Raw genomic sequence first — 71,244 nt, 5'->3', positions numbered from 1 at the left:
CTCTAACCTGCATTGTGCTGGTGGGGGCAGAGCAGGCAGCGGCCAGGCAGATGCTGCTTAGGCAGGGGACAGCACTCGGTGGCACCAGCGATTTCCTCCAGTCCCGCTTTTGCCAGCGCTTTCCTGAGTGACGACTCGCTGAAGCCATGGTAGATTTACCCCACCGCAAGCGTGGGCTGCCACTGCAGTTCCAGCAGCATGTATGTGGTGACTCCAGATGTGCAACTCCAGATGTGCAGCCTATCCAAATCTCTGCTGCTTCTTACCGAAGACTCATGAGCAGCAGCCACACACTGTTGCAACCTTCAGCTGGTTCTTCCTCAGATGTCACCTTTTGCACCGCTAAAATGCCCTGCAATTTATTCATGCAGTCACTTCTCTTTTCTGGGAATTCCTCCAAGTTGCCGCTCCTTTATGAGCCGGGGCTCCCTAAAATATCTGCAAGTGCTGTTGCCTTCAGTCACACGTTACACAGTTGGCAAGCCCTGCATTCGCTCTCTGCTTGGCAAAGAGATTCCTCTTAGCACAATCTTCTTTTTTCTTGGTTTGTGTATTTCCAGAACTGCTGAATTTTTAAAGTATTTTTCTAGGCATAGCTGTATTTGAAAATAAAAAAATAAATAATTTAGGCACACCATGTTTTTCCAAATCTGAGCCAAGCCAGCGCTGTATTTCATAAAGCTTTGGACCATGGAAAGCAGCAGACGCAGAGGCGTACTTATTTTATATTGGTGTTGATTTACTTTCCCATTGTTCAGGTTACCGAGTCTCATTTTATTTTACATTTCTTTTTTTATTTCTCTTTCTTACAGATCCTTTTTGCAAGGGTAAATATCAGAATTAACACTTGTGCTTTTATTGCATTTCACAGGAGGGGTTTTGCTGGAGTCCATGGCCTCCACATTTTATGGTGCTTTAATTTTTTGATAAACTGGTTGATATTTTGAGAGATTCTTTTTTCCATACACCAGTTCTTTGCTACCTATCAATAAAATAAATGACATCATCTTTCTGAGGAGATTTCCTGATTTGGATATTTACTGACCATTTGTAGATGCGCAAGTCTCTGAGAAGTTTTACCTGATGACTCACGCTTACCCCGCGTTGCTCACGGAAATGTTTCCTTCCCCTTCTGGGGAATTTCAACAGTTTATTCATTTATTCCAAATATTTATAAAGAGGCGCTCAGTCGGTGCCAGGGACAGAGGGAGCCTTTTTGAGAAGGTGGTACTGGGGAGCGCAGCAGTCCTTTGCAGCAGCCACTGACGACTTTTTAAGGCATTACATTTCATGTGGCCTGTGCCTGGAAAAATAGATGCTGACTCCCTGCCTTGGAGCCGCGACTGTTAAAACCCACCTTTTAAATTATTCTCAAAATCTCAGGGAAGCAGGATTCAAGGTGTCGTTTAATCCAACATGGAGGCCAGACAGCGCTCCTGGGCCTCCCTTGCCGTGTTGGGAGGTAAAGGTGACAGCACAGAGAGATGGGCAGCTGTCACCATTGATGCTTTCTCCCCTCAGCACAGCAAAATAAAGCTGTTTCTACCCATAAAGGTCACTCTGATTTAGCCAAGCCTTGCCAAAGCTGTGGATGAGGTCCCCCTTTTCCTCAAATGGGACACACATAAACCAACAAAAATGCCTTTTCCCAGTAGCATGAATCCCATGGGTGATCCCTGGGGCCACTGAAGTCCCCAGAGGACTCCATGTGTCACCTCCCATGAGAGGGTGGCAAGGGGATGCAGCTACAACCTCACCTGGTACAAATCCACCTCTGAACCACCAGTACCGCTTGGGGAGGATTATTTTAGGGTATCGCCTGAGACATAACGGGGTTGATCATACCCATGCTCAAATCCCCAAATGCCTTGCCCTTCCTCCTTCCTATTGGCGGTAGCAAGGCAGATCTTAAAATGCAAGAAATTGTAGGAAAATGGGCTTGAAAGTGTGTCAGAGGGAGGGGGCCAGGGACAGAGAGCCTGCCTGGGGCATTTAGCCCTGGGGCATTTTGCAGGTGGCCCTTAGCGTTATCCCAACCAAGCAGGACCCAAGGGGAGGTCTCTGAAATGCGGGGCTGTCAGAAGTCATGGGCCAACAGGGAGGTACAAAATATTTCTCCAAAGATGTTTTCTTGTTTCTTATCTCCCCTAAGTGGAGGTGACTTGGAGTTTGCATTTTAATTCACTTAGCGGCTGGCCGTGCTGAAACTCCAGCCCTCAGCCATTAGCTTTGGTAATGAGATGGTATTGGAGAATACGTAAAACCAGATAATTGAATAAATGGCATTTTTGGATGCCAGCGAGTGTCTCAGACCCTCGAGGAGTGATGTTTTGCAGGGGTGGATGGGGGCACAACCAGCGCTCTCAGCAAAAACCCCAAAGCCGTAGTGCTTCTGAGCAGAGCCCGGGAGGAAATACTCAGCATTTGCATTTGATGATACGTAATTTCTCTGCCATATTTCCTGAGCTTTCTGGCCAGTTGGCAGCCCTGGCCAAATACAGCATTACCAGGAAATTATATGATATTGTGCATTTTAGTAATAAATGGCACTCTTCCTGCCTTGCAAATCCAACCATGTAGAGCATTAGAGTCTTCCTGGCATCTCTGTTCCTGGCAATGAATGAAGAAAATAAGCGAAGCCCCGTGGGGAGGGGATGGCAGGCTCGAGCAGAGGGAGGTGTCGGTTTGATACCAGCGGCTTACAAGTGGCTCAGGGCTCTGCCTGTGCTCCCAAAACACAGCAGCTGCCTCAACACCCTCCACAAAATATCTGGTGGTTCGGTGAGCCTCCTCCAGGCATCCCCTCAAAACCAGTTTGCTACTGCGGAGCCTCAGGACATATCTGCATTTTTGTATGGCCGAGGAACACAGTGCGTAAAGCTAATCACCTGCTCCAAGGTTCTGCGAGGCAATGGCAAGCAGAAGTTCAAGGTTAAAAAACGCTGTCAAAAAGCAGCAGCCGGGAACCATGAATACCTTTCAAGCAGTCCTTAGGCACATCAGGAGACAAGCAAGCAAAGCAATTGGAATTTATAAACTTACATAATTAATTTTTCTTTGCGGGGAGAACAAACATTCCCATGTTCCAGCTCTCTCAGGGCCTTTGACAATCGGGCTCCTTTCTATAAATAATGTTATGTAAGTTTATACATTTCAATCAGTGCTTGTTCTAGTCTCTCGCAGCCCAAGGATGTTTTCACTCCAGTTTATTATTTAGGCTGTGGATAGATCATTTTGCCTTGGTGCATCTATGTGATTTAAATTAAGATGCTTGCAAGCAGCATAATAGTAATGAATGGTCTCTGGAAGACGTTGGCACATCCCCAGTGAGAACGAAGGAAAGAAATGAGCTCTACATTGCAATGTCCGACAAAATGTCTGCACCCTCCTCTGCAAGGCGGGAGTGGGATTTCTCTGTCCGAGGACATGGCCAGCAAAGGGCAAGTGCTCATACCTGGGCTGCGCCATGGAGCCACCGGCGACACGGTGTAATGGCCACAGATGTTTTGGGTTTTTTTTTTCCCCCCAGAGCAGGAATATCTCCGAGTCGTCCTACAGCCCTGTAACTACAACATACTGCAATCAGAGCCTGCAGAAATGCTTAACCCTGGCGGCTTAATCCCCAGCCACTGCAAATTAGTACAGCTCCATTAACTTCAGAGGACTATTTACAAGGGGGAGGTTAAATATGCACAGGATCAGGCACAAAACCTGCAGCGATTTCATACATGGGGCAGTGGTTTACTAATTTACGAGGCCAGATCTCATCTGTGCTCTATGCTGGTTTCTGAAGTTTTATTTATTTATAGTGAGCACATCCATGTCAGAGGGATTTCTCCATTGAGCGGCATGAAGAAAACCCTTCATTTACTCTGATTATGTTGCTGATCTCCGTCCCTAATGCAGGAGGTATCTTCCCTCCAGGTAATTTTTCAGTAACCCATAGGTATGAGGCTGGATATTAAAACTAAGTAAGTGGATTATTTTGTTTCCCTTTGCCCTGTTTTTTATGTTGGAAGTTTATCTGCAGATCCTACAATAACAAGATAAAAGCTTTCTGATCTCCTTCTTTGATATATCGTAATTCTGATAGGCCAGAGGCCACATCCTGCACCCCGGGTGGTACCGCTGGCCTTTGCTCTCTGCAATGAGGTCGGGGCGGTAATGGATGTGTGTAATTCAGCAATGCGGCACGGCAAATAGGCTATGGCCTCTAAGGTGGCTTTTATGAGCATAAATAAACGCAAAAAGGTTACAGGGAAAATGCAGGGCCTGGGGGAAATCAGATGAGCCCCGAGCACCTGTGAGAAGCCATCAGCAGCGGGATGGTGCAGGGCAGGAGGTCCCCGACCAGGAGCGAGGCCCTCAGATGCTCTGCAAGCCCAACATGATGGATGAGTAGTTGCCGGCACAGAGGATGTGGGGAGCAGCGGGGCCAAAACCAGGGTTTGTAACTGCTGTCCTGCCAGGGTCCCCAGAAAGCTGGCACAAAAATTAGGTTGCCCTGCATCTCCCTCTGGATAGGGCCTGACAAGTGCCTCAGAGGGAGCTTCAAAACAGCCCAGTTAGGTCCCAACCCAACCCTGCAGCCCTAGGAGCGAGCTGCCACTGCCCCCCTGAGACAGGCCCTCTCTCCCCATCCTGGTTTTGGAGACCCTTCTGCTCGTGCCACCCAAAGAAGCCCTCAGCGACGAGTGCTAGCCCCAAATCCCGGTGGAGCAACACCCACTGTGCCACCACCGCTGGTCTGCAATCCCCATGGCCTAAACAGGATTTCACTCCAGTTGTGGCTGCAAGCGCTTTGCCAAACAGTTGGGAGTGTCTTGAAAAACCTCCCGCGCATGGTGTTGGCATAGTTTTCTCTGCTTACTAAGCTGCCACCGAGAAAACAGCTAGCTTGGATGTCAGCACCCTTCCACATGCAGGGCTGGTTTTAATTGGAGTCACCTTACCCAAGCTGCGACTGCAAGAGTCCGAGGGAAAGCACGCAGCAGAGCCTCCTCCAGGACATCCCTGAAGTCAAGGTGTTTTAAAAAAAATCTAAGTTACATGTGAAGACTGGTGGTTTTCCCACAGCTGGGATTTTGCTGGTGCTTAAAACTGCATCTGCTAAAAAATAAAAGCAAAATGGAAGCGGTTCAGCTGAAGGGGGTCCAGTATATTTTTTCCTAAGTGTAAACAGTTTTCTCACCTTCGAAGAGACTCGGCTGCAGCTTCTGCTGCCTGGCAGTTTTCAGTTTTGTGGCTCTTCAGGTCTTGCTGCAAAATGCTGTGGGATGCCTGAGAACCGAGGTAAGAAGAGGTGTAAGGGGCTCGCGTTTCCGGGACACAACTAAGATGTTTGTACGTAGTGCTTTTTTGTTATTTGTGAAATAATTATTGTCTGGTTTCTGCTCATGTAGAAGTTTAATTTCAAGTGGGTTCTTCTCCATCCTCTTGCCTGCGCTGCTGTGCCCTCAGTCTGCAAGGAAAAGGAGCCTCCCTGGGAGGAAAATGCTGTTAGTTACTGCAGCCTTTGTCTCAAAAAGGCAGGTATGTCCTTCTAGAGCAGGGAAAGACTGACTTTCATCCAAGCAGCTCAGGGAGTAATTAGTCTTGCCAAATGTGAATCAATACAAGCACAATGCAGCTCTGCCCACAGCTTGCAAATGACAGCACATAGCAGGGGAGAGTTTCTTGCCGCCATTGCTATTCTGCCCCACTTTGCCCACAAGAGCAAACTGCAATGCTCCAGAAAAAGAAAGAAAGAAAGAAACAAACAAACAAAAAACAACAAAAAAAGTGTTTCTCTGGGGGACATGGATGGATGTGCCAACCTCTTCAACTTGAGTGGGTTTGCCAAAGCTGAAGATACCACTTGCATCTCCCCCGTCTCACCAAGGCACAAAAGGGAAGTGGAGCAAAACAGCTCTGTAGTGGTTGCTCTTGCTGCACTGGTGTGCATGCGTGTGTTGGGGGGGGGAGAATGTGTGAGGAGACCACTGAAATGTGTTCACATCGCTGGCAAGCCTGGCTGACAAACCTCGCCTACCCTGGGAGCGTCTCTTTGCTTGGCTGAATTCCAGGCTCAAACATTTGGGTGGGAAGAACCAGGTTCATTCCTAGAGGAACCAAGATGCTCCAGCTCCAATTGCACGTTGTCTTAGCATTTTTAGATTTTTCTTATCTCCAGTGTTTGAAAATCAGGGCTGCTGCTGAAGCACTTGCATGCTGCAGGGGGAGTCTTTAGGCTCCCGTTATTATTTAAATTTTAACCTCTTATCTTGTGTTCTTAACCTCCTCGGTCACAGAAGCACGCTCAGGTTAGTCCCATGCTTTCCAGGTGTTCTCTAGCCACACTAGTCTGTCCACAAAAATCAGATAGGGCTGTGACCTGGGTAAGCTTTGGCCTATCACAGAAAATTAATTCCAGCTGCACTGGCCTTACAGGAGAGTTTGACCCAGAAGAAGTAGGTGAGTATTTACAAGAGGAAGGTCGGGAAGCATTTCAGTCCATGCATGTCTGCAGCCAGCAGCATTTTTGGCCCAAGTGGTGGGTGCATGCTTTGGGGCAGGGGCTGTGGTGCTAAGACACGTCATTAATATTATGGGATGTGGTGTGGGGGGTCTGGGCCAAGCACTTCCATAATGTAAATAATGACCAGCTGTGTTGGACTTACAGGTGCTCCCTGTGGAAAGGAGCTAGTCAGTGTTTCTGATGAGACGGGTGCTGGTCACTTGTGGTGAACTGCTGCGGGGAGACCATGTTCACAAGGGTGGCTGCCAGCAGGTACTTGGGAATCCTGGGCAACATACAGGTTCAAGGAAAAATCCTCTGTCTGCTGCTTTCCGGTAGCTGGGGGAGGATGTGCCTGCAGCTGCTGCGATGAGGTTGGGAGATGTGGTGGGACGGGACGTGCTGCAATGTGGCTCCCCTGGGAAAGCAGCCCACAGCCCCCCAGGGGCAAAGCGCCCCATGGCTGGGCCCCGTCTCACTGCAACCTGGCTGCATCTGACTTCTCTCGCTCTTGCTTTGCTGCTGTGAAACAGGAATAGCAAGATAACCTTGAAGATTTTTATAACCTGGGACTCGTTCCTACTTCTCCTTTGCTCCTGGCAATGTACCAATTATTAATTAATAGGCAAATGCTAGAGAAAAGGCCAGTGCACATAGCTTGTTTCCATAACTGTAAACGCAGTAGCCCCCCAATCAGCTTTTATTCCAGTGAACCCAATTGCTATGACAGCAATGAATAAATAGCTTGGAAAAAATAGGAATTATTTTGAATTTGATAAAAAAATGAGAGTTGAATCCTTTTAAAAGACATCCTTTTCTGTCTGTTGTGTGTATCACACTAATGAAAAAACTCATGCAACAAGAATTCATGTCACCAGGTGGCACAACACCAATGCCCTGAACATACAAATTCACTGTAACCAGCCCCAGAGAAACGTTCGGTGCTCTGCACCTCACTGGCAAGGGCTGTAGACTGGGTCTAATAATTTGCATCACGATGCTGAGTGATGGTGGTGTTTTTGACTATGTAGGCAAAAAAGTTATTCCAGATTCTGACCAAATTAAAGCGCGCACGTACCGCTGACAACAGCTGCAACTAAAAGCAATTGCTCTCAGGAGAAAAAAAAAAAAAGCAACAATTTACTACACATCCCACATGCATAAGAAAGCTCGGCTTTACAGACCTAAAACATTAAAATCCTGCTTCCTTTCTAATGAAGCAAACTGCAGAACAACTTTAACATCAAATTTTTCAGGGCTTCCTTAGTTTCACTCAAGCACAACCAGCCATCCAGGACAGGGTGTACATCTGTGCTTAGATGCGGTCCCTTGTCCTACCACACATGCTGGAGGTGACCCAGGGACCATACTCCCTGACAGTCACACTGGCAGGTGTAATTAGTGTCTTTTTATGTGGCTACTCATTACTCTGGCACCCCACTACCTGTCTCAACAGCTGGATACGAAACCCTCTTCCCCAGCAAGCCCTGTCAAAGCAACAACATCAACAACAACAGCAAAAGGCTGGGAACAGCATGCTTGGGTGCTGTTAGGAACCGGTTCCCATTAATTAATGTATAAGGTTGTGCCAGGTCATGACACGGGATGGCGAGGCATCAGGTGGATTTGCATCCTCGCTTGACAGCGTTGTTTTATCCTGTCTCGGTGGCTGTAAGCAACAGGGCCTGCTGAAAAGGGAGAAAGAGATATAAATAAAATAAAATACATATAAATCTGAGAGTGACCAAGGTGCTTTTAAACAAGATCCCTCCCTTAAACCCCAGCAGGGACAGGGACGTACAGGGAGGTGTCCTGGCCCCCAGCAAGAGCATGTGGGGCAGGAGGGAAGGGGGCTGCTCTGGAGTGATCGGAGGATGTCACGGTGGGACAGGGGAGAGAGTTGCTCTGTGGGATCATTTTCTGCTAATCAGACTTTATTAAACCTGACGACTGCCTGAGGAGATTTGGGTTTAGAGCTGGAGCCGTTTTCGTGCGGTTGTAGCAGGCTGAGGCACTGGGATGGTACTATGCTCACTGTCACTCATACTGGGACCTGTTAATTGGCAGCATCAGGTAAGAAACCTCCCCAGGCTTCACACTTTGCCCAGCATGATGCACAGACTGGGGGAAGGTCGAGCTGCCTGTGCCCAGAGGAGCGGGGCTGGAAAGCGAGCTCCTGCCTTACCCCTCGCTGAGGGTTTTAGCTGAACTGAGCACAGCAGAGGCACTGGTCAGGTGATAGTTTGAAAATACGCTGTGCTCAGTGGTAATGTCAGTTCTGGGTATTTTTCCCCCTTTCAGCTAATTTTTGAGGCTCAGCTGTGAATTGGATCAGGGAATCTATTTGGATTAAAACACCTCCCCCCCAGCCTCGGGGTTTCACAACGCAGCCCTGTGACCAGTTGAGTCGGTGCGATTACAGAGGAGCAGGCATGGCCGTGGGTGTGGGACTGGGAGGAGGGAGAGATGTTTTTACCCCAAAGACAGCAGACCATTTCACCATCATCCAAACTTTTCAGCTTTAGTGTGTTTTTCCAGGCTCCCTAGCACCCAGCATTAACGTAACACACTGTTCTAGCTGATTTTTGTTTTCTTTTTTTTTTTTTTTAATTGATCTCAAAACATATTGTTATGAAATCTCCTGTGCAGTGGAGCCAAGCTCCTGCCTGCCAGACGGTTATTTCTCCTTTTGAGCCTTGTGTTACTTAATGGACAAAGATGCTTGCCGATGCAGGGTAATTCCTCCCTTTGCTGTGATCTTTCCACTTTGATGAAAAGGACAGCTTTACTCAGACATGAAGTACATATATAAATATTTGAAGAGGAATGAAATATGCAATGTCCCTCCCAAAGCATTGTGGACCAGGATTTTCCTTCCAGACCCATGAACGAGATTTTGGAGTGGCTCCAGGAGACATGCTGTGTTTCTATGGGCCTCCAATATTTAACAACATGGAGCACAGGGAGCTCCATACGTGCTGGGGATACTCGTGCTGTTTACCAAACCAGCCATGTTTATGGCTGTGCACGTCAGCTACTGAGCCTTGGTGAAAATGAGAGCTGTGAAATGGAAGTGTATAAACATGTATTTCCATGGATTGTGGGGACACGATCTTACCTCTCCCTTTGCAGTGAAAACAGTTTTTAAACGACCGTGCCAGGTGACATTGAGATAATTGCTTTGGTTGGGCCTCTCCTTATATTGGATTGAGAATGCAGGTGCTAAAAATAGAAACAAATGGCATGTGTTCATTTTCTTCCTGTACAGGACAAAAAGCTGTGAGGTTCACAGTCCAGGGGAACTGTAAATCTGTCTTCTGGTTGCTATTGATCTGGCCACGATGAGACTGGAGATTGCACTCCCTTGCTGTAAAAGCACACATTTTTATGTTTTCCCTTCAGTAAGCATCCTGGGTCTTGGAGATTTCTCTAGTTTATTTCAGTAGGGATGTTTGGCTGGGATTTGTAGTCTCATCAACTTAGCAAGTAAGCAAACAGCAAAAAAAAAAAAAAAAAAAGAAGGTTGCTAATGAGTGAGTCATGCATGATTAGTATCAGCTCTGGAGGGCAAATTTCCAAAATCTGAAACTCTCAGAAACTTATTTACTAAGGGAAGCACTGACAGCCTAAACCAGTGCTTCCCCCCTCTCCCCCCAACTCAGTAGCAAAAGCTTTGTGGACCAACACATAAAACTGAGCCAGCCTCAACTCCCCTGCTTAAAAAGGAGGAATTTTAAAAAAAAAAAAAGTGACATGGAACAGTATTTTTCAGCATGGCTGCGGGATACTTCTCCTTTGCTTGATGCTGTGTGGAAAAAAAAAAAAACAAACCAGAAGGAACGAACATTGTCACAAAGATGTTTTGTAGCCACAACCAGCAGCCCCTGTGGCTGTATAGGCCACCAGTCTGTAAAACTAGTTGGCATTCACCTCAAAAATGTGTTTTAATTATTGCAGGAGGGAGGGAGGGAAGGAGGCACCACCCCACTTTCGCCCACCAATGAAGCTGGCAGACATAAATGTGTTGGCATTCGCCTTTCTGCCAGGTCAAGTGCTGCTCCTTCCCTGTGCAAATGGCCCCCAAACTGGGCACCCTCCTCTTGGGGGGAGGCAGCTCCAGGTGCCACCTCCCTCCTGTGCCCACAGTCAGCACTGCTGCGTTTTACAGCAAGTGATGGGTGTCTGCAGACACCCGGGGGACAGCAACTTTCCCTTGCCAAGGGCATTTTACCTCAGGAAAGGGGATAAGGCGTCGAGGGAGAACATGGCGGGCAGGAGGGGGTGAGGCATCGAGGCAGAATATAGTGGGCAGAAGGCAGGGCTGCGGACGGGCGCCGTGGCGCTGGCCTCCTTGAGGTGGCGGAGGGGAGCAGGTGGTGGGGAGACTGGCAGGGTGGCGAGGCGTAGGGTGGCTGGGGAAGGGGGCCGGCGAGGCGGCGGTGCCAGGCCTCCCTCTCCGCCCGCCCGCTCCTCTCCTCAGGGACGCGACGCTCCGCCAACCGCGAGGACGACGGAGGTCGGGGGGGGTGGGAGGGGGCGCCCACATCCCACGTGCCCCTTCCGGCCCCGCGCCGCGCCGCCCCGCCCCGCCCCACCAATCCCCTGCGTCGTCGGCCGGTCGGGGAGGCGGGGCTTCAGCGGGAGCACCGCCTTCCCTACCTCTCCCCCCCCGCCCCTCCCCGCCCTCCCCAACCCGCCTGCAGCGCGTGGCGCGAGCCGCGGCGGCGCCGGGCCGCTTACGGCGGGCGGGTGGGTGGGTGTGCGCGCGGCGGTGGCGGCGGCACCGGCACCGGGCAACAAGTGAGGCGCTTCCCAGCTCCTCCCCCCCCCGCCCCTCCTCAACGGCCGCCCCGGCCCGCAGCGCCTCCGTGGGGGTGGTTCGTCCTCCCGCATCCCACCTCCTGAGGAGAAAGCGGCGGCGGCGGCGAGCGCCGTCCCGCGGGGAAGGCGTCGGGGACGGGACGAAGCCCGGGTGGGCGCCGCCTCGTCATCGCCCTCAGGTGCGGGATGGAGCTGTGGTAGGGCGGGCGGCAGGCGAGCCGGCGCCCCCGGGGGTTGGTGAGGTGAGCTGAGGTGTGTGGGGGGAGGGACCCTCACCGCGGACAGGCGGGCCGGCGGCCGGACAAAAGCATGGTGGATGCGGAGGCGGCGGTAGGAAGAACCCCGGCGGAGACCCGCGGCAGCCTGGCAAGGTACGTGCGGGGTGGGGGGCTCGGCCGCCATCACCCCCTCCCCTCACCCTTTTCCCCCGCCGCCGGTGTTGCCTCCGCAGGGTGGCGGGGATCGGAAAGGGCTGAGGAGCGGGAAGAAAAAAACAACCACCCCCAAAAAAAAACCCAAATCATTTTTTCCTGATCTTAAATTTTGCCTCTGCTCCTGGGGTTTCTTCCTCGTAGCACCCCTAGCTTTGTGTACTGACAGCTACAACCTGGCGGTGCGGGGCAAGCGTATTTATTCGGGATTTTTGAGGGTTTTTTAATTTTATTTTTTTTCCCTTCTCTCCCCTCCTGCCCTCTCCCCCGATGTGGGAGGTGGCAGGCGGTGGGAAGGGAGGGGTTAAGAGCCCCGCGGAGGCGCAGTCTCTTCCCTCCCCTCCCGGGGCGCGGAGCGGCGGCTGCCGGCACATGTTGCCACAAACTCGGCGAAGGGAAGGAGGCACGGAGGCGCGATCGGTTGGCATGGATGAAACTTAGGTCAGCTCAGCCGACTTAAACGACCGTATGTTTGCCGTCGCTTTCCTCTTTTTTTAACACCCCCCTACCCCCCCCCCCCCCCCCCCCACACACACACACATTGAGACGCGGGGACGAGGAGTTGATACCGAAACCGTGAGGTTTTGGTTTGTGGTTTGATGTTGTTTTTTTTTGTTGTTGTTGTTTTTTTCCAGAGAAAACCTGAGAGGTAGGTAGGGTTGCTGCAGTGCTGGGTGCTGCTGCAGTCCTCCCCTTGGCTGGGGGAGAGAGGTAGAAGGAGAGGGGGGGACCGACACGGTAGCGCCTGTCGGGTTTTCTTCGGGGGGTGGCAGCGGAGCTGGGAGACCCGCACAGCTCCTGGGGGGGGTCAGCTAATTAGCAGGTTGTAACCGTGCACGTTAATTATTAAATATCTGGTTTTGCTGTTGCAGTATGGCGCTGAGGTGGTGGCTCTGAAGTCTGGACTTCGGTGAACCTGACGGGGGGGGAAATGCTATCTTTACTAGAGCTGGCCTCGAAAATCACTGCTCCTTCAGGAGACGATGCTTTTTAGTTCTTTAAACTTCCCGAGACACGCTGTACCCCGTCAGGAGGGGACTTCAGGTTACTAGCTGTGATTGTGGCCAAACTGCTGCAGCTTGCAATTCATTAGTCATCCTGCAAAAATTTATGGTGAAAGTTACTTGAGTAATCCTTTAGTCCGACCTCCCAAAATGCTTAGTGCTGTTGGAGTTGATTATTAAGCGCTAATGTTTAGTTTTAACTACGCAGATTAAGAGTTTACTTGGTTCAAGTTGCTTTTCTTTTTTTTTAATATTATTCTGGGCATTGAAGAGTTTAATCTTGCGGTAGAGGATGTGTGCATAAAATTACGAGCTAAATATATAATCTGAAAGTTGTTGAGGAAACATGATTATAGCGTTCTCCTTTGAGGAAATTTCTGGTTAATTATTGCCCCCCCCGCCCCGGCCTTTAAGAGAGCCGGCCTCGAATTTCGTTCTCTTTGAAAGTTGCCTAAAACGGTTTCGTGTTCTCTTTGCAGTTCCGCTTTCACGTCAGATTTTCGTGCCGACACGGAGGGGTGTGTGCGGGTTGGGTGGGGTGGGGTCGAGGGGAGCAGAGGACACTCCGGTGAGTTGGGACAGTCGGGGCTGTGTTCGGGTGGTGAGCTGGCTGCTTTGTCACCTTGGGGACCCAGCCCCATGCCTGTTGATACCACCGGAGGAGTTGAATTGGCTCCGAATTATTACCGAATGCGTGGAGGAAGCGAAACAGAGAATCAGCTTTTCTCGTTCAGCAGATGCAATCTCTATAATGTTTGGTTTGTTGTTTATTTGTTTGTTTTTTTCTGGGGCTGTGAACAACTTGAGAATAGACTCTTTAAAAAACAACATTGCGTTGGAGATTAATTAAAATCCAGCATGTTTCTTGTATACTTAAAAACATAGTGCTGTCAGTTAGAATCAAAATCGTTCAGCTTAAAGGCAACCCTGATTTTGCTGCTTGCTTTGAACGCATGACTTTCTACCTGAGATGTTGTGCAATACTGTTGTATGGCTCTGAGGAAGCTACAGACACTGCATAAAGTGATCAAAAATTAGAATTTACGTAACTTTGTCAGCTGTGAACTGTTTTTTCTTGGATTTTTGCTTGTTTCTTTTCCCTGTGTACTACAAATAGACAAGGAAGATGGAGGAAAACGAGGTACAGCAGCAAGGTAACACTGCTGAAGGGACTTGTTTTGAAGGTCGTGCATTAGATGACTGGGAGTGCTAGCTAGCTCTCTGATGCCCTGTCTCGTGATAGATACAGCTCACTAATCTCCCTAGAGATTGTTCCTAATGAGCACAATGTCAATGGTGGTCAAAGGTTTTATTATTATTGCCTGTAATCTCCTCCTAAATTTTTAAAATATTTCTGGGTGATGAAGATGCTGTTGAGATCAGTATAAAAGTAGTATTTGCTCAGAAAGGCTTTGATGAAAAATGAGAAGTGGGTAAAGTGTTTTTGTATTCTATGCTGACAAATATATGCAATTGTCTGCATGAATAAATAACACTGTGTGTGGTGGGGAAAAATGCAGGATTGGAGTCTTCATCTTCCTGCCTGCCCATCATACTCCTTGGAGAGTGAAGTGTTTCAGAGGAGTGCTCCTCCATGGTGACTTGTCAATGCCATAGCGATTGTCATTTTACTGTCACCCGGTGCAGCTATTTTTGTAGTGGGACTAGCTCTGATAGTGATTTTTCCTGTTGGCTGTGTTAAAGCACTTGAAGGAGAACAAATGGTGGTGATAAAATGCAGTCTATGTCAGTGCTGATCGTGTTGAAACGTATGAGGTAGTCATATGTTTCCTACCACAGACAGTATTGTCATTATCACAACAGTCAAGAAGCAGGGATGGCTTGTCATTGATACATGTACTTGGCTGAAATCTGTATTTCTCCCAACGAACTAAAGGAGAGGAAAAAGTTTGAACAATATCAATTAAAATCCTCAGCCAACTTCTTTGGTCACTTGTTCTTTTTCAGCAGATGACTTCTTTTTTGACAAATACATGTCAAATTATCTTGTAAAATCTTTACTTCAGACAGCTTGTGAAACCACAAAGTTAGTTACTTGATGGGCTTTTTCTGTGTGCTGTCAGACTTGCAGGTTTTGATGAAAAGAGACTGAGCAGCTCTGTCAGAAATGCATCAAGGGTTGATGTTCCAGATCTCTGTATTTTACTGGATTCGGTTATGTTTCCTGCTGTAAAAATCCCATTAATGTCTTCTTTTTCAGTTTAAGCATTTGCACTCTAAATAGTAGAGCCTGGTAGGTTTCTTGTAGGTTTGTCACACACTTAAAGCTTCTTAAATTGTGTAATTTTCAAACTTGCCAAGAATAGGCCGAAGGGGGGTGGGGGGAAGCTATTGGTGAGAGTATACTTCATGTGGCAACAAGGTTTTAATAATCTGTTTTATTTAGTTTGATTGGTGTGTTTTTGTAGAAAGCACAGAATATAGGGAAAAAAAAAAAGGTGTATTTCATTAAAATAATGAGCCTTTTAATGTGTCTGGTTTTCATGTTAATGTTTTTGGAAGGCCATTAGGATTGATCACCTTCCAAAAGCTTGAAACCAGCTTTGTCCCTTTCATGGGTTGTCGGTTTGGGATTTTTTTCCTAGTATGTCTAGTTATTATATTTTCTATTACTCTACAGTAGAAGTTCATAAGTAATTTTTGAAGCAAGTAGGCATCCATTTGCTTTTCAAATTTAGACTTTTAAAACCTTTTTCGGGTATACCCAATTTTAGTCCCTAATGGTTGTTTGTAAAATAACATTTTTTTAACCAAAGTGTAAACAATTAGTTTAGGAAGAAGTTGCGGTCGTTAGGGTTGTGTGCATGCAAAATCATGGGGATTAGTGTTTGATGTTTCTAATGCGTTGTAGGCTATATTCAGACGAGTGCTTCTCATGGTTTAGAGGAGAATTTGTGTCTGAGTGCAGTTAACAAAAATTACTAGTGTAATCTCCCTGTTATGCCATGTTCTGACCTCACAAATATGTATTTAGATGCTTTTATCAGTCTGCTACGACTTCACAGTTGTATTGCACAATCCTTATGTGCTTAAAAACCAGCAAAAAAAAACCCAGAGAAAAGATGATGATATAATGAAATACAGGCTCTTCCCATCATTTTAGTACAGAATGAAGAAGTTGCAAACTGAAAGCTGGGGAATAAATATTTTGGATCTGTGCAGGCACATTTTGCTTCTTACATAGGGATAACTGACAGGTATCTTGGGCTTGATCCTGCACTTGTATCTTTTTCATCAATTTCATCGGGCCTTTTAGGATTTAAAAGATGAGTAAGTAAACCTCCCCAAGTCTCCAGATCATGTAAAACCCAGTGAAAAGACCGGGTCATTAAAACGTCTTGTGATGAACTGTGCAAAAGAATGATTGAATTGATGTCTCATGAGAAGCAATTAGCATTTAAATAAGGAAAAGAATCCCAGTGTGTGATGGGTGTGGTGCTGAGATTTTTAGAGGGAGAATTGATGAAACAATTTCATCAGCAGTTGTTTGAGAAAGCTTTGTTGTTTGAGAGAAATACAATAGCAAGGGTTGAAAAGCGTTTAACTTGGAACTAGTTTTGTTCATCTTTGTGAATAACTTCTGAAATCTAGCAGCTGCTTCATCTTAAGCTCACAGAAGAGTTACTCAGAGTGAATTGACTAAATAACTTAGTTTGTAAGTCAACTATCTAAATCAAATGAGCAAAAAATCTCGATTTTTTTTTTTGTGGATGACTAATTTTATTATTTTTCTGTAAAAGATTAATGCTCAATGGTTTGTGAACCACTGGAGGATACACATATTTGTATGAAATTTGCAGTAGCAGTGTGGTATTGACAGTTTGTGTGCCACGCCAAGGTGTGCCCGCATGTGGGATGCTCCGTTCCCTGCCGCAGACCCCTCCTGTTCTGCCTTGCACCGGTTTCCTGCTGGTGGCATCATCCTTCTGTAGGCTAGTGCAGCTTTGAGGTGCTCCTGGCTGCACCCCTGGTCTGTTGTGCTGGCATAGCGTTTTGTGCAGCTGTGTCGTGAACTAAATTGAGGAACCCAGTGGGTTGAGTAATAACCTTTCTCTTTGTTTGTCTTTGGGGTTATACATAATGTAATACAGTGAGCTCTGCAAATGTGGGAATTTATGGACTGGGGAAGGGTGGGATTATTTAATTCAGTTTAAGGAGCAGTGAGGCTGAATGTCAGACTCTATGTTGAATTTAGTGCTGTTTCGTCTTACTTAAGCAATGATTTATTTTTTTTTTTAATCTGATCTTTGAATGTTAGAAAATGGTAATGGAAGGCTGTCTTTTGGATGGAGAATGTTATTGCAAACTTATTGCTGATTTGCTTTTGAATAAAGACAATTGAAAGGCATGCAAACCAGCTTAAAGTTGACTACTTAAACCACTGTCAAATGTAGTGGATACTGCATTAGTGTGCAGGTAACAGGTACAGAAGAAGTTCCTGATGGGATTTAGAAGTCTCTAATTGGGTTAGGTGCTTATCTGCCATTAACAAAACCGGGCGGTAGCTGCCTAACCTGCTTAAAGATCTTTTACAAAATCCTCCTGGTACTTATATGCATCTTTAGCCGCGTAGAACCGATGGAGAAATTGTTCCCTTTTCCTTAACCTTGATAGGCTGGAATGAGATCTGTATCTTATGTTTTACAAATTTGAAGGAGGAAAACGAACTCTACTTACAGCTCCACTGATTTTCTGAACTTTAAATGAATTCCTCAGAAAAAGGGAATTTTGTTTTTTTCCCTGTACTTGTTAATTACACTTGAAACCAAAACTAATTAAAGGTGAAAATCTCTTCCTTTATTTGCCTTTTAAAATGTAGGATTTGTGTTCTTAAACATTTACTGAGTTCAGTACTGTAAATTCAGAGGCAGATCCTGGAATTCTGACCTGAATATTCACAGTGTTGGTTTGAATTGACTTTTGATTGACTAACTGCATAGTACTTGTGGGGAAACATGACTTGAGGTGGCTGGGAAGGTTACTGGCCCAGCTGTGTGTCCCATCACCCAGCCACTGCCTGCAAAGGCAGCATCTCATGGAAGTCAAATTGAAAACCAGTGTCTGTTCACTTTTAACCCAAAAGCAGGATGATCATCAGGGGCAGGAACCTCATCAGACACACCAAGTTGTAGCGTCCTTGCTTTTGAAACATAGTTTTTAGTAGCATGGCTTATATCTGACAGTCTAAGTTGGGCAAGGAGACAAAGCAGAGGTAAAATTTTGATGACTTGAAGTATGGTGCTTAAACGATGGTTTTGTTAGTTGTTGGTAGCAATTACTGGTTTTAAGATAAAGCTGGAAGAGATACCAGGAGGAGATGAATTGTCTTGTTTGTGGAAATTATGGTTATCTGCCTCTTGAATAGGTATACTAAATCACCTTTTTTATTTCAAATACAGCATAAAAGTAAGAAGTAACACAGTGCCTCTCCAGCAGAATTTATCTTTTTAAATGTCCATTGTAAACCCAACTGAGGCTTTCAACATATTGCCCCTTCTTCGTTCATTCACGCAGCAGACCACACTAGGAGTAGCGGAAATGGGTGGCTCGCACTAGTCCAATAGCTAACCAACTGACTTGAGAAATTCAAACCCCAGGGTGTGTCTTGTTATGGTTGAGGTTGCCTAAAGGCTAGCTGCTTTTGCTGGTGCTTGCCTGGCCCTGCCTTTGGGACCTCTGTGGATGAAGGTGGGGACAAGATCTGTAGTGTTGGGCTGTAGCAGCAATGTGCTGGTACACAAAAGCTTAAGCTGATTGAAAATGGGATCTCCTGTGGTCTTGGCTTTGTGAGTCTTCCCTCTCCCGCACTGTTACTGGTGTTTGTTCAGCACAGCAGCAAGCAAACCTAGTGACGTGAGCCAGCTGAAAACTAGTTATTGCTTTATTGCTAGGTTCTTTACTGTCTCCTTTAGCTCCCTGAATTGACTTACCACAGTCAAATCAGTGCAAAGGTGGGGTGGGACTGTGCAGTTTATAGGGGAACCAATAAATTAAAGGAATGTGTCAGCCACGACTGAAACTGTTTTAAAGTGCCATGGGACTGTACCCCCAACTTGTAATCCATGTGATGAATAACAATTAATTTTCTGCCAAGAAAGATTTCTCTACTACCACTCAGTTAAACCTCTTCTCTTGATTCTTTATAATTTACTATTCGTTCAAGCTGAAGCCTTCTCAAAGGTGTGTAAAAACTGAAGTTCGTAAATCAGAGGCTGGCAGCTCTAGTTTATTCCTAACAAATTGCACAATGTCATAATTCTAATGCTTGAACTGACCTTAGAATGATGTGTGATTTTTTTTGTTTACTGCATTGGGAAAAATGGGTCACTTTCACTACCATGAGCCCTCAAATACTGAGGTATTAAACTTTAATATTAGTTTTTATAGCAAATTGAGCTCTTATCTTTGGTTTTCAGTGTGAAATCTCAATTAGTAAAAAAAAAAAACAGGAAAAAAAAACCAACCAACCAAACAAACAAACAAAAAAAACCAAAAACCCACCACCCCCAAAAACAACAGCCCAAACCTTTTTATTCTTAAAGAATCCAAACTTTTTTGATCACAAGTTATTTTGCACATGCAGTTAGGAACACCTTCATAGATGTTTCGGGTGGCTGCAGGTATGCCAGTATAGAATGGTGATATTAGCACAATGTACTAATTTATAGGGACGTTGCCATCATGTAAATTTGCTTATGTAAGTGTGGTGTACATGTGGAGCTCTGTTGCTTTCTTTTATCTCTGTAGAAAGTCATGGCCAACCTCAAGAAGTTTATACCAGTAGAAAAGTTGGAATATACATTGAACCTGGGACTGAATTTACATAAGACTTTTCATAATGACCAGAGGGCTTTTCTTGGATATACCTTGAACTTCTATAGAAAGACTTGAAACAATTCAAATATGAACTGAACATTCTTTCAGCCAATCCAAGGATTTAATTTTAACAGGAAAAAAAAAATACTTAGGCCTAACTTGCATTGAATTCAATAGGTACACAATAGTTAAGTATCTTCTTAATTAAACCCAGACCTTTTGTGAGAGACACCTATAATAACTTAAAATGTAGACAAGGTTGGGATGATCTGAGTGATTTACTGGTAGCTGACTTGCCACATGAAAATGGATGAAAAATAGTCAACTAGAAGGTTTTGTGACTTTATCAGTTTGATTCAGGGTTGGTAGTGTTCAGTTTGAGATAGTGGAGATCTGGTGGTATCTCTTCCATCTGTAAGTGTTCTGCCAGGCAGGAATTTTGCAGAAACTGGTTTTAATGAAGTTAAAAATAAGGTTTTATTGTTGGAGTTACTTTGTAAAGATAACTGGATGCAAACTTTGTGGGTGTTGCTGCAATTTTTCTAAGCAGCTTTATAAAGTCAACAAAACTTTTGCTTCATAAATATTATTTTAAATAGCGTACCTTAAAAGATGACATTCTGGTAACTTCTCTTTCCTCCTGGAGGAGCTAGAGAGAGGGAAGAACCTGGAATTAGTAAAAAATGTGACAGGAAACAGCAGTGGTATAATTTAAGATTTTTGGATTCTGATATTCAGAACTTACCATTCAGCAGTAAATGAAGGCACTATTCAGTCTTAATACCACAGTCGAAATCTCACACCAGTAGTCTCAGGACAGCAGTCAAGCAGGATATTAGGGGTAGGAAGTTTTGGATTCTCATTAGGCTTTTATAAACTTTAATGTAGCAGGGATTTCCCCACCTTTTTGTAGCAGCTTCTGACAAGTTAATTTCTTGAGTTTTATCTTAACGTAACTGCTTTGAGCAATGCCTTTAAACATGCATTATCTGATTGCTTTGAGATTGCTGCAGAGAATAAACCTGCTGATATTAGGTAGTAGTAGTCTGAGAAATTTAAATGTTTGTAGTGCTTGCAGATCCTGTCAGATAGCTGCAGGGTCTGCCTGCGTTACGCTTAGAGGAGTTCACTTCAATGATGATCGGCTTTTCTGCTAACAAGCTTGTAGGACGGTGTTCTTGTCTAGTGAAGACTGATTCTTAATCCATGTGATTTGGAGTCATGGTGAGACCTGGTGATGGAGTATGGTCAAATCTAGCTTATGCAGTAGAAGAACCTTGTTGGAACATGTTCTCTCCTTGGTTGTGGTTGACTTGGATAATGTTTGAGAGGCTGCAAGTGGAGTCTTGCATTGTTCTTTCAGAACCGTATCTCGTGTGGGGTGCACGACGGCTTTATTGTCTTTGTGCCTTCCTTCTATCATAATTGCTCATGTTTTTTGGAAGCTTCTGACTAGAATATTTGGAAGTTGCCCTATTGATCATAGGAAACAAATGAGGTGGTATAACTAACATAATAAAGCCATTTTGTGTGTATTTACATGGTGCCAGATGACAGTCACTATCAGCTGTGTAGAGAAAAATACTTACCTGTTGTTCTGTAGTTAAACAGTAACTTCTGTTCCCTAAGCCAGCAGTGGCTCACAAAACTGGGCTGTGAGTTACAATATAGAATTTTATTTAGAGAAAATGCCATGTATATTATGTACTGCTGCACTTAAAATTCTATGAAGCACGAAGTTATGTTCTCTTGAATTTCTAAGATTCATATGCTTTTCATAGAATCAATCATAGAATCACAGAATACCAGGTTGGAAGGGAGTTTCATAAAATATTTTTTATTTATGAAGTAGTAAATGCAACAGTGATGTTAATTTCCACTGTATATGCTGTTTGAGGCTATTCCTTAATCGCTGCATTCAATCCACCACAGGAAACATAAGCCAAATAGGCTTCTTGGAATGTCACCCTCAATATGGTGGCTGCGGTAAGAATGAATGAGAAGGGAGCTGTTCAGATGTGGATTGTTGCTTTAGTGCTTGATAAAGTCAGTCAAAGTTTAGAAATATATTATTTCGTTTTCACCGTAGTTTTTCCTTGGCTGATAGCAAAAGTTCAGGTTGTTGAAAATAGTTTCCAGGCCTTGTTTTGATGACTGAAACAATGGGTCTTGTGAGTATTACAGTACAACATTTTAAAGGTTTTTATCCAAGCCAGTTAAATTACCATTGGAATGAATAGTACATGTTCATTAGATCAGCTTGTCTTACTTCGGTATATTAACCACTAAATTAAAAAAAAAAAATAATTAAAGAGTTTCTGTATGATACTGGATCAAACGCCACACAGAGTGACACATTTTCTGTGTGGGGAAGTTGCAACAGTTTATATCTTTTCCTTTTTTTAACACCATTTCAGTTGGAAACTAGGGTTTTTCACCCATCTGTGTGCAGACATGTTTATTCAGCGTATTTTTAGAAGCTAGGCCTAACTCTTATCCCTGTGACTGCAAATGTGATGTGCCAAATGAATTGAGAACGAAGGGTGCAGTTATTTCCTGAGGTCTGTAGGGAGCTCCCGTATTGCTGCCCCTGCAGAAGTTTTTGTTGTAATTGGAGGGGAGCAGTTTAGAACTTAGAGAACTACCAGTGAAGCTGAGAGGCATTATTTCACAGTAAACATAAGAGCAGATTTGAAAACCTTTCTGTAAGAATAAGGCTACAAATGGGCTGTAGGAAAAGGATGGACAGTGGAGAGCTTTATATCACTATGCCGAAGGTAGCTCCAACGCTTTGAGGTTTGGAGGTAGTTTTCTTTTATTGTGAGAGGCTTTGATCCTTCTGTACCAGTTTCAGACTTGAAAGGATAGTGTGCCAGTTGAATTTTTAACCTATAAGGTTTTTAACCTATAAGGTTAAAAATTACCTCGTCCGTGGTAGAGCTGTCGAGGGCCCAGGTTTATTATCATAGCTACTGTAAAGCTACTTTGTGAAGCAGCTGAGTTGCATGGATGAGGGTTAGGAAGGAAGCAGTAGCTTTAAGGCAAAGGGTAAGTTGAGCAGATGACCACAAAAATGTTTGTTTCATTGGAAGTCTAGCAACTGTCTAACAATCCTCTTTCACACTGGCAGTTTCAGACTGATTTTAGTATTTATGAGATTTGGCGACTTGTTTTCATCAGTCCATCTTAGAAAAGAGAGGAGCAGAATCCATCTGGAAAGCAATTATGGCACGGATAATATAAACAAAGTAACTTTTAAAGTGTAGCACGAAACTGATTAAACCATCTATTATTCTGTGCAGTGTATGTTTCATTCCCTCAAATTGTAGGGCATGGCCTGGGAGTAACCGGGCTAGTTAAGTGTGGTATTAGGAGGCTTCAAGTCCAGTTATTTATTTTGGTTGTCTAGTAAAAATATTGTTGATTAGTGATAATTTTAATGGTAAAATTTGTGGGTGCTAGAAACAGAATTCAGAAGATCCAACTTCATATGGGTCACAAGACAATGATGACTTTCCTGAAAAATTACATGGCAAAAGCTCAGCATCCCTGCCATAAGGGTCCTGGACAACGAGCTACATGTGTGGCTGTCTTAAATGAGAAAGCTTTCTAAGCTAATGGGAATACCCTGAGATGTGTGTGGGAAAGAGTTCTTTTTCAGATTTTGGGGTTATCTTGGAAGTAATTATGTTTAGCGAGACTGAGTATACAATCTGGCTTGTGCCTTGTACCAAGCCCCGTTGATAGATAGCTCTAAAAAAGTTTCCACAAATTCTTATTTCTGAGCTTTAAGTACTAAATGCTGCTGCTGCTGCTGTTGTTGCCGCCATATCAAAAATGACCTAATAGAAGTGAGAGGAAGAAAAGACAAGGTTAGTCAGAAGTGCAAAATAGTTCCAGAAATAAAATAACTAGGACTTCTCATGGCACACAAGGCTAGATAAAGGCTTGTTATACAGCTTGTATGGCAAATGTGCATAGAGAAAATAACTGCAATATTTTTTCTTATGTTCTGTTTTCCAAGGATTCCCTTCTTTTGTGGTAATAGAAAAGCAAGTCATTCCAAGTTTTCCACATGTGAAAAACTGAGTGGAATTCATAAAAGTTGAAAATACAAATTAGCTCAAAGAGGGATTGGACCAAGTGAGATCAGGTTCAATAATAGTAATTAAACATGGTTCAAACGTAGTTCCTGGCCCTCTGATACCTTACTACAGAAAACCAGGGGAGTATTACCAGAGAAATGCCTCCCTCACTATACCGTCGGTTTGAGTGTTGGGTTTTTGGTGGTTTGGGGTTTTTTGTTTTGCTTTTGGGTTTGTGTTTTTTTTTTTTTTTTTCTTTTGAGCAAAATGTGCTGAAGATAACTAGTGGGAAACAATGTGAAGCTAGATTGGCTTTTATTAAAATTCTTCAGAGTTCTTTATGCCTTGGGCTGCATTTTAGGAAAATAGAAGTGCATCCTTCCTCAGCCTTGCTATTTACTTGGATCTTGAAGTTCCATGCACAAGTTGCGCTGGTGTCTTTTGGTATTAAAATACTGGAAGAGTAGTATTTCTCCCCAAACTAAATAATATGCTGGAAGGTGGCTCAAAGCAGATATATGCAATTAATTAAAACTAATGTTAAAATAAACATAAACTGCTCTGAATTTCATGGCACTTTTTGATGCTTTGTGTAGTCTGTTGTTATCTTGGTAACTTTCCCCCAACTGGAACATTGTTTCAGACTGTGGTGTTTGAAGAACAGAAAAAACATTGACTGTTACTCAGTGGTAACCCCTGTGACCCGCTTCTGCAGAAGCAGAATACTGATATCTGTTGAATATTTGCCAGTTCTTAAGATGTTCTTAGTTACTATTGTGTAAAAGTGGACTTGTGTAAAGTTCTGAGGGGAAAAAGAGATATGATTGTGTGTAGTTAGAAAAATAAATAAGAGTGTTCAAGTTCTTTAAAGCTGGAAATACACAGACTTTTTATAACGGCCTGTGGGGCTCTTAACATCTTCACGTTCTAAAACGGTGGTGTTGCTCAATCCAGGAATCTCTTTTGACTCACTGAACAGAACTGAGGTATTAGGAGAACCAGTGCATCTCACAGGAGTCATGGGGGACTGCATATGGCTTGTGATGTGTTTAATAATAATTTTTTAAATTATTATTTTTTTCAGAACTGTATTGTCACTATTATTGCATGCACTATTGCTAGCGCTACCAGAAGCAATGCTGTATGTGCAACTGCTGTAAGAGATATAGAACTAGATGATCTTTAAGGTCCCTTCCAACCTAAACTATTGATTCTATGATATCAGGCTTCAAAATGAAGTTACATGGTGACATCCAAGTCTATAGCTATAGCCCCAGTGGTAGCTAGTCTCTGCAAAGAGAGAAGGGTGGTAGTAACTGTTAGTATACCTGCATTACAGCTTCGTTCTGCCAAATTCCAGATAGTTTAGTCCTGAACCAGTAGAGTAGTAGGTGTAATACCTGCAGGTAATAAGGATTATTTTAGCTCTTGTCAGCTGCAGTGAGTAAATGGACTTTTAATGCTTGGGTTTGGCAGTAAAATAATATAGACAGGTTACTCAGTCCACTTAGAAAATACAGCATAACTCCTGTCCTCAGTAGAAGATAAAAGTATTTGCAGTTAAAGGTCATGGCTTCTGTCAGGCTTGAAGGAGGTGGAGAAGTTACGTGTTTTACCTTGCATCTGCGCAATCTGTTCAAAGGCTGGTGTTATATGACTGTTTGCACCAGGATATAATGTTGTCATTGCTATGATACTAGATAGCCTCTTGTTAGAGGGTGGAGGGGATTATGGATCCAGAACCAAGGCTCAGTTCTTGGTGTGTTGTCATCCGTGCTGAAGAGGGGAGATCTGTCTGCTCCCCTTCTCGCTGCTGCGTGCTTTTGCTGTAGCTGCTGTGGTGCTTATCTGGTGTGCATCTCTGGTCATTGTTAGTTTTCTGCTGGGTTAGTGATGTGAACTGATTTACGGAGAGGCCTGGCAGCGCAGGCGAGCCAGCACGAGGGAGGGATTGGGCCTGAGTTCTTGGAGTCAGAAAGGGAGGAGGAGAAAGTCTCCATCAAAAGGAGGGGTCAGGCGATTAGATCGGTTCAGCAGTTCGTGTGGATCCACAGCCTGGAACTGCTGCAAGAGGTGAGGGTTGAGGCAGGTAGTCTGGTTCAGCACATTGTTTTTCTTTCATTCTGGGGTTGCATGAGTGTACCTAGGTTTGGTTTAGTGCCTCGATTTGCTGCTGTGGCTGTGTCTGCTGGGGAGCACTTTGGTGCAGAAATGCTCGTGTGGGTATATGCAGTGTGGGAAGGAACACCACCTGAGGTAGTCTGCATCATGTTATCTGATCTCCCTTTCCCAGGGGAATTGTTAATTGTCAATGCTAAATGTTCAAGCTGTTTTAAGGGAGCTCTGCTTTGGGTGGTTTGCTTAACTGCAAATCTGTATGATATGCTGCTGTTGAGACTGCTCATCGGTAGTCACAGCTTACTGCTATTAAGCTTTCATGTTGAGACTTGAGATTAATAAATATCATTCATAAGTAAAAGCATAAAGGAAGATTGTTTTAATAGAAAAGGACTGGTCTTGGAGTGAAGAAATCAATATTTGGTACACCTAGAAGCACCATTTAAACTTATTTTTAAATAGAAATATAGCCTTGAAAATAGCTGTTGCCTTACCTGTCTCTTGCTTGCTGAAACTTTCCTTATGTAATAAATAGAAATACTGAGTTTTCTTCATCTTGCTGGAAGAGTTTGTGGGTATGCAGCACGGGTCACTGTGCCACCACAGGCTATGCTGGCTTTGGAACGCAAGCTAACACCCTTGCACTCTTCAGGGTTGTGCTATGTGAATCTACTTGCTGACCTGAAACTGCTTTTAAATCCTTGCTGAGTAGTGTTACGTTGCATTGTGCCCAGTGGTGGTGTTAATAAAATTTGCCCCTTTATAAAGGAAAATGATGGAGCGCTCCTGCAATAACAAGTAATACCTTTTGAGCTGTTACATTTTAAGTAGTCACCAGCAATCAGTCTGATTGCATAATTTATCACGGGCTTCATTCAGTACCTAAGAGCAAGGAAGATGACTTTTCTGTCAGTATTAAGACATGTGAGGTAACAGTTGCTTTCCCTTCTGTAGCTCCCTTCTGAAGGCTTGTTCTTCAGTTTCATGGTATAGGTGTACTCTTAGCGCATTGCAAGGGGGAGCTTGGAATGACTATTCATCTCTCTCCTGAGACTGAGACAGTGCTGTAGAAGAAGCTTCAGTGTACAACTATCAGGCAGCTTGGAGGCTCCACTGGTTAGGAACTTAAACATCAATAAAAATCAACAAATACGATCAATATTTGGTGTATGAATATATGGTTCTCCGATACTTAGGTTGCTATATAAAAACCTGGAATAAAAGAAAGTTCTACTCATTTGGGAAAGTGGTGTTCCTGAAGTTGTGTTATGATATCTCAGTTAATGTGTAAGCAAGCAGTTAATCCTCTGGTATTTTAAACACTCAGTGGGTGTTTTGTTGAATATAAGCAGAATGAAGTAAGTTAGATACAAACTTAGTCTTGACTTTTAGGAAAGAGGGGGTTTTGTTGTTTCATTAGTAAAATTGGTAGCATTGACTATCAAAATTTATCCATTTGCCACTTGCTTTCCTGTTTATCAGTGCCCCATATGTTTTGATGACCTTTCCAAAAGAGCGCCTGCCTGTCCTACCTTGAAGGTTTTTACTATCGATAGTATCATCTCCAACTCAAATGCAGTAGAGCCTTGCTTAAAAACTGTAGGAAAGAGAAACTACTTCATAGTTGTGGGCAATGGCCAGGATCTGCCAAAATCTGGATCTTGAAGCAAGTTCCAAATCTTCAGAATTCCTGTTTGGATTGATTATAGGCTGCACTCACTGCAAATAGGTGTGTTTGTTTTGACATCTTGCTGTAGAGGACTAGTTAGTGCACTGTCTGAATCTGAACCGTGTTTCATTGTCTCTATCCCAGAGAGGATTGCTCTTTCTGAACTTCTAAATATACTTTGCTTTTTTAGCTGCTTCTTTGCAACATCTGCGTTTCTTTCCTTTTTGCCTCCTATAGCTAAACCTCAGTTGGAGGTTTAAGCTTATTTTTGTGCATGGCAATGTCTTAGTAACATCAGTTTAAAAAACAAACAAACAAACAAAAGTTAAAGCTGTCATCACATGTTTCACATACTAACTTTGTGAAGTCATTACAGAAGATCTCCTGCTGTAATAGGGATAATCAGAATTCTCCTGCAGGATCCTAAATCCAATGTGAGAAGTTCAAACTGATAAGTCATGTGCCCTTAGTTAGGGGCTGGTATACTTGGATGTTCTTGGTTTTGACCTTGAGCTTGGCCTCCTCCAGATGTAACCCCTTGTCTTTTGTCAGGGAGCATCATGGCCCCTGTTTGTGTAAATTCTTGTCCCCAGAAAAGAGTGTCTCTTGGATAATTAATTCCTGGAACTGGATGGAGTGTGCATACTCTGTGTTCAAGAAGCTCTTGGATATATGGTTTAACTTTTAAGTTGCCCTGTGTGGAGTCAAGAGTTGGCCTGGATCCGCATTGATCCCTTCTAGCTCTGGAGAGTGGTTCTGTGATTCTGATTCTCATTTTGCACCAACTCTTCCAAACTTCTGAATAGGTTCCTTGCAGGTATGTGCAATACGTTTGCCCTTGATATAAAGCATAAAATAATACTGTTTAAAAACAAACTGTGAACAGTTTCTTACCATTTTGCATTAATGTTATTTGGACTTACAGCTTTTGGTGCATTTGGAATATTTTCTTGTAGCTCATGGCTTCTTTGTAATACCTGTTTTCTTCTGTTGCGGTTCATCTTATTTTATTGATTGCTGCCCGGTCCCACAGTGAAGCTGTTTTTCTTTTCAGGTTCTGCTGGCTTGCCTTTTCCATCCATCTCTTGATCCCAGAACTGCTTTTGTGGCTCCATAAATCTATTCCTTTTCATCAATACCTTAGTTTTGACTGCAGGGAAGTGTAAGAGTGGAGTGGAGCTGAAGAGGGCAACTCTTCCCTCTTTCCCCCCTCTCCCTGCAGAATCAACCTTTCCAAATTCTGTATCTGTAGCAGAACCTTGGTTTATCCAGAATATGGTTAATTTTAACCCTTTTTTTTTTCTAGCCACATGCATGTTTTCTAAAGGCTTTGAACAAATGGACTTTATGTATGCAGTGATACTGACGCATAACTCAGCGCAGCTGGAAGTTGCATAAGCAAAAATGTGGCGATTTGTACAAATTTGAACTGATTGCTAAAGCAGTCTTTGTATCAGTGTAGCTGAAAAGTTGAAAACAGGCATTGAAAAACTGTGTGTCAGACCACCTTTGAGCGTAGGTAACTCTTCACCTTACCCGCTGAAGTTGAAATAAATTCCTGCAAGATTTTCTGTTCCTGAGGTTCTGTGCGTGCTGATTTGCTTTACCAACATAGAGTGTTTACTCTTCCTTTCTGCTTTTTCTGCTAGCTAGCTACGTGTTCTAGCCATTTCTTTTTTTTAACACCTAAAACAGCAGGAATTTTTCCAAATAGAGTATTGCTTTGTACTGCTCATCTCAGTTCTTCAACAAAACTTGTATAAAAATGCATCAGATTTAAGTATGAACCAGATCCCTTTTAATTTGTTTTTTAGCTTTCCTGGCAGACCTTCCATTCTCAGCAGTCAAAGGAAGCAGCTGAGAATTTTTGTAATATTAATGCTGATAGAAGAAGCTGTTACTGGAATAGGAGAAGGTTCTTGTGATCTGTCCAGATCGCTGTTGCTAAACTGTAAGTAGGAAACAGGCACTGTCTTGTGCTTCACAATGCTGCTCCTTAGCAAGCTGCCCAGTGCACAAAATCTCCATCGTGACGGCACTTGGGTCAATCACTGCAGTGTCAGCGAAGCAGATGAAGAAATGAGATTTGCCTTGAGACATAGGCTCTGGGTGTTAACTTTAAAAAGAAAAACAAACAAAAAATAAAACAACCCAGAAAAAAGAAACACCGAACCAAAAAGCCCCAAACCCCGACTAGCAACATTACAAATGCAACACAGGCACACCATTGTGATGAGAGTTGTAATACTGTTTCATGATAAATCCAGTTCGCTTGCTGTGAAATTGCCGAACTCCATCCTTTTATTAACTCCTGTCTTCAAGTGTAATAATTAAGGCTAATACATATTAATTGCAAAGTTAAGGATTTAATATCAATTTATAGAAATAGCCTTCCTGAAGTCTGATTGTTTTCTATTTGCTTTTAGTTCAGGAACTTGGATCTAATGCTACGAGTAAGTGTTAAATACAACCTGTCTTTGTCTAATTTAGAAAAAGGACACTTTTTTAACAAAGCAGTCTTTATTCCCTTTTCACTTGGTAGCCCTTAGTATTGGTTTGATATTCTTAATGAATGATACTCTTAATGAATTGGTAAAAACACATATAGGTAACGATTACAGAAGAGAAGAATGCTTTCATGCAAAATTGTCGGGGGTTGTTCATGTCTTACAAAACTCTTAGCTGTTTTGATAATGAATGTGACTTGTCACCTAACCTTTATCAGAAATATTAATGTTATCCCCAATATTGAATGACTGTTTAAAAAAGAGACTGAAAATCGTACTGGAAGTATTTACGTGTGGGATCAGTAGCATTTACCATGCTTTATGTGATGGAACCACTGTCATCTTGCTGGACTGGTACTTTTTCTGATGACAAGTTCTACGAAGTGTAACAGCAAATGGAGATTTTTCTGCTTAGGATCCCTATCTCGTTTGCTGCAGGGGATTGCAAGGCTGCAAGTGAAAACCAGGAAGATTAAGGAAGATCTTGTAGTTACAGAATTTGAGTGCTTACCCAAAAGATGTGATTTGAAGGATTTGGTAAAAGTGATTGAAATAAAGTCTTTGCAAATGGTGTCTCAAATCTCAGGTCAGGCACCCAGATGACTTGCAGAGGTGTTGAATGCTCAGCTTAGTAGCTGGGGGCTGTGAACAGATGAGCTGTATAGTGCTACGTATCCTGGAAAATCAGGCTCCGTCCGGCTGAGCTCTTGACAATCCTGTGTGTGTTAGCTGTTACTAGGGGGGAGCTTCTCTCTGCCCATGTCTTGGGAGTCCTGGCATCATTGGTCAAATACTGCGTCATTTGTTGTTTTGGGGAGAAGTGCTGTAGACGCAGGCTAGATAAGCATTGATGTGCATGCTGATCCGCACGGAGTAGTACAACATACGGGACGGCTGCTTCTCCAGTATTTTTGTGTGTACTGAAAGGGAAGTGGAGGGAAATGGTATATAATGATCTGTTTTTAGTGGAAGCTGCTGTGGTAGTTGAAAGAGGAAGATAAAGTTTCTTTTAACTCTTCGTGGCCAGCCAGTGCTTTCTGAGTTTGGCTGTATAGCTTAAATGATGGCACTGACCACAAGTATGTTTTTGTCTTTGAGGTATAGAAGAAAACTGCTTTAAAATTAGAATAGCAAATTTCATAGCTAGCTAAGAACAGGATATTAAATAAAGTAGTATGCAAAGATAAATATGCAGATGGTACATGAGGTCAAATGAAGGAAGAGCAGGGATTTTCCTCCGAGTAGTCCATTGTTTCTAGGAGAGGCTCTTTATTTAAATTCAAAAATATTCCCCCCCTTTGGATTTAATGAGAATCCAGAGGTCAAATGGGGGGTGACCCCACCTGATTATTTACCTGCTGCTTTCTTACTAAATTTTGTGTTTAACTTGCTGAGGAGTAAAAGAAAGTCAGACTGGTCAAACCAGAAGAGACCAGGGGTCAGCCTAGTGGTGGCTGGAAATAAAATGGAAGGAAGAGCAAGTACAAGGTGTACTTTGCAAGTGTACCTTCCTGAAGGCTGTTGCTCTGTGACTTCTGGACCTCTGAGGTGGTGTTCGCAGCTTAGCTTAACAGCTATTACAGATCTCTTATTTCATTAAGATTTTTCTGGTCTTCCAATAATCATTTCTACTCCTGGCAACTGAAAGCATCTTTGACTATGAGTTCTGTATCTTGACTTAAATGTAGTCCTACTAACTTTCTTATTTGTTCTGAATTATTTTCTAGTCTGACTTCTCAATTTAGAATGGCTTGTTAAATTTTGTGTAGCTTGTACATTGATATCCACCGTGGCTAGTAAACAGTTTGATAAGCACTACTTTAGAGGAACACACTGTTTCCATGTTGCTCCTTGTACTGTGCACCTTCCATTCTGACAGCTGGGGAAGAAAGAGGGATTGATCTATTTTCTCACTCAGTGAAAACTGGAGATGAGTCACAGAATAACCTTTGCTACAACAGAGGGAGGTAGACTTACTATTCCTGGTCTTACATATATGGGAAACCACTCCTGTTTTGATTTCTGTTCAGTTTCTTTTTCCTTCCTAGGAATAACTACACTTTCACTTTCTGCTGCCATTTATTTCCTTTTCTAGTTGGAAGAAAAAAAGAAATCAAAACCAAAATCTGTGTTCTTTTCTGTCCGCAGAGCTCTGAATACCAACAGTGCAGCTGGCCAGTTTTGTCAGCCTCTCTCCCAAGGAACAGCCAAGTGAAATGGACAGAAATTAATTGTATGCTTTAAAATTCAGCTCTGCCTGTTATGTATTTGGAAGGTATAAGAGTGCAAGTATAAAAGCTTGAAACTTAACTTAAAAATAACTGACATTATCATACAGCAATTTACTCTGTACCCTTAAGCTCACCTTACTAGCAGAAAAAAAGTTTCTCTGCCTGCCTTTGCCAAGCTGAGGGCTCAGATTCTAATTATTATAGTCAAGTATTTCAAGGAGACTTAAATGAGGAGCAAAAACTGCAGCAGGCTCATTTAGATGCTCTGTGAAATGATATGTAAAATTCCTAAGTTGCAAGTGGAAATTTTACGTTCTTACCAGTTTCTTGTTTGCTGATGAAACCCCAAACCCCTGCTAGCTGTAGGTGTGCACGTATTAGAGGTAGATGAGGTTTTGTGCTTTTTTGAGTGTAGGTAACCTCTATTTTTAGGCTACTAACTTGCACATTCTTTGTCTGAAAGTAGTTTTGTGTTTTTATAATATCAAGAACTTGATGGGAGGAAGGCTAAAAAAATACCATTTTTTCTCTCTTTCCAGATATGAGAAATGAGTGTTGGACGCAGAAGACTAAAGCTGCTGGGAATTTTGATGATGGTAAACATTTTTATTTATGTGATTGTGGAAGTCTCAAAAAGTGGCAGCCAAGAGAAGAATGCAAAAGGCCGTGTTATTATACCACGCAGCAAATTCTGGAGAAAATATACTCCTCACAAAGCTTATTGGAACAAACAGCAACAGAAGCTTGAACTGCTGTACAACCCTATTCTGACTTTGCTTTCCAATATGACCGTGGAAGAGAACTTAGTTTTGAACTCGAGTGTTCTTAGTTCCTGTGACCCTGACCCGTGGGTACCTTCAGAGGTTAGTGACTTTGCAAACTTGCCAGACAGATTCAAAGACTTTCTACTTTATTTGAGGTGTAGAAATTATTCATTATTAATGGATCAGCCAAACAAATGCAAACATAAACCTTTTCTGCTGCTGGCTATTAAGTCACTTACGCCCCATTTTGATAGAAGGCAAGCAATTAGGGAATCCTGGGGCAAGGAAATAGAATCGGGGGATGTGACAGTCAAAAGGGTCTTCTTACTTGGACAGACCTCACCGGAGGATAATTTTCCTGATCTTTCACATATGATAAAATTTGAGAGTGAAACCTACCAAGACATTCTCCTCTGGAACTACAGAGACACATTCTTCAATTTAACTCTGAAAGAGGTGCTGTTTCTTAAGTGGGTCAGCAGCAGCTGCGCAGATGTCCAGTTTATTTTTAAGGGTGATGATGATGTTTTTGTGAATACCCATCAGATCCTGGATTACTTGAAGAGCTTATCAAAGGACAAAGCCAAAGACTTATTTGTAGGCGATGTGATCAAAGATGCTGGACCTCATAGAGAAAAAAATTTGAAGTACTACATCCCAGAAAGTGTTTATGAAGGTTCGTATCCTCCATATGCAGGAGGTGGTGGGTTTCTGTACTCTGGTGATCTGGCACTAAGACTAAATAATGCATCTGACCAGGTACTCCTTTACCCTATTGATGATGTTTATACTGGAATGTGCCTTCAGAAGCTTGGGCTTGCTCCGGAAAAACATAAAGGCTTCAAAACATTTGATATCGAAGAGAAATACAGAAATAACATATGCTCCTACACAAACTTAATGTTAGTACATAGTAGAAAACCTCAAGAAATGATTAAGATTTGGACACGCTTGCAAGATCCACACTTAAATTGTTAAAGTAATGTGCATAGGTGTCTTAAGTCCAAATAACTTTCCAAGGTTGGGTCTGACTTTCTTGGTGGACCATTGAAGCTCTGTTTAATAGTTTAATTTTCTCTGGAAACTTTTTCCTGTGCTTTTGAAAATGAGAATAATACTAAAATTTGAGGGAATGGCTTGAAGACTTGGTCCTGACTTTTCCACTGTCCTGGTGGTCATTATGTTTCAATATTTGTCTTAAATTAATTTTAAAAAGGACTTCAAGGATGTAATTAGCTGTCAGTGACTGGTTTAGCTGTATTGGAAACAGGGATTGCCTACTACAATGCATCTTTCATTAATTGATGGTGGAAGATAATTTTTCCTTGACTAGTGTTTGTGTGTGGGTGTGTGAAAACCACTGTAAATTGAAAATTCACAAATTGGAGGAATGTAGTTTTACTTTAAGTATGAAACACTCATAAGACTTTAACTATTGATTTTTTTTTTTTTAATTTATAGTTTTTAGTCTTTTTGCACCCTGGAACAGTATTTTTTTCCTTGTGATCTTTTGTGTAAAGCGTGCCTGTGCCTGAAGGATTTATCCTTTTATTAGTTGATGCTTTTTTGGTTAAAAAAAAAAAAAAAGCATAATACTGTTTGAAACGCCCCATAAGAGAGCTGAATATATAAGGAAAAGGAAGAACAGATTTTGGTTGGGGCTGGGCAGTAGGTACAGTTAGCTCTGACCCCTGCCTCAGGCTTACCTGAGGTAGAGCTGACTTGTTGCTCATGTTGTTTATGTGAAAAGCTACTCTGGTCAATCCTTGTTTTCTGTTTTGGCACTAAATGTGATCAGGTAGCTTGATTTGATGCAAATAACTGAAATTGCACATTGCTTACGAGAGCATGGTTTGGATCTCCTATAAAGCGGTAGCAAATCTAGAATTGTGCAGATCCTAAGAGTTTCAAATTTTGAAACAAACTTTGAAGTTGCATGATGTCTCTTGTAGAGTTAAACATGTTCTCAAAACTCAGATTTTTTTCTGTATTTCCACATCTTGCTTATAAGAGTTATTCTAAATAGTGGTTGCTTCCTTTGTATGTGTAGAAGTGCCTGTCTATTTATTGTTCAGATTGAAGACCAAAACATTTTCTTAAATATATTTTGTGTAACATTTTATTTGTATAGTGTTGTCACTCAGATATTTAAATAGAGCATGATATTTTAAATCCGTGAGATGTGTAACGTTAAATAAAGCTAATTGTTATTTTTGAATTTGAAAAATAAAATGTGATTTAAATATTTCTTGTAATGCTTCATTTGAGACACAGTGTTGACTTACAGAGCAGTTGCACTCTACTGCGTGGCATTCAGTAACAACACGTTTCAGAATTTCAGAAGCAAAAGACTTTATTTGGTGACTCCCTTAACATTTATGTAGCAGACTATCAAGAAAATGTTGCAATTGCGCCTGGGTTTGTTAGGTGTTGTAATAGATGGACAACTCTGGCAAAAGCAAGGGAACACTAAGTGCCTGAGGAAAAATAGTACGTACAGAAATAATTGCCTGTACAATAACACTGCTTATACAGTTGAAAGGAGCCAAGGAATGGATTGAATGGCTGGCACTTTAGTTTTTGTTTGAAATAACTTGGCAGCTACAACTCTTCTGGCTTCTTCACCTGCTTTCTTGTTCCTTTGTTTACCTTGACAAACAGATGTGGTGCTTTTTTTTTTTTTGTTTGTGGAGAGGTGAGGTGGTCTGGTCTTCCACCTTTGTGTTCTGTAGATGCTCACGTTGACCCCGGGATGGATAGATTAAAGACAGACTATGCTCTGGTACTGCACAATGAGGTTTGGCCCCAGTGCCTTGTCATGCCTCGTGACAAATGACACCTTTTGGAAAGAGCTGCAGGTTTTACTTTATGTGTGTTACTTCCTACTCCATTCTTCCTAGCCATGCTAAGCACCCTGTTTCTTTCTAAATATTAGTAGGATTTTTGTCAAGAGTTTGGGCCAAGTGAAAGAAAAGAAGTTATGATGGGGAATGCAAGTAGAGATGTGATGGTAAGAGTTTGTGTGGACTAGGGAGAGAGGAAAAGGAGGTCCTGTGGGTGAGCAGAGACATGGGGTAGAGATACAGAGGAGAGGCCACTGAGCATTAAATGTAGTGATGAGTTCCAGGGAAGGATCAAACACAAAGAGTGGGTTGCAGAAACAAAGCAACAGGACAGGAAAAGAGCCCAAGAATTAAATTTTATGAGTAAGATGGGGTGGAGTGCACATGTGATATTAACCTGTTAGTGAAATGGGTGGGATTGGTGGAGTGCTAGCATTAATTATTTACTTGATAATCTCACGGTTACAGGAAGGGTAAAAACAGGCCTCTTGTATGGGGTGCAACTGAGAGGAAGGAAAAGCAAGCTGAGTGGTACTTGCCAAGGAGAAATGCTGTGAGAAAGCACCTACCCGCATTCTGAAGTGACTAGAGAAGAGAGAGGGGAGAGGAAAAGACGGAGTGGGTGGCCCCAGTAAGCTTAAAGAGGTAAAAGTTCTGGAGAAGAAATTGGACAGATTAGTTTTGTTTGCTCAGGGTGTAGAGAAGCACCAGTGACGGTACTGTCTGATTGGGTCTCCAGTCCAGTCCCACGGAGAAAGAATTGTCATGACAAAGAATTGGGAGTGTGTGGAGTAAAGAGTAAGCCAAATAAATAGGAACAGAGATAAGGAAAGAGAATGCAACCAAAAGAAACCACATGTCGTGGGAATGGGATTTGAGGACAGTTGGGAATGGAAGATGGAAAGGCTTTAAAAAGCGAATGCAGTATTAGGTTGTGCTATCTGGGTATGTTTGGTTGTGTTTTGTTTGTTGGGGTTTTTTTTGGTTGCCGGTTCCTGGTTTTTGGAGCATTGCTTGAGTACTAGGTACTTTAAATGAAGAGTGAAAGTAATGTTAATAAATTGGGAATAATTTTTCTTAAATACAGACTGTTTTCCTATGAAGTAAATTTAGAGTTGAGAAAACAATGAGCAAAAACCTAGTAACTGCTATAAAATAAATAAGTATATGAACTACTTTTTTGGAACTACTTAATGAAAAGTGATCTGAGAAATATAGGGAGCTAAAGACATTTTTTTTTTTCTTTTTCTTAATTTTAAGGGAGAGGAAGGAGTCTACTAAGATGAAAGCATGAGAAAATTCAACTACAATGAGAATAATGGAATTTGAAAATTGAAATAAGAGGTGTTTAAATGAGACGGTTGAATGTGGATGCAGTCTTTATTTTTTTTTTTTTTCCTTCCCTGAATGCAGCAGCGAAAAGAAGTGCTGCTGTGATTAAATGACATTGCATCAGGGTAAGGCCATTAGAGTCCATTAGCTTGTTTGTATAAAGGCTCTGGCCTTTGCTTCTAAATCCAGTTGGGAGGAGGAAATGCAGGCCTTTGGATAAGGAAGGTAAATGAGCTATAATTAATGCACAAATTATGATGTTTATCTTCTAGAGAACGGAGTCCCTTTTTTTTCTAAATAATTTTTTTCTGCCGGTCTGTTACTTGGACTGAATGCACTTACACTTGGATCTCTCCCCCCCCCCCCCCCAGTTTTATTTTGTCGTGTAGGCTTGAGTGAAATGGAGCACTTTGACAGGACTCCTGATAAAGAGAATTCTTGACAATCCTTTCTGCTTTGCAGTGGTGGAAGCACTGAAAGCTAAACTTCAAAAGAGTTTTGGCTGGAGAATACAAGAAAGACACAGACGGGAATTTAGTAAAACTTCTGAGTTAGGTATGCAATTCAGCAAGGACCCGCATGCGGGTAATTCTTAATTTTGGGCTTTGTGCTGTGGTAATGGGCAATCCCACTCTTATGTGGTGCTGCTGCTGTGCTCATCTAGCTTATAGTAAGCAGTTTACTCCCTGAAATCTGTCCTCCTTTCCCTTCCGGCTTATTATACCTCATATGCATAAGGTTTCCACTGTAGCTGTGTTTGCCTGAGGGCACCAATCCAAATGAGTTCATGTCTACACTGAACTATTTCCTTCTCGCAGAATAATCATGAAACCAACTTAGCAAGCAAATATCTGCTGTGGGATGGCTGAACAGCAGCTCCTGGAGTTTGCACACCAGCCTTTTCAAAACACTCACAGTCTGTTTTAATTTGTCAATGAGGGCGTTAGCACCCAGTCTAACATCTGACTGAGAAAGGTGAGTTTGACATAAGCTGGTCTTGGTGCGTCAGGGTCAGTTGACATTTATGTAAGTATGGAACAAATCTATGTGATCTCAAATTTTGCACTGTTTTCCGTATTTGTGTGTTATTGCAGTTACCTTTTTTTTTTAATTGCTTTCCAGCAGGAGCACTTCAGACCATGAGTTACATGCTTGTAACTTGTCACCCTTCCCCTCCGTAGGGGCTGGGGGTCTTGGCAGCATGCAGTGTCTCTGCTCTCTGAAGAAGTGTGGAGGGAGGCCTCAAAACTTGCCTGTGTAAGCTTGTAGCCCAGATTTTCTGTTCAGGTCAGCACTAGCATGTCTGGTACGCGTTACGATCGCAGAGGCCTGGCAAAGCGTCGCTTGGTTCTGACCTTAGGTGTATCGGGAGGCCACTTTTGTGGTGGCACAAAGGGAGTTTGTTCAGCCCCAAAGGACAATGTAGAGACGGTATCTCAGCTTCGGGGATCTTTCCTCTTGCTGTTGGTTGAGTTTGGTAAAGTTACTGATCTTAGGCACTTCTGTCCTTCTTACCCTGCTCTTCTGAGTGGGGGGTTCATATGAATACATCCTGAATTGCCTGTCAGGGATTTATCAAGATAGAAATTTGCACAATCTCACATTTTATAGAGAGAAAATTCCCAATCAGTCCTCTAATTTCTGCAAGCAGTGACCTGTATCACCCTTTCCAGTCTTTGCTGCTCAGCTCCCCATCTAAATGCATTAATCTTTCTTGCCTTGCTGTTGTCATGTCTTTGTCCCCTCTGTCCCGTGTTGTCTCAGCTGTTGGTGGAGACAAAGCGCTTCCCTCTCCAGTAAACCTCAAGGTTTCCTGAGAAACAGAAAGACCTCTTTAGATTCACTGGAAGGGGTGGATGTTCCCTCTCTAGCAGATGGATTTTGGTTCCCTCGGACTGAATAGTCTTAAGGTACTTGATTTTTATTTTTTTTTTTTTTCGTGGCTTTGTGTTCAGTGGCAGACTATGAAGAAAAGAGAGTTGGGCAGCGTTCACTGGGCATTCACCTGGGAATACAGCTTTTTTTAAAAAAAAAAATAATAATCACTGACTTCTGTCAGAACCTGATTCACACTGCTTCAAAGAGTGGATTAAGTGGGGAAAAAAGTGCTGAGCGGCAAATAAAGCTGTAAACTTTCTGATTTTGAAGTTAGCTTTCCTACTGTCACTGCCATTGTCGTTTCTTTAAACCAAACTGCTCTGGGCAGATTTGGAGAGAGTTTCTACAAGGGTTAGAAATAATCCCTAAATATCCCCTGTTAGCTTTTAAAGCTGAGAGCTGCAGCTTAGTATTTGTTGGTGACTGTGGTTTTGTGTCCTTTTCCCCGCTTCCTCCATTCCTCTGGCTAAATTTTGACTGAATTCTGCTTTTTTCTGTTTCTGCTCTGCGAGGGGGTTGTACATGATTCATTCATTTGTGTTTCCTTGTGTGGCTGAAATGTGTCATCTGGCGGTGTTTTTTTTTTTTTTCCCCACTACTCTTACCACTGCTACTGATATTCTTCCTCCTCCAGAAAAGTCAGTTATCTCATGATGGTCTGAATTTTTTCTTTTTTGGGGACACCGCATCTGCGTTACGCTGGCAGACCAGCAAGAACGCAGGTGTGATGTGTATTTGAATGTCTCCTGTAAGACATGTGGCTTCCTTTTAATGCAAACCTTTCATTTGTACAATAAATTTGAGTTGTAACTTCAGAAAACAACATCATCCTTCAAGTCACTTCTTCCCTGTTTTCTTAACTCTAGGATCACTCAGTTCCTTAATGTTTTTGTTACATTTCCTGGTCTTATTTTCCTGGTATGCTGTAACATTAGATGAGCTGTTGCGATAGAGCTGGAACCAGTTGAGGGAGTTATGTTTGGTCTATATAACTGCTCAGCCAAGTAGGGAGGCTAACATCTGTCAACTCTTCACAGGAATCAAACCTGAAAGCTCACCTTGTGAGTAGGTGAGGCTAAAAATACCCAAATTCAGACCAAAATTGTACTGATATTTGAAATACTCTTCAATAACGTTATTGAAGAAAACAGAAACATGTTTATGTACCTGGAGACCCCTTCTGTTTTCCTTCTTTACCAAAATCTGTGTCATGGTATGCATTTCTCATTGTCCCATATTTAAACATATATAAATAATTTAAAAAAAAAAAAAAACAACCAACAAACAAACAAAAAACAAATGGGGGGGACAATGACAAAAATGCCCAGTACAGAGAGTGCAAAAGCTTTTGGGTAAGCAACAGGCAGAATAGGAAATAACAGCAAAGCTGAAGGAACAAATGACCCCTCGCTAAGATGGATCCCTTGTTACACACTGTGTGAAGTGTGAGGAATATATATTATTTTTTTTTTTTAATGTAAAACCAAAGTCTGTTTTCCTTTCCCCTCATTCTTTCTGGTACGTGAAGAAACGGAATTCAGCTTTAGACGTGGGTTTGGCAGATGCTTAAGACACCTGAGAGAGAAAATTTCCTCATCTTGTTAGTTGCTGACCACTGTGCTTATGTGAAAATAAATGCTAGAGAGGCCCGTGAATTGGTCAAATTTTTCTTAAATCTATCCTACTTGGTTTTGATAGGTTTGGTTGGGTGCTCAGCAAAAACATTAATGATGTTTAGATGAAGATAATGATGAATATCACTGTCAAAAAAAGTTGAAACGCAAGCCATGCTTTATGATACTTGAAATTGGATGAGTTTCAAGAGAGGCAAGCTGCGTAAGCTAGCTTTACTAGTGCCCTTCAGCTTTCGGAGAGGTTCCTCATTGAACTAGTCTGAGCATTTATTCTTATTAGAGCTGTCACCTCTGTACAAATTCTGGATATATTCTCTCTATAAATATAACCTGTATTGTTCTAACTTATACTCGAGGAAGAGCTGTATTGGGCCAAACCAGGGCTAGATTGGTCCTTCAGGCCCCTCAGAGGAAGCACAAAATGCTTCTAGTAGCTTGGGAGAGCCTTTAATCATGATTAGAAGTTGCTTCTAGACCACGGTGGTTAGTGACAAGCAACAAAAATACCTTCCAGGAATCTGTCTGGGGTTTTTTGTTGTTGTTTTTCTTTTATTTTTGGTTTTTTTTTTTTTTTTTTTTTTGTTAAACTTCACTGCATGCTCTGGCAAAGAGCTCTGTGACATAATTATGTTCTGTAAGAAAAAATTGCTATCTGGAACTCCCAAGAATGAGAAAATCGTTAGTCATCTGTCTCCTCCCTCCCTCACAATTTGGAGCGGACATGAGTACTAACCCCCTTTCCTTATCAAAGCCAGTAATCTATGCCTAAAAGCTCGAAGAATTGACTTGAGGAACAGAAACTTGCTTTTGAGCAAACAACCGTGCTGTGTGAGACCTGCAGCAACGGTGTGAGAAGGAGTGTGTCTGTATGCACGGTATACTATCGCTGTTTGGCATCTTCTGTGCCCACGCAACAAAAGCCTGCAGTACTATTGAAGCACTCTTGGCATGGAGGAAAACATCCATTGAGGGAGGTGTTGCCCCTCAAGAATCCATATTGGATTTAGCACGGAGGGTACCTTCATTTTACTATCTGTATCTTTGGAATGGACCATTCCACTATCCCTGGTTGGGTGGTCCAACCATCGGTGATGTAACTTAAACCCTTGAGATCTTTTAGTAACAAAGTATAACAAGAAAAATTTAAAGTTTTATATATAGGTAGTCAGTTCTTGGTTATACGATGCATTGAACAGAGGGGTTTTTTTCCTTCATGAAGTATACCTGTGTCAGCAGTTCTTATTTGATCTGATTATCACTTTATTCTCCTTTAGCTTCCTGTTTTTTAATTCCTGTCCTTTCTTCCTCACAGGAGAGCAAGATAAACCATTTTAGCTACAAGTGAGAGAATATTAAGTCTGAGAAAATTGGGTTCAGAGGTGCCGGAAGGTGAACGCCGCAGTAGGGGCATTTTGGAGGAGTTGTATTTGGACCTTTAATCAAAGCGTCTCAAACTTCTTCAAAACATTCACGTTTGATCTAACTTTGGAACTGAATTCGTACTATTTGCTACACCAAAATTGCATTTGCTGATGCCAAAGCTTGTCGTGTTTTGCAGCTCTCGTGTGTTGCCTGAGCCATGCCATGCGATGTAGTTGCAGCTGCCGGCTAGAAAGTTTCCCTGCTCAAGGAGAAGTGAGATATGTGCCTGTGCCTTGGGAGGAGAAGTGTAGTGATTCTTAGATGATGTCTTGTCCTCGATCCCACTTGCCCGCCGGTTCCAGCACATGTGAGGGTCCTCTCAGGTGTGCATGTGCTTTTTCCCCTACTCTGAGTGTGTTTTAGGGCAGGAGGAAATGTGGATCTCCTGGTTCTGCTTTCAGTTGTGTGGTTGTGAGTGTGGTATCCTTTACCCTGGTTCATTTTCGCTTGTTCTGGGGTGGTCTGTTCTGGATTTCCCCTGGTTTAGGATGTTTGTTGTAAGTAGCTGGTGTTTAACACCAGAGATCTGAATCATTCACTCAGGGTAATTAATACTGCCCTAATTACACGGCTGAGTTTTGCACTGAAATTTTTAATGGTACTTAATAATTACAAGAGTTCTTCATTCCCCACCTCTGTGATTCAGTCCTTTGCCTTTCCTGCCTCCAATGAATGAGGGCACGTGATGAAATGAATTCCCTGTTTGTTTTGCATCAGGTAACTCTCCGAGTCCCTGTGCCTCCTGCCGGGAGAAGCGCAGAGAAGGCGCTGCAGGTTAAACCTCTCCGCAGAGAAAGCTGTGGTTGAATTTGGTGATGCTATACTGTACCTCATCTAAAACAGGAGAGGACACCAATGAACTCTGATCTCTGTAGGAGATTGCGGAGGTCAAACAGGGATAGGGAGTCTTTCAGACTATGGCTTTGTCCGTGTCTGTTGCGCACAGCACAGCTTTCTGTTCAGGAAATCCTTAAGCTGCATTTGCTAAGCTGGAAGGATGCTAGAGAAGATACATCTTTACAAGCTGTCCTATTTACATCCATCCCCAAAGTGTCTGGCTTGAGAGGATGCTCCTGCGTAACCTGGTAGCGTTATCCTTTACCTTCTCAGCTGATGAGTGTGCAGGGTTGTGTCCTGCAGCCCAAATGATGAAGACGTCACCTCTCCCAGTTTCATCAGGCTAGGGGGAAAAAAGCGTTAGAGGTCAGCGTGATTTCAGACCTGCATCACGTCTGTAATAAAGCTATTGCGCGATTCAAGCAGCAATCCAGCCAGGCAAGAAAGGCGCTGCACCCCATCTCCTTTCGATCAGCTGAAGTGGGGAATGATGGATGGACTTAAGCTGTTTAAGCTCACCATGAGCCAGCAATGTGCTCTGGCAGCCCAGAAAGCCACCGGCACCCTGGGCTGCATCCCCAGCAGCGTGGCCAGCAGGGCGAGGGAGGGGATTCTCCCTCTCTGCTCCGCTCTGGGGAGACCCCCCCTGTAGTGCTGCCTCCAGCTCAGGGGGTCCCAGCATAAGAAGGACATGGACCTGTTGAAGCGGGGCCAGAGGAGGCCACAAAGATGCTCTGAGGGCTGGAGCCCCTCTGCTGTGAGGACAGGCTGAGAGTTGGGGGTGTTCAGCCTGGAGAAGAGAAGGCTCCGGGGAGACCTCATAGCTTCTTCCAGTCCCGAAATGGGGCCAAGAAAGCTGGGGAGGGACTCTTGATCAGGGAGGAGAGCTATGGGACGAGGGGGAATGGTTTTAAACTGAAAGAGGGGAGATTTAGATTAGATGCTGGGAAGAAATTTTTCACTCTGAGGGTGGTGAGCCCCTGTCCCAGGTTGCGCAGAGAAGCTGTGGCTGCCCCATCCCTGGAGGTGTTCAAGGTCAGGTTGGACAGGGCTTGGAGCAACCTGGTCTGGTGGGAGGTGTCCCTGCCCATGGCAGGGAGGTGGAACTAGATGGTCTTCAAGGTCCCTTCCAACCCAAACCATTCTATGATTCTGTGATTTTATGACCTGATACACAACACTTTACCAGATGCTTTCAAAATTGCTTTATCCAGGCTGATAACCCCCTTTCTTCCCATCTCCTTTAGCCCCACCACAGTCAGCAGCTACTCCAGGAGTCTGGCAGTGCTGTTGCCTTGCAACTCTCTGCACGGAGAAAGGTTTCATTCCCAACATGCTGCCATGGGCTTCACTGGGCACATAGTAAAGCTGGGACTGGAAGATGCTGGAGAAAGGCAGAAGGGATCGCTGGGGTGTGAAAATCCCCTGCGATGCTAGCAAAGAAATCGGCACTTTGAGGATGATGTTGCAGTCAGGAAGCGGTTTAAGAAACAGCACAAAAGTTCACATTGAGAAAGTGTCACTGCTTTTTCCTTTAATGCCTCTAACTGCACGTGATTCTTCAGAATGATGTTATTCCTGGCACAGAGCTACTGCTTCCTGCTCTTGCTGAAGGCTTTCACACGGAGAAGCAGTGAAGAGAAATGTTGAAAATCTAACCAACAAAACATAAAAATGAGGACAAAGCCCAGCTCTGAAAGGCTGCAGGAAATGCTGCTCCGTATGCCCACGCAACAGAGCCACCAAGGGACTGCAGCAGCGAAGGCAGTAAGAGCTATGGATCCTTCTTACTGCTCTGCACAGGGAGCGAACGGCTCACAAATATTGTCTGGCAGCACCTCTTTGGAAACTGTCCAGCCATGAGCCAGGCACGACGCTTCAGCTGCAAGTCAGATATTTTGGTGGCAACCCGCTTGGGGAATGGGCTGCTCAGAAGCAACTGAGGGTGTTCAATGAAGCTGGTGGCAGAACCCTGCCTGATTTCAAGGCAGACACGAGCTCAACCTGAAAGATCTAAATCCCAGGTGCTTTGTGCGTGGGGTCCACGCTGGCAGTGGCCACCGCTTTCAACATCAGCTCTTCGAGAGACAATCAGAAACACGTGCAATTCCATCTTAACGTGATGTTCCATCTTAACATGAGGAGGAACTTCTTTCCTGTGAGGGTGGCAGAGCACTGGCACAGGCTGCCCAGAGAGGTGGGGAAGTCTCCCACTCTGGAGACATTCCAAACCCACCTGGACACCATCCTGTGCAACTGCTGTAGGTGACCCTGCTCTGGCAGGGGGGTTGGACTGGATGAGCTCCAGGGGTCCCTTCCAACCCTGACCAGTCTGTGATTCTGTGTGGTTCCTCCAGTAGGACGTTCAAATTGACCGCACCAGTAATGCGAACATCCTCAAACAACAGACTGGAAGAGCTATGGAAGGAGAATTTCCCCTCCCTTCAGCCTGAACTCTCTTTTACTTCTGCTAACTGCTTCATGTGAAGGAATCCAGATGTTAAAAATGACAGCCCTGCCAAAGAGCCGCCCTGTGTCCAGTGTGTGACAGGTCCCCGCTGTCCCGGCTGGCTGAGCTGTGAAGGAGCTCCAGAAAACTCATCTGAGAAACAGCTTGCATTAGCTGAACGACCGCCAGCAGCCACAGCAACTCCCAAACCACGAAGAAAAATCCCACCTGGTGTAAACCAGGATGATGGCTGTTTGAAAAAAAAAAAAAAAAAAAATAGTCCGAGCACACATTGCAGCCCTTCATGGCTTTGAAAATTAAAATTAATTAAAAAAAAAAGTCAATGAGAGGTACGATTGGAAAGGGTAGCTGTAAAACGGTAGCTTGACCACCACTTCTCTGAGTCTCTGCCCAAAGCAACTGGGCTGCACCCATCAGCCATCCACGCCATGCTGGGGGGACAATCTTGCGCAAGAGATAACTCTGCAGGACTCAATTCATTCCATAACACATACATACGTGTTTTTAACAAATAGGTCTGTTTGCAGTGGAACAGAACCTTACATCCCCCAGTGAGGAGACTGCCTGGTGTCCATCAGCAACCAGCACCCATCAAAAACTCCCCTAGCTGGGGCATTTGTGCTCAGCAGGGTATTGTGGGGCTTGTACATCTTCAAGGCTTTTGAGGTCTCCAGCCCCAGTTTGGGTGGAAGGGGCTCGCCTGCCGCTGCGCTCGCCATGGAGCAAAGGGGCTGGGAGAGAGTCAGCCATGTTCTTTTTAAATGCAGAAGTACTTCAACAGCTGGGCTTATGGCAAACAATCCTAATGAAAAGCAGCTGCCTCCTGCCTGTAAACAGGATCCTCTATGCGGCATTTTGCCCTAATAGAGTAAAATCAGAAGATAGGAATTTTTTATAAATATATATATAAATAAAAAGACTTACACTCTCAAATCTAAACTTTACAGACACGCCAGCACCATCGGTTGGGGGAGGAGTGGGGGTGGTTTAGGGACAATCATTTGTTGAAATAATTTATTCAGATGTGTTCGCTGAGACTTTGAAGCCCACCCAAGGCTTTGCTCTGCCCACAGCTCCCTGGCTTTGGTGGGGGTCCTACCCCACCAGCACGCTTCAGCCCTCCGGTTTCACTGGGCTGGCAGCTGCCAGGCAACCCCCCCTCCAGCTGCCATCGCACCACCATTTGGGGACAATGTCCTTCCCACGCAAGCGCTTGGTCAGGGCAGCACTGGTTTGGAAGACATCCTGCATCTGAACGCCCCTGTGTCTGCAAAAAAAGCTCGGTGCAGAACTGTCAAGTTACCTCAAACAGCCTTAAATACCTTCCCCTGCCTCCAGCTGCTCAGTGAATCCCTCTGGCAAGAGATACATGCTTTATATCACACAAACCTCTTCACTCCCAGCCCTCCCTTGCTCTCCCAGGCTGGTTTCTCTGCCAGGTCCCTCCTTATTGGCCTCCCAGAGCTCTGGCTGGTGGCTCAACCCCAGCTGGGTTTGCATTGTGTGGCCACAGAGAAATCCAGCTTAACCTTCCTCACCGAGCAGGTACTCATCCCACATCTAGGACATGAAGTGAGCGTAAGCTGGGGCTGTGGCACCTGCCCAAGCCGAAAAATCTCCATCCACAAGAACAGTGGGTGCTCCAGAGGCCGGTGGATGTGGACACGGATGGACAGAGCAGCAGAAGCGTGTGTGAGGGGCAAAGAGCGTTGCCATGGGGCAGGGCAGCTTGCCTATCCCATCCCATCCCTCCAGACACCGGGACCAAACACCTACCCATTCCCCAGTGGCCTTTCCTTCTCAGGTGGTTTCACAGCCAGCAAAACCAGGTGAGAAACGGCATTTACTCTTTTCTCTGGGGGTATGGCCTCCTGTGGAAGGAAGGAGTGAGAATCAAAGCCTTACTGATGTAAACCTGAAGTATTAGGCTGATAGTAGACACGTGAGCAAGGGGCATGGCTACCACTGAGTGACAACAGCTTCCTTCCTTTCTCCACTCATGTCTTCTTGCTCAAGAAGTTGGCAAGTCATCTGCAGAGCCAGAGTCACTCCTTGCTTCAAAAGCCTGAGCTTTAGGACTGTCGTTCTGGGGAGCCTCATGGAAATGAAGACAACAAAGACTACGTAAATGAGCACTGCCTACGTGCAATGGCTTGCTGTGAAAATGAGGAAAATAATTATCTTCTGTGTAGTTATTACAGAGTCGGTGTTCTTGCATGTTATACTGCTGGTAATTGCTAGGAATTCTATATATGAAGAAAACAAAGATTTTTGGGCTGGCTCCTGACAACACTACTCAATGTGAACATCAGAACCAGCCCTGTCCTCACCTCCAGCAGTGGTCACGAGCAAACAACCAGGGAAGAGTAAGAACAAGATGACCACATAAGGTGTTTGCCCCAAAGCACTCTCCTGCCTTCGGTTGGTTTCAGCTCAGGTTTCTTCTGAGCCAGATGCAATTTCTGCTTAGTGACTCTCATCACACAAAGACCACCCTCCTGAAGCAGATTCCCATTTTCAAGTACTTGCCCAGTTCCCCCTTGAGCTTGTGTAAATTTTGAGCATCCAAAAAATCCTCAGGCAGGGAGCTCTACAGATGCACTGTCTGCTGCGTAAAAAATGCACCAATTTTTGTTGTGTGTCTGGCTCTGTCTCCCTTTGAAGACTCCTGCTTCTTTCTTTTCCAGGCCACTCGTGATTTTGTAGACCTCTGTCATGCCCCTCTTCAGTCACTTCTTTTCAAATTGTGCATTGTACCTTACATATCTGTTCCTGAGTCGCCCAGTGTGGATTTTTGTTGTCTCCTTCTGCACCTTTTGCAGTTCTCCTCTGTCCTTTTTAGATGAGGAGACCTGAACTGTGTACACTAATGAAGATACGGAAGACAGTGCATTTAGAATACTCTCCCTTTCCTTGCCGTGTTCTGGAGGGCAAGAGGGCTTTGACCATGATCCACCACTACCTACAGCAACCCCAAGATCCTGCTCGAGTGGCACCAGATTACATGAAGTTCTTCCCCTGCTGTGTCCTCTTCCACCTATCTTCTGTCACATCTACCTCCCATTTTACTTGGCCTCCTACAGCCCTTCTGAACTCCCCTCTGTGTCCTCATCACCACCACCCTCCAAAACATCTCATGAACATCCCACTGCTCACCTCCAGTTCAGCATGAATACGTTGAAGATCATATTGGTTCCTGTAAGAAAATGCCCTGTGTTCACACACCTAGGACTCAAAATGGTGGGCGAGAAGGACAGTCCGAACAACAGAGGTTGGATTTCTGTTACAGAGCCTTTGGCTTTTCTCAAAAACACGCATCTCTCAAATATTTCCTGAGAGCCCCAGTGGTTAGGGACAAAAGCTGTTCACTGAATTTTCATAATTTTGTATAATATTTATACAGCACATCTCAGATGCTCTTCTCCTCCACACGAGGCAGTGCAGAAGCACCCCAGAGCCAAGTTTCAGAGGTTATCCTTTTTTCCTCCACAAACACCAGCCCAAGGAGGATATGATGCAGCTGGTAAGAGAACTGGGCTCCTCTGACTCTTTATCCCGTTTCTTAAATACCAGACTATTTCTCTTCCAAGGGTGTGTTTATAAAGATTTTCAATTCTTAACATGAACAAAAATTCCCTGGAGTAGAGGCTGGCGTCACACCACAGTATATATCATTATAAAAGACAAATTCCAGACACCGGAATATTCAGAACAGACCAGAAATGAAAGGAAGAAACACAAGGGGAATTTAAAGAGAAGTAGGCAGAAGGGATTTTTAGTATAACGTTAAAGCAGCAGTCGTGTATTTAAGCCAACGCAGAGCAACTAAATGAAATTCCAGTTGTAGCATTTTTCTTTTGCCCAGTTTGGACATTTTCATTACATGGATCTCCCTTCCGGGGACAGAAACAAGAGTGTCAGCCCCAAAGCACCATGTTTATCTCCTCACCCTGACAGAACTACAGCCGCTTGGGTATTCTGGTGGTTGTTTAGCCCCTGGAGACACACAAAGTATAAACATATATTGTATCTAGAACTAAGCCATCCACAGCGTTTTTGAAACCACTGTGCTTCACTTGAAATCATGGAAGAGATACAGAACCGGGGGGGGGGGGGAAAGCCACTCAGATATTTCTGCACATCAGTTTTCCAGCAGGTTTTTCATCAGTTTCTTTCCTGGGATGCAGGAGTGGCCAACGTTCCTGCCTGCTGCTGCTGTTTTGCTGTTGACCGTGAAATCCTTCCAGCTCCGATGACCCTGGCTGCCCCTGAGTGAACTGTAGGCCCTCCATTTACAAACACACTCCCACGCCAAGCTGTCTCCTCTTTGTTTATACTCCCTCCTTTCTCTGCCCCCTCTGCTGGGCAGTGCAGAAAGTCATTTCAGCACAACTCAGCCAGCGAAAGGAGCGCGATAGGTGAAGTCACAGAATCATAGAATGGTTTGGGTTGGAAGGGACCTTGAAGACCATCTAGTTCCACCTCCCTGCCATGGGCAGGGACACCTCCCACCAGACCAGGTTGCTCCAAGCCCCGTCCAACCTGGCCTTGAACACCTCCAAGGATGGGGCAGCCACAGCTTCTCCGGGCAACCTGGGCCAGGGGCTCACCACCCTCAGAGTGAAAAATTTCTTCCCAATATCTAATCTAAATCTCCCCTCTTTCAGTTTAAAACCATTCCCCCTCATCCCATCGCTCTCCTCCCTGATCAAGAGTCCCTCCCCAGCTTTCTTGGACCCCCTTTAGGGACTGGAAGGGGCTGTAAGGTCTCCCCGGAGCCTTCTCTTCTCCAGGCTGAACACCCTCAACTCTCTCAGCCTGTCCTCACAGCAGAGGGGCTCCAGCCCTCAGAGCATCTTTGTGGCCTCCTCTGGACTTGCTCCCTGCCTCTGCCTTCCAAGCCCTTTGGCCATGTGTGGGGTTGATGAGCATCTGTGGAGCCCACCACCAGCCCTTGGTCACCACCACCAGCTCAGTGCACACATCTGCGCAAGGTTTCAGCAGTGTGACCCCATCCCTACCTACGCACCATGAGCATCAGCATCAAGCATGTATGCAGCAGACCTGGCTGAGAAGATGGGTGCATATTTACCCAGGGTAGACAGGTTGCTTGTTACAGAATCACAGAATGGTCAGGGTTGGAAGGGACCTCTGGAGATCATCTAGTCCAACCCCCCTGCCAGAGCAGGGTCACCTACACCAGTTGCATAGGATGGCGTCCAGGCAGGTCTGGAATGTCTCCAGAGTGGGAGACTCCCCCACCTCTCTGGGCAGCCTGTGCCAGTGCTCTGCCACCCTCACAGGGAAGAAGTTCCTCCTCACGTTTAGATGGAACCTCCTATGCTCAAGTTTGTGCCCATTACCTCTTGTCTAACCAGGGCTGTGCAGATCCATCCAGGGCTTCAGGAAAATATTTTCTCTGGGGTCTCATCTTCATGGGGTGTTTTGCTACCACACCAAGGCAGGTTTGCCAGCTCTATGCCTAGCTGCAGGACCCCTGCAACCCCTCGGTACCCTATTACTCAGCAGGCAGGGAGTAAATCATAGAATACTTTATGTTGGAAAGGACCTTTAAGATTATCAAATCCAACCATTAACCTAACACGGCCAAGCTCACCACTAAACCATGTCCCTCAGCACCACAACCCAGCCACATCAATCTAGCCAGAGTCATAGTGGCCTCTATTTTTTCCTTTTTTTATAACTTTTTTCTTTTTTTTTTTTTTTACTTTTTTTACTTTTTTTTCAGGTGTTTCAGCTTTTTTTTGTTTTTTTGTGAATGGAGAGATGAGGATTTCCAACCCCCCCCCAGTTTTGCAGTAATGAACTAACATGGAGAAAACCAGCAAAGTGTCAGAGGCGCCCCACACCCACGCGTGCTGCTGCGAGAGAGCAGCAGGGAAGGAAACACGGTGGGGGAGAGGGGATCCGGCCACCGAAAAAGCATGTTTCTCAGCACACGGATCTAAGGTACAGTCATCCCGAAAGTTTGTGGCGGAAGCTAATGCGTCGGTTCGTAACGCTGGCATCACACCACCGCCTTTCCGAGGCCAGGGCAGGCTGTTTTGGGGCAGAAGGGAGCAACACAGCCCCTTTTTTTTTTTTTTTGCAGGGCTGGGGAACCCCCCAAGGCACTGGGCTTTTCCCGCGTCGGCAACACCAACACAGAGGCTGCATCGTCCCCTCCCCAGCAAACTCCCCGGACACGGTGGGAGCCAGCACGGTGGCAAGCTGGGCAGGAAACGTGAGGTTTTGTTATCGGCTCTTGAAACGTGATCGCGGCAGAGGAAACGGGCCCCAGTTTGGCTGCTGCCGGTGTCTCTTTTGGTGCTGCTGCTATTTCTCGAGGCAAAACCGGGCTGCGGGCAGACGTTGTGGAGAGAGGATGGACCCACCTGAGCAGGTCAGCTGCCCAGGGAGGAGGGTGGCCGCTTTGGGATGGGGATTCAGATGGAAAGCTCCTCCAGCACTGTTGCCACCCCAGGAAACCCAGGACAAGTCCCTTCTGCTGCCTATGGTGGCTGAAAAACAGCAATTACCATCAGGATAACAACCATGACTGCCTCCCCGGGGCTCATTGCTCCCGGGTGGTTCAATTAGTGCTCACTTGCATACAGCAGAGGGGGATAACGCCGCTTTCAACCCAGTTGCGTTATTTTTATTTCCATTCCTTCCCAGACAAGCATCACCGCAGGGTCACGGCGAAAGGAGGGGATGCGGAAGCACGTCCTAACGACGGCGGTCCCTCTGTCCGGGTCCCTGGTGGTTTGGAGGTGATTTTCCACCGCGGCTGCTGGGAAATGCAGTCCCATGGGTGTATTTTGTGCCCAGGCAGCGGGCGAGTGAAAATATGAGTCATGATCCTACAGCCCTTAAAATTGCTTCAGTCTCCCTGTTTTGGACAGTTGTTATTGATTATTTTTAGCTGTAAAAGGGGGCAGGGAGGAATGAGCTAGGGCACAGCTCCCTGCTGCTATTTCAGGGGATTTGTTAGGTTTGCAGCTGACTGGTGAGAGATTAATAGACAAACCCCAACCATTTCGGTATTGTGTGCTCTTTATTTTTAATATAAATCAGTTTTGCAGTGGTTTGCAGGACACAAAGCTGCCTGCAAGCCCAGGTTTCCTCCCGCCAGAATGAGCGGCCCGGCCAGGCACGTGGGTCAGCGGCTGGTGCATCGTCACCGTGGGGGTTTTGTTCCATCTTTCCTTCTCCCTGCTGCGTGGGATGTGCAGAAGGTGGGAAGTGCTCCAGGGGCTGACTGGAGGGGGTCCCTTGGGAGAGTGGGGGGGAATGAGAGGGTCTCGTCCATGCCCAGCTGGATGCAAGCCTTCGAGGTCTTCCAGAGCTGGTCCTCTCAAGTGGCTTGAGAACCTCCTGGGACTGAAGGAACAACCACCAGTCCTCTCACCTGCCGTCCTCCCCCGTGCCTGGGGCAGAAGGGCAGTTGTCTGCCTCTGCAAGGAGATGGAGGCGGGGGAGACATAAATCCCACTGAAGTGGGTGCAGGGAAGAGGGTCTGCCAGATGTTGCTTTAGGCATCCATCCTGTCCCAGCCTTGGGTCTCCTGTCCGCTATCACCAAGCAGAAATTACTGTTGCTGAGGAGATGCTGAGATTGGTTTTCTCTGATCCCCTCCTTTGCAGCCACTGGAGGGGAAACCTCCATGGGGCACCCTTCCTGAGCACGGGCTGGAATTTGGGCTTGGACAAGAAGGTTAAGAGAGAGCTGTGTTGTCCCGGATTATGGGTTGACATGAGCTGGTGTCCCAAAACCATCTCAGTGGCTTACAGGGCTAAGAAACAAGACATGCACAGAGAGAGTAACTTCCCTCCCACCTTGTGTCACATCTTCTGGACCGTGAGGCACTCGTGTCAAGCATCAGCTGGGCAATGTAGGTGCCGTCCTGGGGTCTGCCCAGGTGGGGATCATGCCAAGCCGCTGAAGCCCTCTGCAGCCAGGAGCTGCGTGGGCTCTTTGCTCTCCCCTAGCCAGGCTGTCTTGGAGGTGCTCTCATGGCTCCCCCTGAGCATCACAGCCATGCGTGCCTCCTCTCAGTGCCCTGGCAATCCCCTCTTGCTGAGGACACCCAGCCAAGAAATCTGGCTTCGTGTCCACTGATACCTGAACACAGGGAAAAAGGCTGACCCAAACATCTTTTGAACCGAGAAGTACCACCTGCATCTGGGCATCCATCCACAGACCCTTCCTGGGAAGCCTTCAGCACCCATCCCGGGAGCCTCATCTTCCTCACAGGCTCATCCACATGGTCCTCTCTGCTCACCCTCCCCATCACCCTCTACTCCGCTGCCTGTCTTGGTGACACCTCCCATTCCCTCAGTGGTCCTTCCCTATTTGGGTTGGATTTTTTTTTGGTTGGTTTGGAGGACAGCCCCCCCATGGGTCATCCATGGCCATAGCAATTCAACTTTCCTCCCGGCCCCTTGGTGTTTGACAGCTTCTTTGGTGGCTCCTGGCAGAGATGCTAGAATTTTTAGCGTCCACAATGTCAGCAGCTCCACTGAAAGCTTGGACTAGGGTTCAGGGAGGAACGAAGGGCTCCACCAGTTTTGGGTGTGGATTTCTTGCAATGCCTGTTAAAACAGGTGATGGGGAAAAACCTAGAGCAAAGCGCCAGCCCCGGTGAGGAAAGGCTCACAGACAGAGTTGTGTTGGGCTCATAACCCAAATAAGGAACCATCAAAGAGGAGGGGAGGTGGCCTCTGCTGAAGAGGGGCGAGGGCTCTGTTTTATCCATCTTTTGGGATTCCCTGCGGAGTCCAGTTCCACATGTATTGCTGTGGACATGTGGGCTCACTTATAAACCTGCTTTCCCTATGGAAAACTGGTCTTGGGAGCTATTAGCAGGGAAACGCTTCCTTTGGCTTTCAAAAATATTTCATCAGAGCGATGCTGAATTAAGCGAGTGAAAAAAAAATCAGGCTGAGCGCCGCAAAGCAGTGGTTCACACATTGTATGTACGGGATGCATAAGCATCTCAATTTTAAAAATACTCTGTTGAAAAACATTTTTGCAGGTATTTATTTCCATCATCTCTTTTAAAAAGTGACTTACCACATGGTCTGCAGAGCAGCTTGTTTGCCATTATGTTGCCGTGCTGAAAAAAGCTGGAAACCTCTCTTTTTGTTTTGCTGCCATCAGGGCAGAGTGATGGCCGCGCATGACCTCTGCCACCAGCCCAAGCGAAACCGGCACGCAGCAGATGTACCGGCTGGGCCGATCATCACCTGAACTCAGCCATGGGCACAGAAATTGCTGCCCGGGGAGTGACTCAGGGAAATCCCACCTCTTCTAAATAGAGGGACGAGGACATTTCTCAAATCTCAGGGTGGAGCTGCCCCTCCGGGAAAGCCCCGGCGTGGGTGGGAAAACACCTCTTGCCTTCCAGAGGGAAGAAGGGCGTGGGGTGCCTGTGTCCCATCAGGGTGCCCAATTTCCGAGGGTTCTCGTTAACTGGGTGCCAGTACCCTGTGCAGAGAAAGGTATTTAGTAACCATGGCATGGTTTTCCCCCTAGCGCTGCCCTGATTGCTGGGCCCCACCTGCCCGCCACCCAGGGGTGAATTTGTGGCTAGAAAAAAACAGTATATTCCTCCTAGGCACAGACTTAGACGTGTATTGCTTTTTCTCTTTGCCTTTTTCTTTTGCATTTTCCCCCTTTTTTCCTCCTTTTTTCTCCCTTTCACCCCTTTTTTTCTCCTCCCCCTTTTCCCCCCTTTTCCCTTTTTTTCCCCCTTTTTCCTTGGTTCCTTTCTTCCTTTTCTCCTTTCTTCCAATTTTTTCCCTTTTCCCCTTTTTCTCTTTTCTTTTTCCTTTTATCCTTTTTTCTCTTTTCCTTTTCCCTTTTCTTTTTTCTTCCTCTTTCTCTTTTACTCCTCCTTTTCCTCCTTTTCCCTTTTCCCTTTTCCCTTTTCCTTTTCCCCTTTTCTCTTTCCCCTTTCCCCTTTATTCCCTTTCTCCCTTTCTCCTCCTTTTTTTTCTCTTTTTTTCCCTTTTTTTCTTTTTTTTCCAGACCATGGGGGAATAATGGCACTGTTTCCCCCGTAGGGACAGTGGTGGTTTGGGACTAGTCCCGCTCATTTCAATAACTAAGGGGCTGCTCCGACCTCACTGCCTGGGCAGGTCCCTGCTGGCCATGGGCTACCCTGCCATTTCAGGCTGCTTTTGGGGGGAAATCACCTAGTTTACTCATGGGGAATTTCCACCTCAGGGCCAGACCTCAGGTGGCCCTTCACAGGGCTCTGCTCTTGCTATGGGGCATGCAGGAACCAGACCCCTCCGGCAGCCAAGCTCCTCGACTGTGAGAAACAGGGCTGAAACACACACATTGCTAATTAATCGGGGCTAATTAATTAGCTGAAGAAATAACCAGCATTGACGCAGGAGACTAACCAATGGTTCTTTAGTTCGGCCTCGTGTCTGCATCACAAATTATTGCAACTGGAAGCAGGGGGTTGTTTTCAGCTGCGGAACATAAAAACTGGCCAAGTTTTTTTGGGACATCTGAAATGCAGTGGCGGCATCGCCTTGCTCACGGAACCCCTCCGTGCTGCCCTGGCGTCCCGCTGGCATTGGGTATCCCACAAAGGCTGGGCCAGCTAAAAAAGAATTGAGAAAAAACCAAACAATTAATAAAAAGACTAGCTAGTTAAAAAAAAATAAATCAGTTTAGTTGAAAAGTAGTAAAAAATAGTTTTAAAAAAAATAATTTTAAAATAATGCTGTAGAGCCCTTGCTTGATTGCCAGCTGCAGCCTGTGAAGGGCTCCTTGCCTGGGTTTCTTGAGCTGCAAGCCATGTGGCTGCTGTGGGCTGGCTGGGGTGATGGCTGCTCCATCCCTCTCGCCGCTGGGTGAACCATGTCTCAGGCACTGCTCAACCCACCTCGACTGCTCTCACCTATTTTTTATTGCAAGCAGCTTTCCTGTCTGGACACAGACTTGCCATGAGCCCTTACGCTGAAGTGGTGAGAAAAGTTATCCTAGAGGCAAGAAAAAAAAAAAGCAGGGATTTTTTCCCGCCTCGCCAATAAGCTGAAGTGGCATAGCGAGGTTGTCCAGGAGATGCTTGGTCCAGCAGTGGGATGCACCTGAGGAACTCCCTTTCCACCCCACACTGGGAAAAAAAATAATGCCAATATCTTAGGCTGCCCTCATGGTCTTAACAGCAAGATGTTGCAACTTGGGTGTTAAACTTGGCCTTCTTGGTGTTTTTTTATTTTATTCTATTTGAGCAATACTGCTTTTCAGCTGGATTTGTCCTTTCTGGCTGTGGTGGGAGCCCACTGCAGGTGTTGACACAACATATCCACTTCTTTAGGGAGCGGGAGCATCCTCTGGGTGGGGAAGTTGGTCAGTCTTGTTTTGCAATAGTGGGTCTAAACCAAGCCTCAGCCTAGGGAAAGACAGGACAATATTTTGGGTATAAGCCGGTAATTGCCTTGTGCACCTGTTTGGCTTTCTGGGATGCTGGAGATATGCAAAACCTTCCCAGGCAGCACCTCCCCATTATCATCCTCACACCATGGCTGGAGAGCCCACATTCCAGTGCTGGCTGCTCTCTTCAGCCGCGGATTTTGTAATGATATCCCACACCAGCCTATTCCACTGGATTTTTGGAAACGACCGGACATCCCACATCATTTTCCTTCCACAACCACCTGCTACCCCATTGTCCTGGTTCCAGCAAGGATGGGGTTAATTTCCCCAAGGAGCCGGGAGGAGAGGCAGGTATTCCATACCACCTGACCCATGCCCAGCTATAAGAGGCCTACCTGTGCTTCAAGGGGGGATATTGTAAAGCTGCAGCAAAGCATGTTTTGTCCAAAACCTTATGACCTGCTTCACGGGGACCCTCCTAGGGAGAGGTCATGAATTCAGGTGGCAGGAGCTGTGGTTGCGTTTGGGTCCGAGGTGACAGCAAAAGCTGTGCAGGAAAAGCACTTTTCGTGCTGTATGAGGGTGCTGCTCCCCAGCCTGGGACATTACACCTGTGAAGAGAGTTTGCCATAGGTATGTGCTACAGCCTTGTGAGTCCAGGACCCGGACCCAGGGGATTTCATGGACCTCCTACACAAAGTAGCAGCAAGTGCTTTAGGTCTTGGGGAAGGCAGAGATGGGGACAAAGGTTTTGCTGCCCCCAAGCAAGGGGGGACGGGGCTGTAGGAACCCTAGGCCAGCCTGGTTTTGGGTTGAGAAGTCAGCTGGCCAGTGGGGTTGGAGGCATGTGTCCCACCACTGGGGCCTGTCTGCTGGGAAATGCCTATGAGCAGTTGGTTTCTTGGCATGCAGCAGCATTCGTTTCCATCTCACCTTACAAACAGGTCAAAACTCTGAAGATTGTGGTCTTTCAAGCCAGGAGGGGCTTGCGTGCCCCCCCCAGATACCATCTGCAGGTCAACACCAAAACTTGGTCCTGCTTGTGTAGCTCCATCTGCTTACCAGGTACATGAAGAGAGCTAGGGACTTGTTCACTTTATACAATTTATTGTCATTTTCAGGACCTTTTATACTGTTTTACAGAGAAAAGGCCTCAGGCACATCTGGACTAGACATAGCCACAAAAACATCCGGACACAAACATCTGGGAGATGGGCTCCACGCAAATGTGAGATGCTCTGCAATCAATGGTGGGAGACTTTAAGTCAAGATCTACCCTGCACGTGGATCCTATCGCTTTCTCCCACTGAAGCTAAATAAAGGTGTCCATGGACGCCCAGGTCAGAATAAAGAAGGAATAAGTACCCTGAAGGCTTCAGAAAGCCCAAAGAAAAATTACTTTAGCCTTCCCATGCCATACATCTTCTTACAAAAATCTTGCAGGTGTGTGATTTGTGCTATTAGTCTATTGAAATCCCACAAGGTGCAAAGTCTAAACTATCTGCTGGTTTTACTGACAGTATTACGGTTCACCATCAACGTGGGTAAAACACTCCCCATGATAAACTGGAGCGTGATGGCATCGCTCACTTAAAACATCCCTGAGCACAGTCCAGAGGATTAGCGGCCAAATCAATCAAAAGCAGCCAGTGATCAGGGAAAGCCAACTCCGTACTTAAGGAAAACATCAGCTCCTGAGAAATCCCATACCTTTAATTGTATCTAGGAGCATAATTGCATCTTTGGCCCCAACAGACCTAAAATCAATCCGGCTAACGAGTGACATAAAGAAACAGGAATTAATCTGATGCTTATCTTTGGTAACTAAATACAGGGATCTGGTTCTGCATAATGTATATATAAATAATAAAGTAGCCCATGCAAGCATGGCCCTGTCAGCTCACTCGGAGGGATGGAGCTATTAAGACGGGCACCCAGGACACATCCCCCAGTATTTAGTGGGGCGCCTTGCTGAGCTCTAAAAAATAACACAACTTTTGAAGCCTGTTAGAAAAAAGAGCTTATCAGTGACATTTCCATTTTTCCTAAGAATATTCTTGACTTTGCTACACCGTTCCCCAAATGTTGTTTCTGCAGCAGCACTTAGCTGCCACCCATGTTACCCTTTGTTTTGGAGCTTAGTTGTTTCTAGTTAGCGAGGCAATGAGTGAAATCCAACTTTCTCGTCCTCCTTTAGCTCTTCCTGTTCACTTTTGGTGTGTAGGAGCATCATGAATAAGCGACAGAGAAAATGACAGCATTCAGTTACTTTGATCTTCTAAGGAAGAAAATAAAAATAACTATTGCCCTGCATGATTTTCGCTCTTTTTTTTATGCAGCAATGCCATCACTAGAGGGAGGCAGACGGTAAATTTATCTATCCTAAGCTCTCAGCTAGTTTATGTTGCCTTATAAATGACAGCAGAACAGTTGTAAAAAGAGTTCCTGGTATGTCGTGCAGCTGGGGGAGGGAGGGGGGAAATTTTAGTGTTTCCTGAAATTAGCTTAATTTTGGTGACTGTCCCTTTGATGGACCTGCCACCACTGGCAGTCGGCAAGGTGGCTGTGTTCCCCCCAGTGGCTGCGACCACCCCAAGTGTCTTGGCAGCTTCAGAGCTGCCCGGTTGCCAAGGGTCCTGTTAGGTCCATCAGCTCGTCCTGGGAGAGATTCAACCCTGTCCCGAGAAACCAGGAGTGTGGGAACTGGTGGAGAGGCTGAGATCCACAATTTGGGGTTTTTTGCGTCCCACGGTGCAGAGCTTGTCTGCACAACTCAGCAGGGGCCAGCATGAACGTACCCACCAGCTCTCCTCCAAAAGATACTTTCAGGCCAGCTAGCCCCAAAATAAATGAGAAAATCAGCAACCACTGAGCACGAGGATTTAGTCAAAAGAGCTAAACATCCTAATGGACAATTTACATTTTTATGGAAATACAATAAAACTCAAAAAAATAGCTACCAAACAAGCAAAAAAAAAAAAAACCCAAAAACCCCCTACATGTTAAAATTCCTCACTCAAATACTGACATATTGCCAAATTAAAAATAAACTCGGCCTTACGATTTATTTCACTGTCTCCACTCTACCACCTGCTAAGCTAAAATCAAGCAAACGCTCCTGTTCTCCTGGCAAACCAAGTGCTCCTTGAGGGACATCCCCACCCTGCAATGGCTCTTCTCTTCCAGTTTTTACACTGTGGTAGCACAATCCTGATTGATGCTGACGAGGGTGAACCCCATTTACACAGTGAGAGGGGTTCGCAGGTCTGTCCGCGCCTGCTGACAGTGAGAGGGAATTTGGGGTCATAGAATGGTTTAGGTTGGAAAGGACCTTAAAGATCATCTAGTTCCAACTTCACTGCCGTGGGCAGGGACACCACGGGTCGCTTTGGACATGGGTAGTTACCGACACACATCCATGGGAGGAGAAGGTATATGCTGCTGGAAGAACCACAGCATCTTGCTCACCTTTTGGCCATGGGGACTGCATGCCGAATGAGTGGAAAAGCTTAAAAATTGGGAGCTGGGATGCAGTTGCTCACACCAGTGCCACTGGGGAGGTCTGCCGCGCTGCTTGTTTCAACCCATGAAAAAAAGCAGTGTATTTGTCCCTGAACATCCATCCGTCAGCCTGTCAAGCTGTGATGATTTAGAAGGAAAAAAAAAAAAGGATTTTTTTTTAATTATTTTATTTTGCTAAATGATGATTGACATTTTAAAAGGAATATTGTCAAAGCCACATGTCAAACAGCCTAATTGCCTTATCTGCGTGTCCCCTAATGACAAGTTAGACTATTGCAGCTGAAAGAATTTTAAGCATCTAATAATTTACACGTCATCACCTGGGCTATTTGCTTTTGGCACTTCACTAGGTGTAGATGAGGAGAGGAGCTGCTTGTATTTCAAGGTGGTTTCACCTGTTTCACTCAGTCCTGCGTCAGGATGGCGCAGCCCTGAGGGAAATCACAGCCTTCAGCAAAAGGCAGTTAAAATGTTGTGATGAAAACACTCACATTTACATCTGGGCTTTTTTTTTTTTTTATTTTCCCCTCCAATAATTGAATCTTTTTAATATTTTTTTTTAAGAAACAAGCAACTTGGGCTCTGCTTCTGGGTCAGGTCGGGGTAACAGCATCACTTTAACTCCAGTTTATAGCATTATGCATTATAAACAGATAATGCGCCTTGTCAACAAAACACCTGGGAAAGAAGGAATACTGGATGGTGAATTGAAAGAGCAGGCCTGTCCATAACGAGTGATAGCTGGCCTCATTTCATTGATTAGCTAATTGCTATCACAGGGCTAGCAAGGCAGTATATGAGTGTGTGGGCTCCGAGCCTAGCCCTTTTGCTGTAGGGATGAGTTTTGGAGAGGGGCTGGGAAAGGTGGTAATCCTGCATTTGTTCCGCCTGGGGGATTATTTTAGGGAGGGAGAAGTTTTCCTCTATCTGTTTTTATTTGTTTGGTCTCATTTTAATGCTGTGCCTCCAGTAAACCTCTGCCATGAAGCCTTCACCCTCCCTGATGCTTCTGGCCCTGCTACTGGTACCCTGGGTGTGGGGACCAGCTGTGGGCAACCAGGTTCCTGGAGCGATGCTGAGGTCCCGCTGCGATGCTGCTGGCTGCGATGCTGCCCTGGGGGTGAGTGATGGGAAGTGGGGGCTCGGTTCCCTGTAGGAAACTCCCTTTCTGGGTGCAGCATCCTGCTTGCTTGTGACTCCTGCTGTCCTCTGCATGGCCCCTGTGGATTAAAGTACAACTGGGCTTCGCCTACTCTGTTTTGGGGGTGGTTTTGTGCTGGTTGTGGTCTACCGGCATAAATCAGGCAATGTTGTTGGAGGTGGGGAGGGGTGAATGTTTATTATTGCATGGAAAAAACGAGGTGGCTGAGGGGCTCAGTCCAGACACAGACAAAACCCCAAACTACCAGGACCTGGTGGATTTGGTGCTCCCTTCCTATTGGGCTCAGGCTGGGATCTGTCTGAGCAGCGTTGCAAGCATGGGCGGTGGTACGTGGGTCTGCAATCAGACTCTTTTCTTTGTAGGTGTGTGGGTCCTCTCAGGAATATCAGAAAGTTAAACCAGGTAAGAGTTAATTCTCAGACTAGCTTTTTTATTATTTTCTTTTAACCAGAATAAATCGTCCCCAGATTTTGTTGAGTACCTCAAGCCATGGTGGGGAAAGCCAGGAGCAACCAGCGGGCCCCAGGGTGGTGTGGGGAGGGAAGGGGACACAGCTGGTACAGAGTGCTGGAGGGGAGGTGAAAAAAAAAAAAAAATCAGTGCTAGTGTGGGAGATAACCTGCACTGCTGTCTTGTGTCTGCCAAACCCCGATTGCAGAGCAGGACCCCTGAGGCAGGAGCAAGCACATCACTGTTGGGCAGCAATTAAAACAAATAGCAAAAGTTCAATCCAAACTTTAATTGTGGCCCTGTAGGGTAAACCTATTGCTGGCTTCTGGCTCTTCTAGCTTTGAGATAGCGGTTTTGGAAAATACCCTATTTCTTCCTGCCTGAGGGAAGGTGTTTCCCACTTTGAGGGCTAAATTAGCTATGTTGAGATGCTAATGTTGCTCATTCCACTGAGGCCTTCTTGCTTGGCTGAGCCCTTCAAAGCAAAGGGGATGAAAGCATCTTTTTTCATGGCTGTGCTGGGACCTCTGTGCTCCTGCATGGCTGTATTGGGGTGGGGGACTTAAAGCTTGAGCGTGCCCTGCTCTGGGGTGGTAGCAGTGAGGGTACAGCCTGGCTCCCTGTGGGGCAGGAGGTGGTGGTGGCCAGGGTTTCTTCAGCTGTCCCCAGAACTCTGAGTACTCTGGAGCAGCACATACTGGTAAGGGGAGCACTGATGGGGAGGAGGTTTGGGGTGGGTTGATGGCAGGTGTGGATGGAAACAGTCACTGGCAATGGAAGGGATGGCCCTGGGCTGGTGCGTGGGTGCCTGCTCAGGTGGTGTCCTGCCCTTGACCTCAGGACCTGACACAGGGTTACTTGCATCTTCTCCTGCTGATGGATTTGCATGTTGCTTGGCAAACAGGAGTGGGAGGTAGAAAAACGGGGGGATAAGGGAGCTTGAAAATTATTTCTGGAAGTAAGGACTAGTAACTCTAGGAACTGGAGATGGAAGCGAACTTGAGGTTGTTGCTTCTTGTCTTCCAGGGTCAGAGTTTCCTTGGATATTGGCATATGTGCCTATAAGAAGCTGCCACAGAGTCCTGAAGAACAAATATGGGGAGTTTTCTCCTCCATCGTACCATGGTGACAGCCCCATAAACTTTTGGTGCAACTGGACAATCTGGGCAGGCTCCAGAAAGCATATAATAATTTATATTCCGGGCTTTGTAACTAAGGAGGGCTGTGACAAAAATGAGGACAAAATCCTATTTGAAGGAGTTTCTTCACTGGTGGAAAACAGTGTGGTTTATGCTTGCTGGAAAAAGGAGATGCATGTTTTTGCCACCTTTGCTCGGGCTGTCCACGTTGTGTTGCTGAAGAGATACTTGCCAAACTGCAGGGAGACACAATTTAAAGGGAAGTACTACATCTTCCAGGACCAGGAAGGTGAATCTTCTTCCAAAGATGATGCGATTTCCGAAACTCCTGCTCCAAAACTGCCAAAGCAAGATAGTATTTTTCAGTCTGGGTGGGCTGAAGACCTTAGAGATGTGCCAGGCTTTGAAACCACACGTAGCACTGTGAGCCTTGGCAGGACCACAGTGTTGAGCACTGGGTCACTGCAGGGAAGAGGGAGCACACTGGGTACCATGGCTGTTGGAAGTCCCATTGAGCTTGTCCCATATGAAGGTGCAAGGACATCACTACTGGAAACAAAAGCTCCTTGTGCGCTGGGGTCTGAGCTGCGAGGAGGTCTGAGATGCTGCAAGGAAACTCAAGGCAGAACAACACTTGGGGGCACAATCAACACTGCAGCACAGGATACGCGGGGGCAGAGTCTCTCTGAGAGTGGAGACACCACTGTGGGGTTTGGTCATATGCACAGGCTTTCAAGTGCGCTTTCAGAAACTCCTTTGCTTGGTGCCTTGCAGGTAGTGGAGCCTTTTTTGCAGCCAGCTGGCGTGGGTTTGGAGAACAGGCAGTCTGTCCTGCATCCTACCCTGAGGCCAAAAGATCTGGTGGACCCACAGCTTACTATTAAACCAACGCGCACAAGTTGCCTGGACTCGGCTGTAAACTTGCAGTTTTTGTCCCCTGCCAGAGGAGAAAGCAAAGAGAGCACAGATACCACCACTTACCGAGGGCTCAGCACAATCAGTTTAGAGAAGGATGAAAGCTGTCCCCAGTGGAGTGTCTTGGCTGATGGCAGAGTGAGTGGTGATGCTGATGGCCTTGCAATGGGCCTGATGCCCAGCCTGAGCAGCCCATATGAAGTGGTAAATGGTGACCGCTCGCATCTGCTGCCTGAGAGACGTCAAAGATGCCAAAGCAATTTTGGGGATTTGTCCATGACCCAGCCTGACTTGGGAACAACTGGCCTCCAACATATGAAGCTCATGGGTATTTCGTCCCCAGAATGTTTTAGGGGAGTTGTTGAGGGGAACAGAGTGTTGCATCCCACAGCACTATGGGACATCCTCCAAGAGGATCCTCATTTGCGTGGCCAGAGCAGTCACATCCTGCATTCAGCCCCTGCGGACCCTGGCAGCCTTCCCCAAAACGCCCAAGCACATGGTGGTCCAGCTCCTGAGAAAACTCTTGTGTCTTCCTTGGGTGTAAAAAGCTGCTACCACCAAAGAGATAGAGCTGCAGAGCCAAAGTTGGTCATACCCCCTTTGCCAACAGGGCTGAAGTGTCTTCCCACAGCCACATCCACGCTGGGAACAGAAACAACCCCCACGCTGGTGGTCTCCTGCACAGAACCTGTCCCTGTAGACTTCGGCTCTACTGATTTTACCCCTGAAGCACTTCTTCCTCCAGAAGTGGGGCCCATGTCCAGGGTTGTCTTCTCTCCACCAGCTGCTTTGGGTTTGGAACCTATCAACCACAGGCGAAGGGTGGGCATCTCACCAGCTACCCCAGGGGAACAGGATATGGTCTCACTTTCACCACCTTGCTGTCCATCAGTAGCCTCTGAACTGCACACAGATGGGTCCCCTGGACACCTTGGCCCTGGGATGCAAAAACTGGTGCTGGGGGAGGCAGGTGGCCAGCGAGGAGAAACCTCAACTTCCATGGGTCCCTCCCCAGCTTCTGTCACTGGCCCAAAGCCTGGTGTGGGCCTTCCTCGGCCTGAGGACCATGTAAGCAGTGGCTCTGGGGTGGCACCAGCTTCCCTACCTGGCACCTGGGGGGCTAGGAGAGAGGAGCACATGGTGCCTATGCAGCATGAGGGCATGGCTGCTAGTGACAAACTGGCTTCTTCCTCCATCTTTGGAGAACTTAAAATGCAGATAACAGCTCTCCAAGTGGGTGCAGGAAAGCAGAGAAACGCCTCCTCTGCTACTGCTCTTGCACACCCTGGTCCTCCTGTGGCCCTGTGGGGAGAAATGGTGTCAAGAGGCCAAAAGCCTCAGGAGCCCTCTGATGATCCTGTATCCAGAAACACCCGGATGCCAGGAGGACAGCAACAGAAACATGCTGGTAGGTCTCCCTGTACTTCTTCTATTGCTGTAAACCATCTTTAGAAGGCAGAAGTAATTGGTGGGGGCAAGGACAAGGCTGTGTCTATCACCTGCGCTCTGAGCCTGGCAAGCGTAGCCATGGCTGTCTGGGGAGGGGAAGACTTCCAACAAGAGGTCTTGTCCAAACTTCTGTTGGAAGCAAAACTGGTAATTCAAGCTGCCGAGGGCTGGATGGGCTGTGAAGGGCTGGATTCCTGCAGAGAAGATGGGGCCTGGGCTCAGCTCCAATTGCAGAGCTGAGATGTGGCTCTGGGGGCTGAAGCTGTAGATACCTTGCAGCAGGAGGAGTTTTTAAATGAGGCCTCTTCTGTGGCAATTTGCAGTGCTCCTAGAAGCACCAATATCCATGTCCTGGTGCATACAGTAACCGTTGTCTATGCATTTCCTTTCCAATGTGTCAGAGCTAGGACCTCCCTGGGCAATGGAGTACTTCCCTGTCAGCAGCTGCCACCTCGTCTTTCGGAATGGGTCTGGGATGTTTTACCTGCCACCGTATGCTGACATTAAAACCAACATCTGGTGCAACTGGACCATCTGGGCAGGCCCTCAGAAGCATGTTGTCATCTACATCCATGGCTTCCAGGGGAGTGAAGGCTGTGGCAAGAATCAGGACAAGATAATCTTCCAGGGGGTCTTGTCACGTGTGGAAACCAAAGTGGTGTATGCTTGTCACAACCAAGGTACTCTGATCTTTGCTACGCAAGCTACTGCGGTCCATGTATTGTTTCTATCAGGGAGTGGTCCCCTAAGCCGTGAATATGGATATTTTAAAGGCCGGTATTATGTATTCAGAGACTCTGAAACTGTGGGCTTGCAAAATGATACCATAGCTCTCCAAAAGCCTGTCCAGGAGATTTCCAAAAAAGAGAGCAGGAGGATGGCAGTAGCGACAGGTTTATTGCCCATGCTGAGAGCCTCTCTGGGCCCATCGGGTGCGCTTGCTGGTGGCAGGACCCAGTCTGAGCTTCTTAGCCCAGATGAAGAGGCTCAACACACTCCCAATATCATGAAAGATGCTCAGTCTGGTGCTAACCTGAGCAAGCTTGACCTGAACGAGTGTGGTCAGCTGCAGGATGAAACGGAGCTGGAAAGGAGCCTTAAGGATGGTGGCACTGAAGGCAGAGAAACTACAGATGACGTGTTGGTGGAGCCATCTCCAGCAGGGCAAGATGCTGGGCATAAAGATGAGATGTCTGCTTTGGAGATTGCAAAGGGGGATGTAGAGCTGGTGTCTGCTTTGGTCACCATAGCCCCATGTTGCTCTGTGGGTGTGCCTTCCTCAGAGGTGCCCAGCAGCAATGTAGGTGTGTCTCCCAAATCATCTAGCCTGGACCAGGCAGGCAGCAGCCTGGCAGAAGTGGTTGCTGCTGCACGTCCCACACAGACACCAGGGCTGGAAGAGCCACTGCTAAACATGAATACAAAACCTTCTTCTTTCTACCTCTCTCCTGGTGTGACTGCTGGAGATGTGGTGTCTCTAGGAGAAAGGAATGAAGACCTCTTTGGTAAGGTGTTTTTTGGGTTATTTGTGGCTGAATTGATGGCTGACACTGAGCAATATCTATTTCCAGTGATGCAGCACTCTCTTCAGAGTGTTTTTTTTTGTAGATGTGGCTGTCACCTTCAGTTGGTCCATGTGGTAGCACTCCTGACTCCTTCTGTATCCAAGGAAGGTGGTACTTGAGAAGACATAGTTATCTGTCGTAACATGGGCACCTATGGGCTGATGCTCCTCTTAACAAGGAGAGGCTGGTTCCTAATCCAGGTGCTCTGAATTATCCACACAGGAGCCAGCCTCTCAGCTGTGATTTCATATCCAAAGCAGACTGTGAATGCCCACCTTGGTGTCAAACAGCTCCAGCTTGCATTGATTCCCATGGCTGTAGCCTGCCACGGGGCTCCTAGCTGTGATAACCAAGTCTGAGCTCCAGAAGTTAGAGGGAGGAGGTGGGGGGAAAAAAAAGGCTTTTGTCTCTTAAAGTTTAGGAGTTGATGGCAGACTTCTTTCACGGAAATATTTAGCCACTGATATGTATTAATTTCTGCCTAAAGGTAGAAGAGAAGATGTTTTCATTTGGCCTTTCCTCCCCTCCCAACTGTTCTTGCCCCTTCGTTGTAGATGTGGGGAGGAGTTTATTCAGCTCTTTTGCAGTTGCTGGCATCAAATAGACAAGCTGCTTTGCTCTGCTGGGGTCCAAGGCAGCTCTGTTGTAGGAGCTCTGGTGGCTTCACAGGGATAATATTTCATCCACTTTCAGAAATAGAGTTGAGGTTTATTGGGATGATTTCTTTCTAAAGAGCACTTCTCACCATAGAGCAGACTGTATTTAGAGCCTGATATTTAAATTCAGTATAAGGAACATAGGAAGGGGCTGGCACATGGCATTCTTCTTGCAAAATGACACATACCTAATGTACTCCTCCCCCTCTTAATGGTAAACCAAGGTTAGCAGCCTGATTCTTTCCCTTGCTCCAACAGATCTGTTTTCTGCCCTGGCACCTCTGGAGAATGACACAGCACTGCAATCCCAGCACCATCCTGGAGGTGAGTGACGCAGAGTTAAGCATGTCTTAAAAAGCTGCCTTAAGTTCAGTGTGCTGGTTGGTGTCATGGGTGGACATCACCTGCTTATTAAGTTTAGGAAGCAGCGGAGGGTGTTTTTGAGTAGTAACCCATTTGAAGATTTTAATTTTTAAGCTATCACTGCAATCCCGCAGTTGGGCTTTGGCCACTTTGTGCTGACCCTGAGTTCACATGCTAAACCTGACATAAATGCTGCCTTGTTTGAGTTCACGTGTTACTTGTTGGCTGTTTAAAGAAGATTTTTCTAAGGTGAATGAGCCTCTATTCCTTCAATATACTCCAATGGATGTCCAGTGGATCAGAAACTTGTAGGAGTCCTCCTCCTCAGACCAAGGAGAGAAGCAAAACCCCCTTATTGGGAGCATTAGCATCTAAGCAGCACAACACTGGGCTTATATGGCAGAGCAAGCCACAGAAACAGCTTGCAAGAAGGAGCCAATACAGAAGGAGCCTGAGCTTTGAACAGGAGGAATATTGCTGAATAAATAGGCTTTAAACAGCAGACGCTGGCAAATCAGTGCCAGCCTGGGTTCAGCCAGACCACAGTAGTTTATCTAAGCTGATCCCAAACAGAGATGGGTGAGAGAAATGGGCTTTCAGACTCCATCACAAATTATGATGATACTTTTGGCAAAGGGAATAGCTAAAGAAATGTGAGCGCGATCAGACGCACGTTAATGTTTTGTATACTTTTTGCTCTAAAATCAGGTCCTGTATTCAGCACTGAGCATTAGCTGAGGTTTGTTTTCACCTGTTGCTCAACAACTTGTTTGACCTGATGCACAACCTCTGGAAATACCCATGTGGCACTGTCTTACATAAGCGTGTCCTCGCGGAACTGTTCTGCTAGTGTTGATGTTTAAGGACTAATTTAAGGAGCATGTTTGTCTTATGCAGACTTAAACATGCCAGGATCTTGTGTCTTCTGGTAGATGTGCTGTTTGAAGTAGCTGTTGAAATCAAACCCAAGGACTGGATCCCTCGTGCTGGGAGTGAGCTCCAAAAGGGTTTTCTTGAATCCATGAAGAATCACGTAAGTCTGAGCACGGGGGAGGAAGAGGGGGGGGGGAAAAAACCCAAACCAACAAAAAAACCACCAATGAACAAATGTGACGTCCCAAATCTTCAACTACCTTATGCCCTTAATTCCAGGGTTTTTCTGTTAAAGCCACATGATGAACCAGTGCCTGAGTTGCTTGTGCTGGTCACCATCCAAGGCTGATGCTGATGCCCTGGCAGGGTGCCTGGCCCCGCTGGCTGGCATTTAGCTGCTGCAGCCCTTCGGAGCACCACGCCATTGCAAGGCAGCGGGAAAAACACTGCAGAGATGGGGATACAACCAACCAAGGGCTGTGCCTCACCTCAGGAAATGGGGCAGCTCATAACCAGAGCCTAAAAAGAGGGCAAGTGTGTGAGCGTCTGCTTTCAGGGCTGCACCTCAACTTCTTTTCTGGGATGCAAACTGGAGCGGGTACAGGGTTCAGCCTGCTGCCTCCACTAGAAAGCTTCTATCCATCCTCTGCTGCTCTGTGATGGTTTAGCACCCAAACACTTACCTGGGGCTACTACTGCCCTTCCTTTTCCCAAATTACCTGGTTGTGTTTGTGGGGGTTGAGCTGAAGTGAAGCAGATGGGAGCAACTGGTGTTCTCCTTGAGAAAAGGCTCAGAGCACTGGGCTATGGGACATCTAATGTGTCCTGAGTGGTTTGTGAAGGGGGAAGAAGGTGGTAAACTGAGAAAAGCAACTGTTTGCTGCCATACTCCTGCCCAACAAATGTCAAATCAGCACTGGTCACTCTCTTCCTTTGCAGATCCAGGAGAACTTGAAACTTTCTGCCAAGAGAATCAATGAAATAAAGCTGAAGGAAATTAAACGGTAGGATTACTGGCTTGGCAGGTGACTCTGCTATAACCTGTAATATTTCTTGGGTAGCAGTGGCTTGGCTTCTCATTCTCCTGCCGAAGGGAGAGGCCCTGCCTTGCTCCTCTCCTGTGATCTGTAACTTGTGCTGAAAGTAGGAAAAGAAAAAAGGTTTTCTAGAGGAAAGATGGTGAAAATTGATGTTCAGTGCTGGCTAGGGTCTTTATAGGTCTAAGATGGATTTAAACTCTGGAGAAAATGGGAACCTGGCACGGTCTCTGCTGGAGAAAGCTGGGAGCTGTCAGCAAGGTCCTTGCCACGCTTCGCCGAGGCTGGCCTGGGGCTGCAGATTGCCACTACAACTTGCTTTATGTGAATATCCAGTCACTTCAGCCTAGCTCCAAGCGAGGAGCCATTACCAGGCTTTCCTTTTTCCCTTGGTCCAAGTGCAAAGCTGCCTCTTGCCAACTAATCTTTGCTTGCAGCACCATGATCTGATAGGAGTAGGTGGAAGGTCTAAATGGGCTTTCAGAGGTGGGCTGGGGGCATGTGTGATGCTTTCCTCCCACCTCACCCTGGGCTCTCCCCTGCCCGCAGGACACGTGATGCCAACCTGCTGCTCACCTTCTGGCTGCACCTGAAGCCGGAGGAGAGAAACATGTCTCTGCTCCTGCGCTCCCAGTTGGAGGAGCTGCTTGGCACCTCAGTAGGGGTGGAGAAGTTGCAGCTTGTGTCGCTCTTTGTGGAAGGTGGGTGCTTTGCTTTTCTCTGGGGTGAACCCTTTCATGCCTGAAAGGAGGTTGTAGAGAGGTGGGGGCTGACCTCTTCTCCCTAGTGACAAATGATAGCGCGAGAGGTAATGGATTCAAGTTATGCCAGGCAAGGTTCAAGACTGGATATTAGGAAAATTTTTTTCACTGAAAGTGTTATCAAACATTGGAATAGGTTGCCCAGGGAGGTGGTGGATTCGCCATCCCTGGAGGTGTTTAAAAAAAAAAAAAAAAGTAGACATGGTACTTGGGCACATGGTTTAGAAGTGGTTTTGTCAGGTTAGGCTAATGGTTGGACTTGATCTTAAAGGTCCCTTCCAACCTCAACAATTCTATGGTTCTATGCCAAGCCTGGCTCAACTTACAGCACCTGTTCCCCCATTACAGATGTGAATGAGTGCAGCGCTGGGGTTGGCCTCTGCGGGGAGGAGGCGGAGTGCTTCAACGGTGTGGGCACGTACCTCTGCCGCTGCAAAAAGGACTATGAAGATCATTCTCCCACCAAGTCTGGCACCCTCTGCATCCCCATTCCCCCATCAGGTAGAGGACAAAGTAGCTGCTCTGCTTTCTCCTGCAGCTGGGTGTTTCTCCTGTGGGCGAGTAATTTGGGCA

The 71,244-nt window shown here is 45.6% G+C and overlaps 1 protein-coding gene across 2 annotated transcripts; it reads left to right on the top strand.

Annotated features, from left to right (window-relative positions):
- The first annotated feature begins 11,434 nt into the window (after positions 1–11,434).
- On the top strand, positions 11,435–35,200 carry B3GNT2 (UDP-GlcNAc:betaGal beta-1,3-N-acetylglucosaminyltransferase 2). 2 transcript variants are annotated; one of them, XM_082481125.1, is made up of 2 exons: positions 11,435–11,688; positions 32,739–35,200. In XM_082481125.1, exon 2 carries the CDS (start codon positions 32,748–32,750, stop codon positions 33,939–33,941), a length of 1,194 nt encoding a protein of 397 aa, XP_082337251.1. In that variant the 5' UTR covers positions 11,435–11,688; positions 32,739–32,747; the 3' UTR covers positions 33,942–35,200. The 2 variants fall into 2 exon arrangements, with proteins under 2 accessions (XP_082337251.1, XP_082337250.1); XM_082481124.1 differs by lacking the exon at positions 11,435–11,688 and adding an exon at positions 12,143–12,214.
- Positions 35,201–71,244: the final 36,044 nt, after the last annotated feature.

Source organism: Vanellus vanellus (assembly GCF_965231255.1).
Source record: "Vanellus vanellus genome assembly, chromosome: 3".
Classification (NCBI taxonomy): Eukaryota; Metazoa; Chordata; class Aves; order Charadriiformes; family Charadriidae; genus Vanellus; species Vanellus vanellus.
The sequence above is the reverse complement of the archived record's forward strand: the minus strand, read 5'-3'. Positions and strand labels throughout refer to the sequence as shown.

Bases quoted from the DNA above. Each gene is read 5' to 3' on its own strand.
- B3GNT2 (XM_082481125.1), top strand. From the start codon at position 32,748: ATGAGTGTTGGACGCAGAAGACTAAAGCTGCTGGGAATTTTGATGATG.